Source organism: Cornus florida, unplaced genomic scaffold (genome assembly GCF_030987335.1).
Source record: "Cornus florida cultivar Cherokee Brave unplaced genomic scaffold, ASM3098733v1 CherokeeBrave_3.0.0_Hap2_Chr09, whole genome shotgun sequence".
Classification (NCBI taxonomy): Eukaryota; Viridiplantae; Streptophyta; class Magnoliopsida; order Cornales; family Cornaceae; genus Cornus; species Cornus florida.
The window spans coordinates 91,471,661-91,543,749 of NW_026775579.1; the positions used below are offsets into that span (position 1 = coordinate 91,471,661).

Genomic DNA, 72,089 nt, shown 5'->3' on the forward strand with positions numbered 1-72,089 from the left:
AATCTAATTTTATATTTTTGTACATTCAACTCTCAGTTCATATATTATACATGAATATTTGGAATTATGCCCTTTTTGTACACAAAATTAGACTCTTTTTTTTCTTCTTCTTCTTTCTTTTCCATTTCTAATTCTCTCTCTCCTGTGAGAGTCTGTAATCCTTTTCCTTTTTTAAGTTTTATCCTTAAGCTCATAGGGATGGGGTACAATCAAGCACAGATTAAAGCACAAAATCCAATCGTTTATTTATTTATAGGGTTAATTATACTTACACTTTTCGAAAGAATTCGATTTTCATCTAGTTATTCATATAACAAATTTTTAAAAATGTAAATGTAATTAATCATTATTTATAAAAGAAGCAGACCATGACATGTAAACAAGTTATATTTACTTTTAGTCCATTCGAAATGATTCATTTTAGGACAATAATTAAGATATTACCTTTACATTTGAAATGATCCATTGGATGGGTTTTAATAAGATTAAAGTACAATAATTAAGATTTTAGCTTTCACTGTGAAGATGCATACGGCAATTACCAAAATTGTGGAGGTGCAAGTAGTATTAGGCCCCCTTTTAGCATCATCACCGTAATTCAAACTCGTTTAGGGCCATTGGATCATGACGCGCTTCTCGGACCAGAAAACGCCACAATGAGTGGGCCCCAATATCGTGGTGATCCATAACATCAACCCATGTAGGATCCTTTAAAGTCTTTAATAGGCTTTAAAATTTAATTTTTAATTTTCTTTTTGGTCACACCCATAAAAATGATCAACTTGGTTAAAACAATCAAGTTGATCTTTGCTCCGTAGATATATATATAAACACTAAAATAATACGGAGTACTCTATCTTGCACAGTAAATAAGAACTTTTAAATTTGAATTTTTTTTTTTTAATAACTACCTTCATTTTCTTTTATTTCTATTTTTTTTTATTTTTATACTTACATAAGATTCAACTGTCACTAAAATCACCATGTTTGGTACTGATTGATCAAATAATAAATAATTTTAGTGAATATAATTTCTATATATTTTTTTGTAACTACTATTTTTTTACACTTATATGAGATTCAACCGTTATGGGTTTTAATATATAAGAGTTCATTTTTGTATATAAATATATATATATATATATATATATATATATATATATATATGCACATATAAATATTTACTATAAATCGTGCACCATAATTTAGTGGATTCGTTCTTAAATTCATAATTTAGTGCATCATCTTTGTCTTTTATCTTATAAAAATAGGTCAGTTACATAAATTCTTTTTTTTCTATCATTTCCTATTATATATCATGTCATCTTTTAAATTTTAATTTTTCTATCATTTTTTATTACTTTATCATGATCCGGATGAGGTGAAAAGTGAAAGGAATATAAATAAATTGGTATGCAATACTATCCAATAATTTAAAATTTTTGTTATAAATTGTACTCCGTATATACTAGGTATTATATATTCACCGGCCGAGTAAAATTTAATCTAACCAACTATGACGATGGTTGGTAACTATTTTTTGTGTTTCTAGACTTAAATTATATTCGATTGTTATTATTTTTGGTGTAATTAAATTTCATGTTTGCAAGACAGCAAGAGATCACTAATTTATATACATAATCAAAACAGCAATATCCTTCAAAAAGAGATCATTAAAATACATCTCTTGTTCTATTGTAAATGAGTTGCAGAGTATATTTATAAATATAAAATAATAATAAACAAATAAATCTAAGAAACTTATATTTCGTTGTCCAAAAAACACAGAGAGAGATGGCGGGTCTAAACTTACAACATCCAAAACCATGGGTGGTGGTGGACCCAAGATTTCTGTTCTGATCGGCAACTTAAATCTAAGTAAAATGCAAAAACAAATACAAATAACATTACAAATTTGATATTGGAACTACGAAAGGGACAGGCTGCCAACATATTCTATATGTTGGGGCCATTAAACAAAGTACCATACAAATAATTTTAGCTTAATGCAACTCCAAGTCATACCTAATCCAAGGAACATTTATGTTTCTTTTTTTTTCTCTCTTTCTTTTGGAAAATAGGAAACATAGATTGAAGAATTCAAGATTCCATAAAAAAATGTTTCCACTTACTAATTAAATCATTTGTAAGATGACGTAAGTAAAATCATGTAAATAGATTTACTAGTTAATCACAATGCCGTAAAGAATTGGATACTCATCAATGACTGATGTAAGTTATTGAGCAACGTTGTTTGTCCACGTATAAATATATATTATTATTATTATTATTATTATTATTATTTTTTTTTGTCGAATCCGATTCGATGCGAAACAAAACTCCTAAAACGTTGATTCATGAGTTGGGAATCCACTGCAGATGATGGAGCTCAGTCCCAGATACAGTTGGTGGTGATAAATATTGGGTGTCTTGTCCGAGTGGGCACAATTGGAACGAAGTCGTGCCAAAGATTGAATAAATAAGAATAGAATATGATTTTCACAGTGAAATTTGAATAGGTGACGAATTAATGATTCCTCAAGTGCAAGTTGGTGAAGGTGACGCCCATGGTATTGCCATTGGCCCACGGTCCACTGGCCCATGGTTTTGGAGTCTTCATAATTGCCCTTTGTTTCCTATTTTAATTACCATATTTAAACGAATTTAATTGCATTAATTAAGTAGAGTCAACTTTGCCAGGTGCATCTCTCGTGTCTTTTATGATGAAAGAATTAAGATCATAACATGGAGGTAATCTTAATTATGTAGAATCATTTTTCTTCTTTCAAAATGAAAGGTGAGAGAGTACGGGACGTTAGTAAAAGATAATTTAGTGTGTAAATCTAGCGGAGAGAGAAGTTGGCCAAATATGATGAAGAGTTAATTTAAATCTAACCCGAATTTGAAAATTAACAGGGATGTGTGAAAAGTGCAGTGAATTTAATGGTGAAAAATGAAGGAAGTGCATTGAATGAAAAAAAAATCAATTTTCTCTTATGCATTTGGAGCACCAATTGTTTTTTTTTTTATTTTTTTATTTGGATAGCAGATATGTTTCAAGAAAATATTATGATTTGGCTAAATTGTTTTTATTTTTATTAGATAGCTAGGTTAATATGTCTAAATAAATTTATATGGGATGCATAGTTTTTTTTTTTTTAAAAAAAGTAAAAGTAGTATAAGAATCTAAATAAACATTTTTGTAAGACAGTAAAGAGATCAAAGGTTAAGCGTAAACATACTATATTTTAGAGGGATGAAAAAGGCATAATCACAAGTTCACATAACTTTCTCAAAAAAGGTCATATTTCCCTCTGTTTTTTTGTAGGATAAATTGATGAGAAATTTAATTGTTTATGGAAAGTTACTTTTCCCACAAAATATATTTTTCTTATTATTTTTTCCTTTGCTATTTAAATTCTTAAAATATGACAAAGAAATGCACTCATCACCTAAACAAATTTGTGAGATTAATATAATTTACAGCCATGAGCATCTAAGAATCAATATATACCTTTCTAGCATTTAACATCATTTGTTGTTATTATTATTATTATTTTTTTTATTTTGGCGATGTGGACTAATTCTAGGGCCACAAAAGAACAAGCCGAGATGATCTTTAAGCTGTTCGGAACTACGAACTTGAGCTTGTTTGTTCATAAGCTTAGCTCAGTTTGGCTTCAACTTAAAATTGTAATGAGCTCAAAAAATGAGTTCGGGATCATGGTTTTAAAAAACTTGAACTCGACTTGGCTCGTTTAAGAAAACAAATTGAACTCATATTCAAAGTTTATTTATTTTCAAGTTCGTCAGACTCGTTTAGCAAATCATTGTATTTTTGAACTTCAATAAAAATATAAACAAATATAAACAAACTCTTAGCTCTACAACTAGCTAGCCTCCGATTTACGAACATATACAAACTTATATTTACGAGCATAAAAAAACTTACACGAACTAATGCTCACGAGATCGGTTCATTTCCTAAACGACAAATAAAAAGGGTGATCATTATCATCTTAAATCCAACCATAGGTCAGATTCCATAAATAATTAAAGTTTGCTAGTATTTGCATTTAAGGCACAAGTAATATCAATGCATGGATGATGAAGCGTAGAATGGTGGTTGGTCAATGGTGGATTCGACCAGCAGATTCCATGGATAACGTCTGAGCTAGAGACGCGAGAATTTAGAGAAAGAAAAGTTGGTATTGATAGAGAGAGATCGATTTTCCCAAAGATAAAAAGGGCGATCATTATCATCTTAACACCAACCATAGGTCAGGACGACTGGTATTAATTTTTAGTGTACTGAGAGCCACATGCTTCTCCCTCTTCGTTTTTCCTTTTCCTTATGACTTTGTCTACTTTCCAAGTTGAAAGCAACTTTGATAAAGAGGTGGTTAATTTATGGATATCCTCACATCCCCCCCTATTGGCCTGTTGCCGTTTACCTGACCCATGTGTATGTCAGTATGTGGGAGGGACCATTCATTTGAATAGATATATATATATATATATATATATATATATATCATTGTTGAAATAAATGACACATTTTTGTCCACGTTCTATTACAATAGAATATATTTTCAACCTGATTTTTAAACACTAATAAAGACATTACAATTTTATTTTACCAAATATTAATTACATGCTCTTGATTCACCAACAGTACCGTCGCCTAGAACATGACAGTAGATATATATATATATATATATATATATATAAAGGCCACTAATTAATTACATTGTATTGGTCTTATTATCTATGTAGAATTGGTCCGTTTGCATGGGAGAGACCTACTTTTGGCTGCATTTTTATTCAAATTGTTATGTCAGTTTCAATGGCTACATATATATGTAATATGTGACACATCGTATCTGAATAAAAATTTAATTTAATTTCAATAGTTCCCTTTAAGGAGATCAAAACCCCATGTCTGGACAATTATTGCTTGCTTCATCTTTCATTATTTTAGTGTTTTCAGTGAAATATAAAAAAAATAAAAACAAAAGAATGCAACTAGAGTACAGCACAAAGTTCCTAGCTTTTCTTGTGGTATAGAGAACGATGTGTTAAGTGTCCTGAGCTTTTGGTGTGAAATCATTGTAGTACTTTGTAAGTTTCCAATAATCCACCTATGTTTGGTGGGAATTACTTTGGACTCTTCTGGCATATGCTGTACTAGAATTTTTCATGTTAATAAATACCTACTCATTTAAAAATAAAATTATTCAACAAATTTAGCAAGTATCTAATCACAAAGTTTATTTCAACATTTTGTGTGTGTGTGTGTGTTTGTGTAAGAGAGGGATAGAGAGAGAGAACTGAACATGTACAGTATTTTTGGGAGTTTATGTTTTTTTGGAAAAAGGTTAACCCAGTGCATGAGACTTCGTAATAGTTTGGAAAATATTATGCAGTCAGGTGATTTTTAATTTCAAACCGTGGTCTCCAAGTTGAATGGAGTAGCCTTAGTTTTGTGCCAAAATGTTTCAATGGAGATTTTCAATTTCAAACCGTGGTCTTTGAGTTTCAACCGAGCAACCTTGGTTTTGTGCCAAAATCGATCTATATTTATGGTGTTCTTATGAACCTAAACTTGTGTTTGATTATTTAAAAGAACACAGACCATAGCCTGTAGATCACGTTAAAGCTAAAAACAGAGATGTGTAGAATTGGTATCATATACGCAAACCCATTGTTCTTTATTTTGCTTAATTATGTGATAAGAAATGATGAAAAATCAGGTTTCGAGTCTTTTCTAGGCTGGCTATATGTAAGTGTTTAAAAAAATTTGAATCGTTAATTGAATGATGTTCTAAAGAAAGATTTACGAAGACTGTTTTCCAATGGTTAGCTATTGGAACTTCAATGTGTTTTAAGGCACATTCTTGATCTACATATACCTAGTTGAAAGTTCTCTTTGTGTGCAATTTTGGAATGAATTAGTCTTGCAACAGGACTTGGAGAAAATGCTGCCAATTGACATAAAAGTAACTTCACAAGCTTCCCAAGCAAAACACTACTCCTTAGAAAACATTTGGTATAATCAGATGTTTACAACAAATGCTAACGTATGGAGTGAATAAGAAAACTGGTGTTAGGAGAGGAAGTTGAACTGCAAGGGCGGCGCTGAACACGTAAGAGAAGAAGCAAAAGTGCACCTGCCACAGCTCCAATTGTTGGGGCAATCAGATATATCCATATATCATCAAACTTCCATGATACAATTGCAGGCCCTAGTGACCTCGCTGGATTCATTGATCCTCCTGAAACAGGCCTGTGTTTTGGAAGACCAAAGGAGGATTATATATATATAACATTTATGTTATATGTGATTATGTATAGTAATACTAAGTAAAATTAAATAAATAAGTAAACAAACCATATATAGTAGTACAATATATATAGGGTATCAACATACGCAGTAATCAGCACTGCAAGTCCAATGGCTATCCCAACAACAAATCCAGACAAATGGTCTACCTGCAAAACACCATTTAAGGTTACGCAAAATATATATAGAATGTACCTTTGGAGACCATTTTTTAGATTACAGTAGAATTGGATCTTCGTATTGAAGCTAAAGTCAATCGCATTTTATAGCACCAAAGTAGGAGATTTTGTCTTACGCGTTGAGCTTCATTTGTCAATGATGCAACTAAGAACATGATGATGAAGGTCGCGATGAACTCCAACCAGAAGGCAGCAGTGTGTCCTCGCAATGGTCTGGTGATCATGAGATTCGATTCTATGTCATAAACTAAACCTCCAATAAATGTTGCCAATCCTGAACCCCCTACTTGCGCCAATATGTAAAATGGTACCTTGGAAAACAATAAGGAAAACAACTTCATTATATGCTACCTAGTGAAGTACTCTAAAAGGGCATTACCTAGTGGCCTAGGTATGCACGTGTTTGAGTTCCTCTCCCCTAGTTTGTCGGAAAAAAAAAAAGAAAAAAAAAAAGGTACCCTAAAGACTGAAATTGGAATGGTTAAGTACCATGCTCCAAGGAAATTGACCAAAGGCTGCAAAAGCAATTGTGAAAGCAGGGTTAACATGAGCTCCACTTATGGTCCCTATAGAGAAAATTACAACGATAACTGCCAATCCTGCTGTTGCTGCAGATTCCAAGAGCATTGCTGCGCCTTCCATCAGCTGCGTGTTTGCTATGATCCCACATATGCAGAACATCAAAATGAAAGTCCCCACAGCCTCTGCTAAAACCTGCATATTAGGAGTGTGTTTGATTTAAAATTTGTACACGGACTTTTAGCTCAATAGAAGTAATGTGTGCTTTGGAAAGATATTTTTCATGAAAATGCTAGTGATTTTCTCACTCTGCGCGCAAAATCTGCATCCATTCCATGTGGAGAGCAGCAAAAAGCCGAGTTCTTCATGAAAACATCTGCATTAGAGCCCAACTCCTGATCATATTTAGATTGACTACTCTTCGAAGCATCGGAAGTAGAAATATCAGGGGAGGGTTGACTCTCAAACAAGCTTTTCATGATCAAACCTAATAATTCTCTTGTGTTTGGGGAAAAAAAGGAATAATATTAACTTTAATTAACGGTTGTAGTTTTTATAGGTCTTTTTAGAGAGAGCTTATTTTAACAGACAAAGAGTGTGTAGAATATAAAAATTTATGTTGTTTTTTGTTGCTTTGCAATGTAAGATATATATGAGTATAGAAAGGGGAGGTTGTAATGTTGGAGATTTGTTTGTTATTCACACTTTTTTGGTTCTTCCATTAAGGAGGTTAGTTTGAGACGTAAATGAGTGAGATGTTGCTCCAACACAACTCTTGTGCTCTTGGAAAAAGGAGAAAAGGTCGCTGATCATGCTTCTTCAGTGTTCCATACAAGAGGCTAACCATTTTTTCCCAGACAGTTTCAGATTTGGTTAGTTTTCAACCTATAATGTCTCTAGATCGTACATGGGCATAAAATGGGTGAACATATTGCAAACACGGTGACATGAACTAAGATCCGTGTTAGAACACCAATTCAATTGCTCCATAAAATTGGTTTTTTTTTTTTTTTTTTTTTTTTTTTTTTTTTTTTTTTTTTTTTTTTTTTTTTGTGTTTGTGTGTGTGATTTATTTTTCCTATTTTCTGCTTAATTTTGCAAGACAAAATGGGCAACTCTAGTCACTGATTGGTTTAAGCGTTCTATTGAGGCCCTCAGGGCTATCTTCTTTGGGAGTCAATATTAGGTGCGCCATGGATCCCATATCAACTTATTTGTAGTATTTTTACACATTGGTGTAACAAATTTTATGGATTAACAAAGAGTAATCTCAATCCGTTTTATGTCCCGTTATAAAACAGAGTTGTCCCACGTGTAAAAATGCTTATATAAAACTGATATGGTGCTATATGGTATGTCTAGGGCACCCAATTTCTTCACCATTTTTCGTTTTGCAAAAAATATTGAAAAAAAAAATTAAAATTACTCACCTAACCTATCAGATTTATTCAATATTTTACTTTTATACCAAGTATTGATCATCTTTATTTATTTACGTATATTGGGTCCTTGGTACGTGGCTCACTTCTAACCGATCCCGATTGTGTAAATAAATATACGTAAAAGTTGTGTAAAACTTTTATTAACGCCTATAAAATTTTAAGGAGTTAATAAAAGTTTTGGATTATATAGACGTTATGTTTTTGGTCAATATCAAAATAACTAAAAAGTGTTTTGGGTAGAAATCGAAACTATGTTTGGTAACAAAAATTTGTTTTAAAAATTTGCTTTAGTTCCTCAGCTATAATACCAAGACACACAATATCACCAATTTAGTGATATGGGTTTGGACAAAAAAATCTGATATGTTATGAACTAATTCAAACCAACATCAATTGTCTCAAACATGATTGATATAAGCCAAATTTAAATATCAATATTTAAAAAATAATATCATAACGCATGCCAAATATATGGGTTTGGACAAAAAAATCTGATATATTATGAACTAATTCAAACCAACATCAGTTGTCTCAAACATGATTGATATGAGCCAAATATAAATATCAATATTTAAAAAATAATATCATAATTGATATGAGCCAAATATAAATATCAATATTTAAAAAATAATATCATAACGCATGCCAAATCAACATACTATGCCTTACCCAGGTTGATAGGTAACTAGTGTCTGGGAGTACTCACTTCAAATGATGCCAAGGTCCAAGTTCAAGTTCAAAAGTACATTATATTGTGTGGGAGTCTTCCTTACATGGATTTACCTGCAGCCCATTATAAATTAGAAATACCTGCCAAAATAACCGAAAACATACTGGGCCTTTATTAAAATATGATGAAATAACAACAACTTTGATGCTTAGAATGGGCTTACCCAATAACCGAAAACATACTGCGCCTTTATTAAAATATGACGAAATAGCAACTTTGATTCTTAGAAATTTAGAATGGGCTGACCCAATAACCGAAAACATACTGCGCCTTTATTAAAATATGATGAAATAACAACTTTGATGCTTAGAATGGGCTGACCCAATAACCGAAAACATGCTGCGCCTTTATTAAAATATCATGAAATAACAACTTCGATGCCTAGAATGGCCTGACCCAATAACCGGAACATACTGGGCCTCTCTTGTTATTCAAATGATGAAATAACAAAAAAAAAAAAAAAAAAAATTTTTTAGCTTTGTGGTTACTTTGATTTGATTGTAGGCTTACATAATACAAGCAACAAGCACGCCATATCTTGTTGAGTGTGCTTGAATCGAAAGATTGTGAGTGAGCTAAAGTATTGTTCCTGATAGATTGCCTCTCTCAATCACACCCTTTTTTCTGCCTAGCCAAAAATACCCAAATCACGGTGTGGAATATTGTTGTAGTGCATTAAACACACAAACCAATATGGGTATTTGGAGTGACACATAGATGAGATATTGTAGAAGTCAAATAAATAGGACACCGAGATAACAAAAATGCTTTAAGAAATAATATTATCTATATATATATATATAATTTTATTCATTCTTATAATCATGAAATACAATAATACGGTTTGATGATTATTATTATTATTATTATTTTTTAATTTTATACTCCACTTTTTTTATAAAAAAATATATATATATGTTATTTTTTAATTAACTTATACTATAATGTGAATAGCATTGAATTCTATTTTTTTTTAATAAAATATATATAATTACAAAATTATTTGGCGGTATGATAGTTATAAAGCTTCTTAGTTTGTGGTTGACGGCACCCATTTAAGAGAACTTAAGTACGGCGGCATAGAACGGCAAGTAAAACACGGGTTTTGACGGTGTCATCTTAAAAGTTTGTGGTTTCCACTTGTCCAAATTTGGATTATAGTGGGGTTGGTACCGCCCAATCAGGCATGGCGATAGTATCAGGGAAGGAAATTTCCAGCTGATATCTGGTGGTATTAACGTAAAAGTCAAATTTATGCGGCCGACCAAAATTCTCTCTCTTCTCAAACTCAAACTTGCTTAATTAGGTGGTGCTAGATTTGACCTGATTTATCTTATTATATAGAATTAATAACAGATATACATACATACATATATATATATATATATACTTAGAGAAGGTATGAGAAGGAGAGTGGAGGAGTGGGGTCTTCAGGAGGTGGGTGTTTGAAATGGATGGTGCTAATTAAGACGGTGGTGGACATTATGATATATGATGATATCTGCCTTCAGCTGATTGAAGGAGGGGTGGTGGTTGGTTCGTCACTTCAATTCATTCATAGAGGCTACTTCTTCTCCCACAGCTACACTGACTAGCCCAGTTTGTTTATATTCATCCTTTTCACATCCCTCCCTTGTTTTTGGCTTGTGGATATAATATTTTTTACTTTTTTATTTTTCAATGTAAGGTCTTATACCGACTGAGCCTTAAGGTCACACATTCAATTTTTGTAATTTGGTGGATTTGTTTTTCTAATTCATTCACTTCATACAGTTTAAATTATCTACCACATGAGTTATATTGAATTGTCAGATCTAGTTTTAATTAGTAATTAGATAAAGAGTGGACCTCCATTTACTTGTATTATGCATAAATAACCAATCAAAAAATATTTACTTGTATTGTACATAAATAACCAATCAACAAATATTCAGTTGTAATTCATTATAAAATAATTTACTGTAACATATCGACACAAATATCATTTTACATATATTAATTACACATGTTTAAAAATATACCACTAAAAAACTTGTAGAATATTACAAATAAATCACCACAATCTATAGTGAGAAAAATTAATTTATTTATAATAAATAATAATGAATATATTTGCATATAAATTTAATTAAATAAATAAATACAAAATATATATGTCACGACCTAATATAATTCTATTTAAATCTAATATACAAATGTTCCTGCTTTCAAAAATTTTAAACTTACTGCTAGGCCACTGAACTCTTGTAATTTTTTTTGTCTTTCCAGAATAGTATACAGATATAGTGAGGAAATGAAGAAAATAATACACCAGATATGTAAAAAAAAATTTCTTTTTAATCATGAAAAAATTTGAAGACCACTTAAGACATTAGTTTACTGTATCTCTCCTGGATTCTAAAATAAAAAGCATATGTTGATATATATATCTACATAAAATTTGACCCTTTTAATAACTCAAGTCGTTGTGGTTGCTTTCGGCTGATATTGACCTCTGTCAAACCTAGTTTCGAAGATCAAAATTGGAACAATTTCGGTAATGGTATTTATTATTACATTATAAAGTAGCAAATTTTTATTTTATTTTTTTCTGGGTAGGTCCGATAATAGCAAGTTATCAAACCTCACTTATTAGTGGTTTTTATTTTGCACCGTTGAGATGTGTACCCTCCTCATCCAATTAATTTATTCTCAACCACATAAATTAATGCAATTAAAAATGTGCCTCATCCCCACATGATGAGGACTCATATGCTACTGCAATCACATTATCATTTGTCGACATTCGAATGCTGGTCCTGGATGTTTCTGGTCATGGTACACAAAAACAGAGCTCTATAAATGTTCACATGGACAGTCCATGCAGCAATAGTTTTTAATAATTTTACATAATAATTTTTAATAATATTTAATGTTCACATGGATACTTCACACTTTTAATAATTATTAGTAGTAATAATTTATAGTTATTAATAATTATTAATGATAATTTTGTATAGAATATTAAATTTGGTCCCTCAAATATTTTTCAGTAATTATTCATGATTATTAATGGTAAATTTGTATAAGAAAGTTAAAGTTGACCTCCCATATATATTTCAGAATTCTATTAACGTAAATTATTCATGCTTATTAATGGTAGTTTTGTATATAAAAAAAAATTTTAAGTTGACTTCTCAAAATTTGATAAATTATCTATGAAAATTAAATATGATTTGTGAAATAAATTATTTATGACTTTTTTGAACATTTTGGTCTTGCCTTTAAAAATTCAAACTTAATAGTAGAAGTGTTTATTATTTTGTAAGCCTCGGTAGTACCTAAGTCAGACAATCCTTCTTAACAGATGTCGCTCACGCTCCGAGCACGTTCCCGCTCTCACGCTCCGCACATGTTCTGATTCAAATTCTCATTACTTATGATTTAATTATGCTGCTCTCACTCTCCCGCCCTCACTCCAGCTTTATTAATGGACTTGATCTTATTTCTATTTATTTTTCTCATATCATTTATAGATTTGTTGTTAAAATTGCACAGAAATAAATTATTAAAATTATTTTTTTGTTTATTAATTTTAATTTTATATTACCATTTGGCCCCCAATTAAAAATTTCTGTCTCCGTCCCTTCATGTACTTACAAAAAAAAATACATTTATTCCAATGATATATTTTGATATGAAAAAAAAAAATGTATGTGTAAAAATATGAACTTCTTCTCCCATCGGGAAATAAATAATAATAAAACCTTACAGAAGATGGTCTTGAATGAAAATGATTAGTTAGGTTTGGATTTTATGCGCACTTAGAAGAGTTAGTCAACAGTATCCACTAAAATTGAGTTTGCAAGTTCACATTATATGAATCCAGACAGAAAGGAGTGATGAATGAGTAAACAAGCATTTCAAGTTCAATTTTCTTTGAATTTACCTAATGCGGCTGTTTTCTATGTTATTACATGTACCAGAAGGATTAGTCGTCCTCTTTCACTCAAACCGTGTTGTATACTTATTGATTTGTAAATTAGGTGAGATGAGGTAATAATGAAATTTTTAATAATTTTAGAGAGTAATAATAATATTTTATGAGTATATAATTAAAAAAATAAAATTAATAAGATAAATTACTAAAAAAAATAAAAAAATTCAGAAGGTGCATTTCTTCCGGCCAATGCATTAGGTTGACCCTAACACAATTATTATTTTACACTAATGATTTCTACTTTGATAACATAGAATTAGTGTTTTGAATTTGAAATTAAAAGGAATTTAATTAAAATATTGTATTAAGTTTTTTTTGCAATTTTAAATTCAAAATTTAAGATATATAAAAAAAGAAAAAAGGAATATGAAAAAGAAATGTAAGAGATAAATAATCCCTTTATCAGTAATATATATATATATATTTTTCTTTTTTTGTTTCTGAAAATAAATTCACGGGACAGCTCATTGCACCTTGTCTTTGAACCATCATGCATTAATGTACGAAAGGACATAAATGCCCCACCGGCGCACCGATCCACCTCCGGGTGTGTCGGTGTCGTACACAATAATTAAATATCCCTCAGTAATTTGAGTAAAAACCCGAGGGTATTATGGCCAACAAAATTTCCTCGTAGTTCTCAATTGTTTTTCAGCAGAGTACCTTTTCCTTTGTTTTATTATTGGATTCTCTTTTTCTCTCTGCCGCTCCGCCCTCATCTCATCTCTTTCCTCCGCATTCTCTCTCTTTCTTCTTCCAATAATAAACTCACATATATAGATACAAACGAAGACGTATGTCACTATGTCTGTACAGATGTTTGTAGAGGAGAGAAATTTTAGCTTCATTTGAAAGCATTGGCAACTTAATTTCAGACATCTTCTCCGTCATTTCTGGCGACATATTGAACCATCACACTACCAACAGTAAGTTTGCACCATCTTATTTTATTTTCTCGAGAAAATCTAGTAGTACTACCATGTTATGATAGAAAATTTTTCTGTCGGCAACTTTCCCGGAAAACTCAGTTGTTAATTACTACTACGTTCTAGTTTTGGCTTTGTTATGTCACAGATGCCAGAAAAAATTGCAAAACCTCTATCCCTAAATTCATGGATTTTTTCCCCTTCTAAGTTCATGATTCATTGGTGGTTTAAGATACTAACACTTTCAATTTTTATTGGAATATTGGTTGTTTGGGGATTCGATAGTTGGAGTATTAGTGGCTTGCACAAAGATTTTTTTACTGTGAAACAAATCACTCCTGTTATTTTGACAGACAGCAATGAACATTTCAGTCCATACACTGCCCCAGTTCAACCCAATTTGACCTTCCACGAAAAACCTCATCGGAATCTGACCCACACCTTTCAAAATCTGACTCAAACCCATGAAAGTTTGAGTGATCTCACGCTAAACCAACCCAACCTTACTAACTTTAGCTCTCAAAATCAACTCAATGTAACAAGTTTAAGTTCCCAAATTTTAGAAAATGTCACAAACCCCTCAGCTCCAACTACATTGGGTTGGATTTCAGCTGAATTCGAGGCCAATTTTTCGTCGAAACTCCTAGCGGGATGGTTAGCTCCGGGTGGTGAGCCGTGTAAGGACTCAAAAACAGTGGATATTTCAATTCCAAAATTGGATGGTCAAGAACAAATCTACTTATCAACTGGGGATATTCATGAATTTGTGTTCCAAGCATTGGATGAATCAGGAAAACCTCACTGTCTGGGTGGTGATTACTTCGAAACAGACCTCTCCGGCGAGTCATGGAAGTCTCGGCCACCAATCAAGGACTTCGGCAATGGCACTTACTCTTTTTCCGTCCAAGTCCACCCCGATTTCACTGGAAATTACAACCTAACTGTAATTCTATTGTTTAGACACTTCGAGGGTCTAAAGTTCTCACCTGAGCGATTTGCATTCGACAAAATTCTTCGTACCATTCCCATCAATTTCTACAGATCTTCAACTCAAGTACCGCAATTAACACAATGCCATAAGTCTGAACTTAATCGAGATGTTTGGTCTGGTCGATGGACTCGACATGGCAAAAATGAGAGTTGTGAAATCAGCAATGACGGTCGATATCGGTGCTTCAAATCGACCTTACCCTGTCAGCATCCGTGGTGTGATGGTTCTCTGGGGTTGCTTGAGAGTAATGGGTGGACCTATTCGACGCATTGCTCATTCAAAATTTTCTCGAGCAAGAAAGCTTGGAATTGCTTGAACAATCGTTGGATTTTCTTTTGGGGAGATTCGAATCACTGTGATACTATTCGTAACATCATCCATTTCATTTTGAATGTGCCTGAAATCAAAACCGTCCCGAGATGGTTTGACATGAACATCACAAACCCGAAACAACCCTCTCAAACAGTTCGAATCACCAGCATTTTCAACGGTCACTCCATTCAAACGGGAAACTATCAGGGCTTGAATTCGCTCAAGAATGAGACGTACAGAGAGATTTTGAAAGAGTACTTTTCACATGACAATGTGCCTGACACTTTGGTCATGAATTCGGGTTTACATGACGGAGTGTTTTGGTCTAATCTTAGGAGGTTCAATAAGGGGGCGGAGCAGGCGGCAGAGTTCTGGGCGGAGGTGATGGAGTCGGTGAGGCGGAGAGGGCTGGTGGCGCCGGAAGTTTTATACAGAACCACAGTGGCGACGGGTGGTTATGCGCGAAGATTGGCCTTTAATCCCCACAAAATGGAGGCGTTTAATGGGGTGTTTTTGGAGAAGTTGAAGCAATTTGGGGTTGTCAATAGGGTGATTGATCACTTCGACATGACATTTCCGTGGCACTTCGACAACCGATGCAATGACGGCGTGCACTACGGCCGAGCGCCGGCGAAGATGAAATGGAGGGACGGCGAGATTGGGCACCAGTACTTTGTGGACCTCATGCTGGGTCACGTGCTGCTCAACGCTCTCTGCGCAAGATAGCGAGTCACTGGGAGTGTTGCTAAAATGCAGAGTGGGATACAGATTCTTCTTGTGTCACCAAGGCTGGCAGTTGTCAGTAGACTCAATTTTTGTTGGCTTTTGGTGCATTGGAGGTGGAATAATCAGATTTTGGCAAAGGGTAAAGAGAGAGGTGGTTCTTTGGAGGCATAATTATAAGGTAGTGGGGTCTTATAATCTATTTGTATCTAAATCTAGAGAGTTTGGTACATGTGTTTTTTGTTGAATTGTTTGCATCACTAAGTAGATTTCAACCACTAGATCTATACAAAGATGGTTGTTGCTTTTGCATTACATATAATTCATTATTCTTTATTTGTTAGTTTGATGTGATGATGTTCACATTTTATGATTAGGATTTTGCATGCTCTGTATTTGAAGTGGAATGATGTTTTAATCGAGTTAAAATTGCCGTGTATTTTGAATTGATCTTAACTATTTTCAGTACAACGCAATCTCATTGATGGGTTGATGTGCACGGGAAAATATAAATGCACTGGGAGGATGATGGTTTGTTCTAATCTCATTTCCACTGCATGAAAGGCTAGAAGCGACATTTAAAAATTTCAAACCCAAATGAGAGAGTATTCACACTCCAAATACAGGAGGAAAGCACTCCATTGAAAAGTTTGTATGTCAAGCTTTGTGTAAAGTGTCAAATGTCTATTTCCCTTTCAAAAGGAGTAGGTAATAGGTTACCTTTTCCATACAAAAAGTAAAAATAAAAAATTACTAAAAATGGAGGGGAGAGTTTTCTTCATGCGTGTATAGGGTGGTCTTCTTAACTCCTAAGTTATATGGTGACTAATTTTTCCGAGCATTGCAAGTTACACTTTTGGAATGTATTCTCATTTTCAATGAAAGACTAAAATCAAATCAACTAAGTTACTATTATTATTTTAATGAAATAACCTAGTTATCTCTAAAATCAAAATTAAATAAGTTGTAGATTAATAAATGAGTTAGGAGAGTGTTTTTGAAGGATAATTCAATTATTTCCCCTTCATGCTTTTCTACATTTGAAAGCGTGAATAGTGAATACTGATAAAAGTTTTTTTTGGCTTCTAAAATTCTTTCTAATGGAAATAGGATCCCCTCTTCTCCAATGCATCAAATCAGCAAGAGTTTTATGCAGTCATTAAAACCACGTTGCTTTAAGGTACAAGACAAGAACGAATTTCAAATGAAAACGGAGAACAAATGTTATTTTGATGTACGAGTACGAATCTCAAGTGAAAACCAAACAATTTTTTTGTTATTTTTCACTGGGCTTGCATTCATACTTTGAGTAACAACTAACAACATCTAACTCCATTGGAGCTGTTTCCAACATTAATATTAGCGTTGACGAGCCCTTCTTGAGTCCACCTCACATGATCACATCCCGCTTTTTAACATTACTGTTGAGGAGTCCTGGCCCATTACTTTTCTTTTTGGGTTAGGCCCAATCTGATGGGCCGATCAGATTTTAAGCCTCACGCACATCTGTTGGAGGAGGTTGCGCCATAGAGGAGTGTTAGGAGGACTCTACTTGGCATTTACATGGGATATGAAAAGTTGTTTTAGAATTTTTAAAATTATTGTAGATATTGGGAGCCCTGCACAAAGAATTGGAAGATTTTAAAATGTAGATAAAAATGTTACACAAATGATAGATATTTGTAGAGTGAAATTATTTTAAATGAGTATAAAAATTTGTGGAGATCTAAATATTAGGGTCTCCAGTGAAAAATATTCATATGATATACATATAGAGTTCTTAATATTTAATTTTGGTACAAACAAGGACACTGAAAAGATTACTGAATAAAAAATTAAGTAAAAAGATTAATTAAATGTGAAATAACTAAATTGTTCCTCTTTGTTTATATATATATATAAGGTTACAGACAAAAAACACCTTTATGCTATACATTAGAGTATATAACCCCTATACGTTCTAAAACCTACTTAATATTTAATTTTGGTACAAACAAGGATCTGAAAAGACTAAAGTATCCATCTACAATTGAAGAAAAAACAAGTAAAAAAACTAATTAAATGTGACGAGAGTATATATATAAGTTCATTATCGAAAGAGATAAGAGTATTTTTAAAATTTTATATCTTAAAAATGTATTTTTAAAAAAACAATGACCTCAAGCCAGGGGCAGAGCCAAGATTTAAATTCAGTGCCGGGGGGGGGGGGGGGGGGGGGGGGGGGAAACCTAGGCATATGTTGGCTCCGCCCCTGTCTCAAGCCTTTCTTTGTTACATTTTTTACAAACTTAATGGACTTATGTATAGCCATTGAGGCCGGCAGATGCTAAGATGGAATAGACTCGATAATATGCCCAATGTCCCCGCTGTAATATGATAAGAGGCGATTCCTCCCGAAATAAAAGGATCAAAACCTTCCACGCCCCATGTTGGATTTACAGGTTGTACTTTTCCTGTTAGTTCACAAGGATCGGATACTCATATTACAGGACCATACAAGCAATTATATACTCAAAATAAATGATAGGATGGGCAAAGTACAGAAAACCCCTCGATTTGTAACCTTTTTCAGTAAACCCTCTTTATTTATTTTTTTACCAAAGAACCCCCCTCGACCTGTAACCTTTTTCAATAAATTATCCTTATCTAATTTTTTACCAAAGAACCCCTCTTAATTATCAGAAGGGGTAAAATAGTTAATATTTGGACAAAAATGCCCTTTTATTTAAATCTTAATTCTTTTGAACTTTAAAAATTCATATCTCACAAATCATACATTTAAAAATTCTAAATAATATATGCACTAAAAGCTTATGAACTCATAAATATAAGATTTATATAATAAACCTTCATAACTAGAAACAAATAGGTAATCTAAAAATCTACTCCAATAATGTTATTTTATTTTTTAAACTCGAGATATTAGTAAGAAAATTTTCAGAATTATTCATTTACATAATGAGCCGAATATATAAAAAATTTAGTCCCAATAGAGATCGATTTAATGAGATATCATATTTTGCGTCAAAGTATTTTCATTCTTTTATAGACTTACCATTTAAAAAATAAAAAAATAAAAATGAATATTCGGTCTCTATTGGGGCTAATTTTTTTTATATGTTATGTTCCATATGAAAATGAATAATTCTGAATTTCTTTTTATCAATAACCCAAGTATTTTTAAGTAAAATAAAATAAGATTGTTACAGTAGATTTTATTTTTATCTGGTTATGAAGTTTTGTTAAACAAATCTTATATTTCTAGAATCCTTGTTTTATAAACTTTCCGTTTATATATTATTTGTAATATTTGGATGTATGGTTTGTGAAATATAAATTTTTGAAGTTCGAGAAAATTAAAATTTAAATAAAAGGGCATTTTGGTCCTAATTTTAACTCTTTTAAATAGTTGAGGGAGGTTATTTGGTAAAAAATTAGGCAAGAGGGATTTATTAGAAAAAGGGTTATAAGTCCAGGGGGTTTTTTGGTAAAAAATTAGACGAAAGGAGTTTATTGAAAAATGCTACAAGTCGAGGAGATTTTCTGTATTTTGCCCTTTTAATAGTGACTTCAAACCTTTTTTATTTATTTTTTAACTTAACATACTTATATACACAACACACAACATAAGTTATTTTTTACTCATTTTTTCAAACTTAACAGAATTATATAACTAAAATAAAAAATATAAATATAATTTGCTCAAAATTAAAATATTAAAAATGTTTTTCTCGCTTTGTCCAAATTCCAAATATTAACGAGGAAAGTTATACTTCTATAAAGAGGCAAGGATGTTATTGACGACTAACAAGGTCTAGTCAAACAGTCCGTTGCCCAAAACTTTAAGTTATGGCAGCATGTTTTCCACATGAATGTTAGCAGTTACAATGTATCATTTAGTCTTGTGATTGTTGTTATTTTGTTTTTAAAAAAAATTATAAAACAAAAAGCAAATAAAATAGTTTAATAATATAATAAATACAGTATTTCTTTTTTCATAATTCTTTTATTTAAATTATGCATGTACCTATCATGATGAAATTTAACTGGTTTATTTATGATTATAAGTCTTGATTTTTAATAAATAATATATCCAACATAAAATATCTGCATCACACAATAGTTTTATTTATATGTGAAGCAAATCTCCATCACACAGCAGTTTTATTAATGTATGAAACATAACATTTAAATTACTTGATGAAATCATAAATAAATTATTCTTTCTTTATCTTCCTAATATATATTTTTATATTAATTAAAAGAAGAGGAACTCCAACCATCAAATTATTAAACTATTAACTGTGCTAACTCATGTATAGTCTCTGCTGTATATCCTACGTGGGAGAAGACCGCTTCCAAGTTGTTCCAATGACTATCTTGTGCGTTAAGTTCTCTGTCCGAATGCGTAACCGAGTGGGTAAGAGAGAGAACGAGTAGGTAAGAGAGAGAGAGTGTTTCTTCTTCTGCAAAGTCCAAAATTCTCGATATTTCTCGGCAGATTCATAATACATTTTACTGGTGGATAGATTTATTGAACACACAGTCACAGAAAGAGTGTGCCGATTTGAATGGGCTAAATTTGAGCTTCCACATATATATATTTTTTTGGCGTTTTGGGGGTTAAACTAAATCTGGCAAACATAGGGGGATTGAGGCCTCGCCTGTCGTTGAAGCTTGCCCTATCAGAGGAGCAGGACGACGAGGACTGCAGGCCTTGGCGTCGCAGGCTACCCATGGCCTTCAGTTGGCTCTCCGTCCTCAAAATCACCCTCCTCATCTTCCTTCTCGCCGCCATTACCACCGCTTGCCTCACTCTCCCCATCGAAAAGGTCCGATTTTCTCATCTGGGTCGCTCTATTTTCATCTGTAACTTGTTAGATTGTTTAGATCATTATTTTTTGCGGACATGTTAGGGTGTCCTTCAATCTAGTGTATAATTTAGTGATTTTTCATTGATATCGAAGTGTTACTCTACCCATCCTAAAAAGTTTAACTTCACACATGGGTCTTGTGTTTTTTCGTTGTTTTACTAAGTTAATTTTGTTCCTTTTTGTCTCTACATTTTTTGATGGTTTTTGAGCTGGATTTTTTTTTTTCTTCGGCTGTTTTAGTTTTAATGATTTATTTCATGGAATCTGTTCAATTCATTGATTAGGACACGATACTACGGGTTTGTTTAATTTATTTTCCTAATGTTCGATACCTGATGAATTGAAATCATCTATCCAAACTCTAAATTGAATCTTGCTAATCTATGGAAATTTTGGTCTTACTAATTATCTACTGTGTAACTTGCTTTCTCTTAACATTATCCTGCCACAACTTGTTTGGATCACTTTAATTGTGTGCTAATCTATCTTTAAAAAATTTGGCCATGACAATTGGTTCCGGTTTGGATTCTTTGTCTTCTAAACATTTTAAAAGATTAAAGAACCTAGGGCTAACTGTAACAGCAATGTTGACAGTAAGCCTGTATAATTGAACCTTTATCTTTTCAAGTTATTAGATTTATTTTGTTATACATTGGGTGAAAGAATTCCTTATTGCAGATACTGAAGGACTTCTTACTATGGATTGAACATGATCTTGGGCCTTGGGGTCCCCTTGTGCTGTAAGTGAACTTGCAACTCTTTCTCATGCTGTGCAACTTACTTATTAACTGTAAGTCTCTTTTTTTGGGTAAAGGTGAGCGGTAAGTCTCTTTGTGTTCTTGATTACATTACCCAGTGTTGGTTCCTGTTGGATGCTGGAGATGGACTGGATACTGACTTGATTACATGATCTTAGTGGAAGTGTCTTCTTCCGACCTTATACTTGTATACTATTGCATGGACATGGTCTTGGTTTTGCAATTTTAATGTACCTCTAGTAGCCTAACCTGGCCAGCTCAAGGAAGATTGTGAGGTAATAAATATACATCACATAGTGCTCAATGCTTGATCTAGAGCTGGCCATGGGTTTTGATCCCAAGTGAACATAAGCGTAGGGAGTGCAAGTGTGTGGGAGTAAAAATTTTGAATTTTTGTTTCACTTAGGATTGTTTTTTGATGTATATATAATTATTTTTATCTTTGAAATATATTAAATATTCTTCGTAGGTATCATTTTTTAGTTTAAAAAAACCATAGTACTACTACATATTGTATTATAGGTATCAGTATCACCTATTATAGATATTGCAGATTTGATTAGATATTTTTTAATTGCTCCAGAAACTATATTATTCCTCATCAAGGACATATGACTTTAAACATTAAATATTAGAAGAAACATGGTATATAATAGAATAGAATGGAGAAAGAGAATCCATGTGGCCAAGCCCATTAATTTGGGGAACAGGCAAGGACGATGATAATTCCTCATCAAGGATTTTTTGTGGGTTTTGGGAAATCTGAAGCTTCATTTTTCTATTCTTTCGCTAGTCAGCATTTAGAGATTTGAATTGATGTATTTTAGTGTCTTGGCTCCTACAATATTGAAACTGCAGATTGGCAATCATTTTGCTCAAGTGATGGGCAAGTTATGCTATGTAGGCTTTGTATAAACTATGCTGATCATAATATTTCATGTAGCTCTAGAAACATCAACACTTTAAAAAGTAGATAGTGTGATACTATTATATATTTTCCTTGTGTGTTCCATAGATCATTTTCACTTATGTCTATTTTGCATATTGAAAATAATGCAGCGCTAGAATTAGCTGTTTGGCCTGTTATAAGTTCTTTTTTATTACATCAATTAGTTACCTTTCTTTGGGTGGAACAGTGGAAGTGGTGGCGCAAGATTGTGACTTTTGTTCGGGCTTCATTTTTATATATTAAAATGATTGTAAACCCAATTCTGTGAGAAGATTTTCCTACTCTTAGGTTGCTTCCTGAAATCACGGAGACGTAGTAAACCATGATATATTTGGTGTACACATCTTACTTGGGCATTAACATGGTTAATTGAGTAATGTCGTAATGCTAGGAAGCACGAATACAACAATGGTTATGGGTACGACATGAAACGTACCCAATGATATATATATATATATATATATATATATATATATATATAAGATTTTTACTGTTTTTGCTACATTATCATGAATTTAATCACTAGTTTACAACTTTCAGTTGGGTGGATGCTGTTTTTGTTTTCTAAGACTCTATATATATATATATATATTTTGTCTAATTAACCCATATTATGGTTTAAAATTACATTGAAACTCTGTTTTTAAAATTTTTTTTTAAATAATTAATTTCAAAACTAATCTTCCTTGTCCTGAAAGTTTCACAGAAGGACATCTTGTCATGTCCCATTCGTGTCTATGCCATGTCCCAGCTATGTCTATGTCGTGTCTTAGCTGTGTACAGTCCAACCAAGAAAATAAATAAATAACTAAAATTCCAGGACACTTCTAGCCATAATATTTGTAGCATAGAATTTCTGTACCTTTTGACTCATATATTATTGGGGAACTTTGCAGGGCTATCTCATATATCCCTCTCACTGTTCTGGCAGTACCTGCTTCAGTACTTACAGTAAGAATTAATTGATTGTTTAATACAGAGATGAATGTTATTACTCTTCTGCAATTTCCATGAAATAATCTCACACATTTTGCATATTGTATTGGTTGCAAGCCCAACATAATGTCAAAGAGGCTGTGGTTCTGTAAGCAAAACTAGTGTACTCGAACTCAGCCATTGGTAACACCATTCCAAGTAGTCAACCTTTTTTTTTTTTTCCCAATTGGTACTCACACACACATGCCTCCACTGAGGCTCGAACCCCTGGCCTCTCTTTGAGAAGTAAGGGCTTGGTACCACTAGGCCACTGGCCTGTTGGTTCCAAGTAGTCAACCTATATACCACCAAGCAATAAAAAGTAGTTCCCCGATGCTTCTGTTGACAATCTCATGCTATTTGCAGCCTGGAGGATGAAAAGAAATGAAATAGCTTAGTATCTCAGTAAATGTGACAAAGTCTGTCCAAAGTAGCTAGTGAACTTCACATGTCTGTCAGAGGCAACAGGCACACCACTTCTTGAAATAATAATCGGACATGCATGTATCACATATGTTGTTCGGTGTAAAAAATAAAATGCACCGTCTTTGAAGAACAGTACGGGAACCCAAAGATTTAATCCCTTGAATGCGATTTGGTAACACAAGTACAGAGGTCATATCTAGGTCTTGGCTAGGCTCATGATGTTCATGAGAGGTTATGATAGTTTTATACCTATATTTGTTCTCCTTACCAGTTGATATGTTCCTCCAGCTCGGTGGCGGTTATCTATTTGGCTTGCCGGTGGGTTTTGTTGCCGATTCATTTGGTGCAACAATTGGCGCAGCTGCTGCATTCTTTATTGGAAGAACAGTATGTTTCTAAATTCTAATGATGATATATATTGACATTCTTGTTCTAGTTATAGTTACACATTCGAAAATAGGGCATCCTTCTATAATAAATATTTTATTCAGAAGACTCATTGCTGCCAAGCAGTGATGGGTCTTGCCAGTTTACACATACTCTCTCCATCCCATATTAAATATCTCTCTTTTCATTTTTGGAAGTCTCGAAATAATTGTCTCTTTTTAAAAATCAATATACTTTTTTTTCCACAACATCCTCAATTTACCCTTCTTAAAAAAAGTTAGCACACAAATATTTATTATAAAAAATTACGTAATTAGATATGGTTTGGTTCAATCTCCCCCAAAGTAATTTGGATGCATTAAATGCCACTTTGTTAAAAGTTATAATCCTCAAAATGGACTTTTAAACTGGGATGGAAGGAGTAGCAAATTTTTTCCATAACAAGCATTTTTTTATCGGCTATTTACTTCTTTGCTCCTTCGAATTTATTCCTCTGGTGGTTCCTTCAACCTTTTTTTTCCCCTCCTTAAAGTTAGATTATTCATATGTGTTTTATATTAAATAAGTACATCAATCTCATTGTAATATTCTGTACAGATTGGGAGATCGTTTGTTATTTCCAAGTTAAAGAATTATCCGCAGTTCCAGGCAGTTGCAATTGCAATTCAGAGATCTGGTTTTAAGGTTTACACTTGATTTACCATTTTGTCCTGTTATCAGTTTTGTCTTATTCATTTAAGAGGTCATAGTTACTCAGATTGTCAATTTTAGAGGATTCTGTACGTGTCTTGGAAAGGAAGAAAGATAAAGGAGTTGCATGAGGCTAAAGCCATTGTAGCATCGTGGTGCAAGCATGGCCTTTTGAAATAAAGAGCAGGGGATCAATTTTTACTGCTGATCCCAAAATTTATGTAATTAAAAGATGAATAAGAATTCTGAGTGATGTCTTTAAATCGTGTATGCAATGGTGATGTAACATCATACTGTGTTTTTTAGTGCAATGATGAATGCAGCCTTAGGGAGTTTCAGTTTCTATATTGTTGCTTGAGAGGTTTGTCATTACAATGTACTTCGACCTATAATAATGCTAGTTGCCACCACTTATTAATGTCTATAATTCTCTAATTTAAGAATTTTAATCTTCTCGTTTCATTGACAGATTGTTTTGCTGCTTCGGCTTGTTCCTTTACTTCCATTTAATATGATGAATTACCTCTTGTCCGTGACTCCGGTTCCAATAGGGGAGTACGTGTTGGCTTCATGGTTGGGAATGATGGTATTCACACCTCTCTCGAAGTACTATTACTTAGTTTTTTTATACCAAAGAGTGTTTTGGTGTGTTATTCACATTATCAAAAGCTCTATTACATAAATTGGAATTATCATCAGCTATCAGTAATATCTGTGAACTTTGTTTTGGCAATTGGCCTGATTATATATATGCACACGTACAGATCTTTTTTTTTTTTTTTTTCCTAGTTGGTACTCACACACACATGCCTCCACTGAGGCTCGAACCCCTGACCTCTCTTTGAGAAGTAGGGGCTTGGTACCGCTAGGCCACTGGCCTGTTGGTCACACGTACATATCTTCATCCTTTAATACTTGGTTAGTTGATCTGCTTCCATTCTTGCTGATGTATCTAGTTTGATTCCTGGTACAGCCAATTACTCTTGTGTTGGTATATGTTGGAACAACTCTAAAGGATCTTTCTGATGTGACACATGGATGGAATGAGTTTTCAAAATCTCGCTGGGTAAGAGCCGTGTCATCTGTTTTTTTTTCCTGTTCATCCATAGTTTAAGAAAGCTTGTAAATATTCTCATCTTTTTTATCCCGCTGATTTAAGTTAGAATGGTAAACCTGTTTGTAATAAAATAAAACAGGTCATATCCTTGTCTCCATATCTTAAATTTATGAAACGGCCCCTCTCCTCCCTCCATAAGTCATTAGTTCCATTGCTTTACTTTGTATCTATAAAACAATTTTGATTTCCAACCCATAGAGACGAGAGTCCTTTTATAATCTCAAGTTCTTATACTTTACTGAACAATAATAGGTCATTTTGATACTTTTCTCTTGTCAATTTTTTTGTTGGGTTTCAGGGAGAGATTATAGATCTATGGAGGAAATTATTGTTTTCTTGGCCTCTCTGAAGGTCTAAGGCGCCCTTTGGCCCTTTTTTTTCTTTGGGCTTTGCTCCCCTTTTGAGCGTTTTTAATAAATTCTTACTTATCAGAAAAAAAAAAAAAAAAAAAAAAATTTTGAGCAAGAAATTTTAATTCTGTGACACTTCGTATATTGACTGATAGGATATATCAATTAGTAATTAGAACTGCTCTTAAAATGAGCCACAGCTAACTCTAATATCATAAATAGTTTTTTTTGTGTTTGAGCAGTTTGGTCAATGGAATTGAAATACTTATATTTTTGGGATTGCTTGTATTTCTCCTCCTCCTCCTCCTCAGAGAGCACTGAGCAACTACCTAGTACAAAATAATGCCAAATGTTAGGTCCTCTTCAGCCTTCCCTTCCCATCACCTTGCGTAAGTAGGACTTCTTAATTATAATTAAGAATTGGCATAGTTGAATAACCATACGTGTATAGACTAGGCTTAGGCCTGAATTTCTTCATTTTAGAATAACTGAAGACCCTGGACTTAATTTAATAAATTTAAAACGAGGCCTGTGGCTCAACTTATGGGCATCTTTAGTCTCACAGTTTCATTGTCATAGTTGGGGTTCTTGAAGTGCTTGTAGGGCACAAGTTATATTTTTTTGAGGGTCATTGCTAGGTTCATTGCTGTGAATTTAACAATTACTCCTTTATTGTTCATGCAGGCATTTATCGGATTGGGCCTTGTGGTGTCTGGTGAGTCACATATGTTTGTGTGTGATCAGTTTGGGTCAATATGTTAATGTTCTTTGGCTTTCTACTTGTATCATATGTTTCTTTGAAAAATTCCTTAACTAAATGCTTATCAAGGAGTACCATTGCAAATCAATATTATGATCAGTAAGTATGATTTTTTAACACCTTGATTCCAGGAACTAGCAGTATTCAAAATAAGTGAGGGTTGACTTACTGATGAATTTCTCAAGTGCACCCTCAGAGGTCAGAGCATAAATATAAATAAACTCAAAAAAGAGCTGAACAAAATGTGATTTTTTAACACCTTGATTCCTGGAACTAGCAGTATTCAAAATAAGTGAGGGTTGAAACTTGAATTACTGATGAATTTCTCAAGTGCACCCTCAGAGGTCAGAGCATAAATATAAATAAACTCAAAAAAGAGCTGAACAAAATGGAGACATGCAACTCACTCATTTTTTATTTGATTTCTCCATGTACATCAGCAGTTTGATCTCTACACACCCCCCCTCCCCAAATGGGAAATCTCATTAATCTTCCTAAAGTAGACAGAAATTTTGGTCTTCTTTCATTTTTTGGGTCAATAGAAATTAATGCATCATAATCATATAAATAGAATATGAATATCTTTATCATTGTATGTTTAACTATTATCTTCTTTGTAACTTGTATGATAAAGTGAGTAGAGAATGATTTATATTTTTTATTTGAACCTCGAAGGTTATGATAGAGTATCATGCTTCTAGATTCGAAGGTAAAACATGAAACAACACAAGTTATCCTTCAATCAGTGCAGTCGTGTGAATATTTTGACTCATCCACTCCTCAACAAGTAAATACTCACACACATATATATATAAATAAAATAAAATAAACACCTAATAAATTAGCTTCTATCTCAACCCAAAAAAAATAATAATAATAATTAGAAAAACTGTAATTTAATTTTCTAAATTTAGGAAGTTTATATATTATGTTGAAATTCACTTGATTTCTTTTGTTTGCAGTGGTTCTAATGGTTTGTGTCACTAGAGTTGCAAAGGCTGCTCTGGAAAAAGCACTGGCTGAAAATGAGGATGTAGATAGTGTTATAAACTCGCCCCAACTACCGGTTGTCTCTGATCCACCTGCAGATCTCCACCAGCCACTTATAATCAAGATAGACCCTTGTCAAGAACACCATGAAAAATGAAGTCTTATGTTCTTTGTAAATTCTTCAGCCACCCTTCTTACAAGGCTTTGTTTATCTTTTACTCAGCACCTTTGATGTTTGTTGTTCTTAATTTGTAAAGTTGCATTGTTTATCACATGTAGTTTTAGACAGATGTCTATTATTTTATAATGGGTGGGACTGTCTTTCCAACTATACATTTAGTGTATATATGATTTCTTTAGTACACCATGATTTGAAGAGTGTCAGTTTGGTGTTATCACTGATGCAACTAATCGACATAATTTCAGCTTTACCCTATTCATTCTGTTGATGAGTTATTATCTGGTAGTTTATTTTTCTTCTAAAGTAAACATGACCCATTAAAACGTATCATTAGAATAGGTAAAAAAATTCCCCTCCGGTAGGAATTTTGTCAGCATTCATCATTGTCGTGTAGGAATTTTGTCAGCATTCATCATTGTCGTGTCATAATCCTTAGTTCTATTTCGTATGGATGGGATTGGCCATCTGAATTCTCTTTTTCTCGCCACTCGAATTCTCTTTTTCCCTTGATTTGAATGAAATATTTCGACAGAAATTGATCAATGCTGAATTTCCAACTATTTTGTATAAAGCCCGTTTGTTGCAATGGCTATTTTTTTGGCCTCGCCTCGTAGTAGACGACTTTAAGAGCAAGGACATAGGAATTTTTTTCATTTTCTAATTATGCAGGGTTGCATTCTTAACGTTACGTTAAATCTTAATATACATTGTTGGATTCATTTTCTACTAGTTTTTTTTTAACTTCTGGAGTAATTGATGATCTAACATTATATCTTCTTTTCCAGTTTGTTTTGCAAGTTTGCACTTATTCCGGTCTTGATTTGGTTTATTCGTCTCATCACATGGGATTAGAATGAGAGTGTGTTTGAATCTTGATATACATTATTGAGTTTTTTTTTTTTTTTAACTTTTGGAGTAATTGGTGATTCAACATCACCACCCACCTGTCCTCTCTGTTCATACGCTCATCTCAATGGCCTTAAACATCTCTTCATTGATCAACCAAATGACGTGAATTTGAGAGCACAAGGGGGCATTTGAACACCTTATATTTCGCACTATGCTCATGCAAGAATGTGAAGAAAAGTATATATAAAGCCACGGAACTATAATGATGAAAGGTGAAGCAAAATCATATGCGATCCATATTACCCAATATATATATATATATATATATATATATATATATATATATATATATAATATGCGATCCCATCATGAAGCTTGGAATATATATGGTGGGAGCTTTTGGTTTCTTTTAGCCCCCTACCCCACTTATCATATATGTGTGTAAACAAAGTTCTAATTGCTTGCAGTTCATGGATTAATGACCCACAACCTTTTCAAATCACAATCCATCATTTTCAAATTTAGAGTAAAAGAGAACACTGAGGTTCATGAAATCGTTACAATGGAGAGGTCCAATCATTTATCTGTTCTAAAAGATGGGACTGTGTTACGTCACCATTTCAAATTAAATTAATAAATTTATAAGGAATTGCATGTCACATGTTGAATCAATACTCTTATCAACTCCTTTAAAATCCAAATCCATGTTTAAACCAATGCCTGATTTTTGTTGACAAAATACCTTTCTTGACCAAGTTGCTGGAATTAACAGAACTGGACTATGGTATATCAATTTTATTTTTATGTCATCATTAATCGAATTTGTATGTTACACGCATGTATTAAAAATGATGAAAAGAAACTAATGAAATGACAGTGTAACTTTTGGATCTTTGTTTCTTCTTAATTTCAAGAATTTTTTTTTTCTTTCTAAGCAAGATGGTTGGACAAGTTGGATTTAGTATTTTCTGTGTCATTTTGCAATATCTGATTAAAAGCCATTTTTCATGCATTATCAACTGAAAACCAATTAATTTGGTTTACCACTTATGGTTAGTGGAGTTATTTTGCAACTCTTTGGTGCAGATATCTACACATTCACATACATTTAACTATTTAAGTACACAATTTTGATATGCCAACTTCATTATATAAGGTTATTGTTTAGCATTTCAACATTACTACTCTAGTCGATACTTCAAGTCTAAAATATTAGTCGAAGGGATTTCGTACTCTTAAAATATATTTAAGTAAAAATTATAAATCCCACTTAAAACACATCTAACAACAAATAAGTTTTTAACTTATCTTTTAAGGCTAAATTATCTATCAATTAAAATACCATTTTTCTTAGAATGGTAAAGTTAGGGCCAACAAGAGTGATGATGTCTGTAATTTCAATGACAAGAATGGTCATTTTATTTTCTTGGTAAGCCACAAGAATAGTCACACCAGTAAAAAAGTAAGGCCAAAAATGATGTTCATCTGCAGTTTTCCTTCCCAACACAAAATATTAAAAGTATCCAAGTAATTAACTTTTTATACTTACTTGTAACTTTACCAATAACTGTCATGATGTGTATGTAGATCAAGACAAAATTCATAGAGGTGTCCTCCCCATGGCTTTTCATGTCCATATGATATGATAATTGATAAGAGGCCCACTAGCACATGAGCTCAACTCATCCCCGGTAAATGATTGTAAAAAATAAACCAAACGCTGCAGTAGAAATCATCTTTAGGTTGGCCCTGGTTAAAAAAACTCAATTTGGTATTATCCAGCGGTCTAATTGATAGAGTGCTTAATTTTTTGAAACAGTTTAATTGGTAGAACTCTTTGTTTTCGAATAGATATACCTGTGTTCAAGTCAGCTTTCCTAATTAAAAGAAACTCAACTCATAGAAATAGCCTTCTCTTATAGCATGATTGGCTAAGGGAATACCTAAAGGGCCCAATGGTTACAAAATAATAATAATAACAACAGCAGATTGAACCAACATCTCACAACATAGGCAATGGTAGAGTCCTTAGTTTTTCGAAGCGGCCTAATTGGCAGAGTCCTTAGTTTTCGAAACGGGTGTACTCGTATTGAAGTCAACTTTCCTAATTAAAAGGAACTTAACTCGTAGGAGTAGCCTTCTCTTATAGCATGATTGGCTCAGGGAAAACCTAAAGGGCCCAATGGTTACAAAAAAGGCAGATTGAACCAACATCTCACAACAGAGGCAATGATAGGTTGTTTGTCCTTATTTCTCAAGAGAAATGTTCATTATTAATACCTTGGATGGTAAAAACACCTTAGTTTATTGAGAGGTGTGAAACAAATCAAGATTCACTAGATTAAGACAACTAGAAACTTGTTCAAATCATTTTAGCAACTCACTCACCTGTTCTTTTCCATAGAGCTTTTAAATCTAAACTAGGCTGAAATCAACTAGAGAAGCTCTTAAACACTCAAATAATGCTATGTTAACCAAGTTATTTGGATCTTATTGAGACCTTTCTTTTAGAAAACTTACACAATTGAGATCAACTACGTACAATGAGCTTTTCATTTTGAAAGATTAGATTTACCGCTAAGTTCCAACTACATGACTGCTTAAAACACTCAAATTCGAGCCACCCTTACCCATTCGATGTTTGGATACTTGCCGGATCAAAGTCTTTTACTTAAATACCAACTATAATAAATGGAGTGTTTCGCAATCCAACTTAAAATCTTAAATTATTAACCAAACACCCAACCTATGTATATCCATTCACTAGATCACAAGTCCTCCTTCTAATTTGTCATTAAGACTTTATTTAGTAGCAGCTGCATAAGTGGTATGATTCGACCCTTTGTTGCTTGGATCCTGTTAGCCTTGTGGTTGGGTCATCGTTTTCACAGAGAAAGAGAGAGACGGGTTTGGATGCGTTGAAATGCCACACCGTGAGGCTGCCGTACGCTTTCTCCTTCGTCGACACACAAATTGACATCCTTTTCTCAACTCTTCAACTGTACACGGATTGCAATCATACACAGATATATATATAAATCATATATATGTATATACACACCCAGTTCTTCAGCTTCCCTTTCCCCCTCCATTAATCGCTTAATCCCTATTCTCTCTCTCTCTCTCTCCAAGCACCCCAATTTCATCATCTCCTACACCCGATCTGTGTGTGTGTGTTTTGTGTGTGTATAGTTTGATGGGTCTATCATGGAGCAGCAGAAGGAGGAGAAACAACACTTACTATCAAAACCCTCACCCACCTTCTCAACTCATCTCTTCTTCTTCTTCTTCGTCTTCGTATCCTTACCCTTCTGAACCTTATCCTGCGCCCTCTCCCTACGCTTATCCCACGCACCACCCTCCTCCACTTGGACCACCTCCTCTTCCTGGGCCTCCACCACCAGGTCCGCCACCACCTCCTCCTCCTCCGATTTACTCTTCCTACCACTATTCTGGTGGGTACAGTGCCTGCAATTACGCTAATCCTATGGTGGGCCGCTCCAATTTCGTCCCTTATTACACTTATCAGACCAATGGGTGGACCGGAATGCGGCCGCCTCTTCCGCCACCGCCGCGGCCGCAGTATGTAGACCATCAGCACGCCAAGAAGGTCAGGAATGACGTGAATGTGCATAAAGATACATTAAAGCTTGAAATTGATGAGCAGAACCCTGATCATCATTTGGTTTCATTCGTTTTTGACGCATTGTTCGACGGGAGGTAAGGACTTTCTATGCACCATTATGTGTGTGTGTGTCTCTCTCTATATATATGCTTCTGTGTGTCAATATATATTTTGATGATGTCCTTTGTTTTCCTAGTTTTGAATCTGTGTAATGTACAACAAATGAAAGGTAATTGATTAATTGATTGCTTGTAGTGTACGGAGTATTAATTTGGTTGTGACTTGTGAGGCGGCATATCATTGTTAATTGTGAATTAGGATGATAGTTAAAACAGAAGACGACCTCCATAAATCAGATACTAGTACCTCTGATAAGCTAACTGAGATATAGGAGCGGAAGCAGATGTAGAATGAATGCAGGGGATCACCAACAAACCTTTTCACGTAGTAGAAACTTATGGACATTCCATGCTGGGATGAAGACCAAAAATTTGAGATTTGGAATTTTTATCTCTAAGTGAGCCCATGGTTTATAGTTTTTGTTCTGCTGGAAGTCTGTACACGAGGATGCAATTGTTATAGGTGTTGAAATATATCAACGGCGACACCAAATAAAGCCTTTTCCCAACTACTTGGGGTCGTTTATGTGAATCCTATTTTTCCATTCTACTCTAGGAGTTAAATTTATATCATTCGTTTAACATCTCATTCTACTATAGGAGTTAAAGTTATACAATTCGTTTAATATCTCATTAGATCAACTATCTTTGGAATACTGACTAATTATTTTGCTAGGATATTATATATAGGTGTAGATTACTTACTGTGTGTTTTCTTAGGCTTTTTAATGTTTTTGGAAGGGATGGTGATAGTGCTAGAGGGTGATGAATTATGTTACCTGGGAAGATAGATAGTTTACTCTTGGTTTATTTATAAGGTTTTCTTTGGTAGATTTCAAGTAAAAGGCTCACAAGTGCTTTAATGAGGCATTACAGTTGAAGAGAATTGATGAAGCTCCCCCTTCTCCCCAGCGTGAAAAAAGCAAGCTAAGTTGGTACCTTTTATTGTTTAAGAGATATTTAAACTGAACTTTGGTGCTCCCTTCTTGGTCGTACTGGCTCAGAAGTATGACATACAGTGATGAAGAAGGAATTGGCTAATGTGAGAAAATGGGGCTAGTGAAGCAGAGAAAGGAGTTCTACGCAATTCTATATAGCTAGCACTTTGTTATATTGTAATCAGCTCCAGCAAATAGCTAATCTAATGGAACCTGGTTTACCAATTATTGCTGAGCCCTGAAATTTATCACATGTTATTGATGTCTTTGAGGGTTTATGTTTGATTAGATCTATTTTTTTATGTGTGGGCATGTATAGCAATAACAAGACTACTTTTGGTGTACATCACTGAAATTATTAAGATTTGAAGGCTGCGCACACGTCTCATCAGTGCCATTGTGTTGCCTTTCAGTGATGAGATTTCACACACTTCCAGCCTCTTGTACATTTCATTTCTTTGTTAAAATACTCGGTTAACTGGTTGTGTTTGGAGGATTATTAGGTTGTAAAATGATGCTACTTTCTGCTTGAGTTGGTAATTCAGGGACTAGGGCTGTTAAGGAAGCCCTTAGATTTAGTTTAAGAGTGAAAGGAACTCCCCTTCTCCCTTTTGGTTTTCATCTCTTGTTTGGGATTCACTTGTTGACACTTAAATTATTCTCCATAATTTTTCTTTTTTAGAATGTTTAAATAATGGCAAACCATTTTTATCATATCTCATGTTGTCTTGCTTTGTTGAGTTGGAACTCTAAAAAGGTGGAAATATGTCTCTAGTTTTTAAAATTATTCTCCGCACGTAGAAAAGTTGCTTGATTATGTATTTGTAAACAAATTTGTTTCATAACCAACTTTGTTTCTGTGGACATGAAAAGAAGATACTTCCGCCCTAATTCTCTTAATTATTCTTTTGCCTTCTTTAGAATGGTGGCAAAGGAGGTGGAGGTTGTGCCAAAAGAGAAATTGTACAGTATACTAAATTGTACTAATTTTACCGTCTTTCTAGTAGTATTCTAGTTTCTTATCAGAAAAATATAAATAAACCGAGGGAGAGACATTATAGGAAGTAGAATTGCATAGGAAATGAAACTGATGGTAGATTAGCAAAAAGAGGAAAGAAATCCCTTAATAATTACAAGTTTCCTAGCCTTTTTAGCTTCTAGTATGAGGATATTTCACTAATTTTATAGATTATTTAATTAGCTGACCAGTTGCTTCCATGGAGTATATCAGCAAATGTTGAAGCGTTCCCCTTATGTGACATAATATATCAAAATATGGTGTCTTTGACTTTGAGAAATTGTCAAGGGTAGCTAAGGTATTTCCTGTTTTGGTGAGAGAAAGGCAAGATTTTTGGTCTATTCAGAATGAGTGTGGGAGAAGGATTAATAGGGATTTGAAACATGGAAAATTTTTGTTACACCAATGGGCTCCACCTATTTCGAATCAAGACTAATCCCCACGGATGCATGAGAAAATTCAGGTTTGAGACATCTAGATTCTGAGCCAGTGCTTAGACAAGTCACCTACCTGTGTGGTGAGGTTTTGAGATATGGAAAATTAACAAGCAAATGGATAAAGTAGACGGCATAATTGGAAAATTGTGGACCATTTGGTAGGTTGCTGTTACTGGTAGCCGATTCGGAAAGATCCATAGAAATTATTCAACATGCTCTAGAAGGAATTCCCGCACGGGGTGGGGGGTTGCTATGAGAATTTAGAAATCCGACACTTTGATAAAGTAAGGAATCCTGAATGGAATGATTAATTGATACCAATGAATTTAAGTAGGACTAAATAAACAAAGTAAGTCCAAGTTTTGGAATATATGAGCAACTTAATTTAAAGTTTAATTGAAGTAGAGAACATTTAATAGGAGATTGAAATTAGGAACGTGTTGGGGAGGTTTTGAGATGGTACATGATAATATGACTTGGAGATGGGGTTGATGTTGGGAAAAACTCTAGAATACATACGTGTGTGTATATATATATATATATATATATATATATATATATTTTTGTTTTCAAATGAAATGAGTAGGAGTCTAATAGATTTGTGAAAGACTGAAAGTTATTAGGTCAATTTAAAGAGTGATCTTGAGCTTGACAACTTAAATTAAGAAAGTGGGTTTATATCAGGAGTTAGCATTAAGCACTTTATCTTAGAGGACTCCGTCAAAGCCATTGTACTGTAGTGCTTAACTACTTGGATGGCATTTCTCTGCCAAAATACCTGTACCATATCTGTTAACTGTTGGGAGTCGTTGATTGAAAAAACTACTGTAAAAGGACTTCATCATGTCTTCATTTGCCCATATAAATGCCTTAATTCAGCTATCTAGAAGGTTCAATGATTCGACAAGACGTATGGAACCTCACTGCATACTCTCCTCCCTCCCTCCCTCCCTCTTTTGAGTGTTTTGCCTCGTGTAGACTCATCTCCGTTCATCCCTTCAATACTGATTGAGATTTCGAATAGCGTTCCCGAATTCAAGTTGATTATATTTTGCCTCTTCCTCAGAGAGACAGTCAAACAATTCCCATATGATATACAAAATAAAACTCCAGATATTTGATGTCTTTCTCTTTGAATAAGATCTGAATTCCAGCGATGGTTTCATTAGATATCTTCCAACTAGAATCCATCTTTTTTTCCGATCCAGTTCCTCCACCACCCCGAACTCTAGTTAGATTCAGGCATGATACATTTTTTAGTATTTGGGAGAACTCAAATACTCTATTTCGGATCCATGAAACAACTCCCAGAGATCTTCTTTCCTTTTGAAAGATACAGAAGTGAAACAATCAACCCAGAAATTATACTCACTCAATAGAACATTAAGTAGGAAAAAAAAAAATAGAACTTTAAGCTTGCTGGCATGTTTGATCCAGCTAAAAGTGTAGTGAAGGCACTCAATGCTCTTACATCTAGTATGCAGTGACTTAAAGAGTATGGAGATCATTGGCTGTAGCATAGTACTGTTGTCAATTGTCTCTCTTTTATGGTGCAGTCTATCAATTTATGAAATTGAACTTCGGTGGTTGCCCTTATGATCCAATGTTCACTGATATTTTTCCTTGCTTGGCATGGGTCTTTAAGGCTGAAGACTTGATCTTATCAGGAGTAAAGCTGGCTAAAATTTGAACCGAGGAATATTATTGTTGAAGGTTGATACAGTTCATGAATTTCAGTTAAAATTGAACATCTAAAGAAGTCCAAAATATGCATCCCCTTTAAGAGCCTGGGGTAGTAGGGTTTGTTTGATTTGGTGGGTTTGCATGTCCTAGTGGATTGACTTTTTATTTTTATTTTTATTTTTATTTTTTGGCTTTTTATTTTATTTTATAGGTACTGTTAGTAAATTTTCAATTTTTAATATAATATGATAAAATGCAATTTATTTGTTGCAAGGATGTTCTCCTTTAGTTGCCACCAGGTTCCCTACTTTGTTATCTCCGGTGTTCAAGTCCTAGTCTGGAACAGGCACACGCATGTGTGTGATAAGACGAAGAGAAATATATCTCCTTTTGTTTGTTTGTCAATGTGAAGGTGGTACTCTAGTTTGGCAAAAATGAATGAGCATAATAGGAGTATGGCCTTGCATGGTTGAAAACCTATTGTTGTGCTTTCTATTTATTATTGGCCTTGCGTGTGTGTGTGTGTGTGTGAGAGAGACAGAGAGACAGAAGGTGGTTGGGGGGTTTGGAGAGAAACTAATTCAATGAAACCTGGCTCATCAGATTGAAATGGCACATTGAATATGTGAGTTTTACATGCACACTTACTACTGTTATGTAGTCTTTCAGATTGCATCTACTGCATTTCTCACTTGTTGGGTTATAACTAATCTACGGGTGATATTGTAGAATTTTTCAACTTTAACCTTAATCCAGTTACTTGGGTCCGCATATTTTTAACTAAGCAAAACCTTTCTCCAGCTATTTTAGTTAGCTGCATAAATCTTTTTATGCCATTGTGGCTATAACCTCAGTTAAACCACACACGATCGTATGGATGTGTCTTCAGTCCCTTTTTTTTTTTTTTTTGGTACATTCTATGCTTTTATCATTTTTGTGAGTATGTAATGAATCTGTGCTTTATGATATGAATCCGATTCAACGAGTATCATCCTTGTGCTAATACTGTATTACATGACATGTTAAATCCTGCAGAGAGTAAACATGAAATTCTTTGAGACAAGTTTGGTATTGACTGGCCTTGAAGATTTTGTGATAATTGGTGACCTGATTTGGTCAGAGCCACACTGTTGATTCTTCATAAGTTCTTTATTTTATTTTTTATTTTGTTCTGGACTTCTGAACATTTTATATTATATAATACAAAATACCAGACCTGTTGCATTTTGTAAGTTACAAATTGTACATTTCCTTGACAGCATACCTATTTATCTAAAATTCATCCTACTGGGAACATATTAAGTGGAATCGAAGTAATGAAACATAAAATGTTGATCTGATTTGTTGGCATTTTTTGTTGCTTCTTCTATAAATGAGTGTGAATAAATATGGAAGACACCAGGGACTTGTGTCCATGTGCATGATGGTTTTTTTTCTAATTATTATTTTTTTATGTACAGCATCACTGTTTTTTACTTCGCCAAGGAAGAGCCCAACTGTAAGTTTGTTCCATTATACGCTGAAGCCTTTATGCCAGTAAAAATCCCTTTTCAGAAAGGACTTGGCCAGAAATTTCGTCAGCCTTCAGGAACAGGCATTGACTTGGGCTTCTTTGCTTTGGAAGATCTTTCAAAGCAATCCCCAGAAGAAGATGTGTTTCCGCTAGTAATCTCTGCTGAAACATGCTCGGCTTCTCTTCCCACAGACCAACATGTTAGTGAGCCTCCTCCGAATTCATCTTCCAATACCCAGATTACTCAAGCTGTTATAGAGAAGAACAATGAGGGCCCTTTCCATGTGAAAGTAATCAGGCAGATTTTGTGGATTGATGGGGTTCGCTATGAGCTGCGTGAGATATATGGAATTGGAAGCTCAACTGCAGAAAGCTTTAATGACAGTGACACAGGAAAGGAGTGCGTGATTTGTATGACTGAGCCAAAGGATACAGCTGTGCTACCATGCCGGCATATGGTGAGAGTCCATCTAAAACTTTTTTAACTATTTAAATGAATTGAGATTTGGACTTTTAATATCAACTTTATGCTAGTACATGCACATTCATAGACAATGGCATGAAGTGCCATTAACAGATGAGTTGGGCACATGCATTTCCATGAGGTTGAGTACAACCAATGTGAACTGGTTTAAATCCAATGTCATGGTATTAAGAGATTGCCTTTTAATTTCCAGCCTGACCTGTCCTTAAGCTTGCAAGAGGTTTAGCTTGTCTGTTCACAAATCTGTCATTATTTGGTTTTGGTATCTATTTTACTCATTTAATTTATTGTGGTTTTCCAATTGGCAGAGTATTGTTACTGGATACACAAAAGTGAATGCATGTAGTTTAATGTGTAGCTTATTCAGACAATTGATGGAACTTTGGCATTTATTTTAAATTTGGTCTTTCTCCCCTGGTGCTTAGACTCTTCAACAAGTATGGTGGATATTTGTGACCAGAATTGTTCTTGGTCTTTGTTTTACATTGGAGAAGATGGAGGAGGAGAGGAGAATATTTAGATGGAAGAATATATGAAATCTACAAATTTTACTGTTTCATTTTTTTTGTCAATAAAGATATCTGCCACGAGATTAAATGCAATTTGAATGCGTGGCTCTCTCTCTCTGTCTTATTCTTTCTATGAACTCAGCTGCTTTCTCTGATTGGAAAATGTCGATTTTTTCAGTGTATGTGCAGTGAATGTGCAAAACAATTGAGGCTTCAGTCTAATAAATGCCCAATATGCCGTCAACCTATCGAGGAGCTCATGGAGATCAAAATCAATAATGTTGATCAGTGAAAATCCTTTTCGTCGTACCTAATCAAATTGTATGATACAGCCAATATATTCTTTTATTTGTGTCTAATGCTGTTGTATACACTTTTTGTTCTGTTAAAGAGTGTTTATCCTACTTTACATTCTGCTGTATACACATGTCTGTAATCTTGGCTGTGGCCTATTCATGTTGTTCTTACTGTTTTCATCATCCGTTTAGTTTAATTAAAAGCTTGTTTTAGGTCTGGAGGACTATCTTTTTGTTTGATAACACATTTTGCTTTAAGTGGAAACACAGCCTTTCTTTTCCGCCTCTAATTGACAATGAATGCTTGAAGTTCTCGAGGAACATTTGATATATCTAGATAAAGTGTTAAAACTTGTTGCTTTTCCTTTTTCTTTGGGAGTTGAATATGAATTTTGCCATCCTTGCTTGCAAATTCAGTTTTATCTACTCTTTATTCTTGGGTAAGATTTTTGATTATGGATATTCAGCATGAAAGGGAGAAGCTTTAGGCTTACAAGACTGGATGAACATTCTAGGTGTAGTTGGTTGCCTTTTTCTCCTTCAATCTACTAACAACCAAAAGTGTGACTGGCAGAGAATATTTGCCATGGAAGTTAGCAAAAAGATTTGGTAGGGCTTGAGAGTGTAGCTTCCTTTGAAGAGAAGAGGTTAGTAGATGTTCTGAAATTTTATATACTACTAAAAGCTTTTGTATCTTTGTTGACTTTATCTATCACTTGCTCAGATGCTTCAATGGTATGTGTGTGACTATTATCAAAGCCCTGCTTTATCTATCATGGTGATATAATTTATATATATATATATATATATATATATTTCCCCACTGACTGTCTATTTTGGGTTCCTTCTCAAGTCTTGCTTGCTTGCCTTTGTTCTTTTTGCTTTTCATCTTTGTTCCTCTTTGTCTCTATGCCCAGCTTGAGCTTTCCTATTTTTCAAGCATATTCTTTTAACTTCTTTTGTTATATATTACAAAAGGAGTGAAGAAAGAAAACAAAGTATTGTTTGTGATAATGGCATTAAGTATTTGAAATGTTAGGCATATTAAGTTGGACCTTTGATGCAAATTACTATGCACAAATGTTGAATCAATGATTGGGAGTGCTCTCATCTAGGCAAGAAAATGTGAACTGGACCTTTGGTGATGTGATATGGATGGTCTGGTGTGTCCGCATGTTAATTGTAGGAGGGTTCGTTCACAATGCTAGTCATTTCTATGTAAAGTTGTGAAATTAACGTGGGGTTCATTACAAGACAAAAAGACAGTTCCAAGGCAAAGTTAGTGTTTTCACGAGCTCATTCAGTACAGTTTGAAAAACATTTTGTCCAGTTCACGAGCTCTCAATACAAGGTGTATAAATGTTTCCAAGGATGTCAAAGTCCAATCTTGTATTAAGAGGATGGCTTTCTAGTCCTTGCATTGAGAAATGTTTTTGGCTTCTATTGCCAACTAAACTTTGGTTGGCATACAACTTAATGCTTTGACTTAAGTGGCATGCACTCAACTTCTCCAATGGAGAGGTTGATGCATTCTATTTATCTATTCCGATCTATCTACCATTCTGATCTATCTATCGTTAAGATTGTTTTATTGTAACGTGAATGTGACGAGTTCAAAATAAGAAAGCAGCTTCTCCACGTGCAGTTGAATTAACGGGTGCTCACGATAAATTGTGGTAAATGTATTTAATTTCGTTGATAGCAAGCATTGTTTGTTGAAGTTGCGTCCAAGCACGCACAATCCAAATTGGGTCATTGAAAAATTGGGAGAGGGTGATGGGGGTTGTGATAAAAGCTGTCACTCTCACTGGGCCAGCTTCTTCTACATGCAGCCATTGGCAATGCAATAATACGAGAGTCCTTACAGATTCCTTTGTATTCATTCTGCGTTTGTACCCACATTTGCTTTCAATTTTTCTGTTGAGGCATCATCACTCAACAATTGTAGAGATTTTTTTCCCAGAGGGAATTACCAAAGCAGAAAAAAAGTACCAATTTTTGCATGAAATGGTAAAGCCAAGCATGCCAAATTAAAATTCTATCACACGCGTACACACACACATATATATATATGTGTATGTAGAGGTAAGAGTAAGAGGGGGCTGCAAAGACCATGTGAAGTGTTGTTGTGTGCAGCAAGAGCAGAGCAAATAATGCAGCATGCAAAGTGGGTTAGGTGTTCATAAATGACCTTCTACCCAATCTATCTTCTTAGCAATTGTCAATCACCATCCAAACACCACCTCCATGTGGTGTTCATGTGATATTTTGTTCCATATTTGGTCATGCCACTGCATACCATTATTGCCCAATGCTTTTCCTTTTGCAGACCATATTTACAAAAATGAATACACTTTCAAATCTCAAGCCATAGCTAATTTTGAACTACCATTATTTCATTCCACAAATTTTAATGGAACTTTCAATTTCATAGCAAAAAGGTAAATGACTTTAGCAGTCGTGAAATTGTGATTCCATATGTAATGCATAATTGAGCAAGTAAATTAAGAGGATAGTTGGAGAAGCTACGTTTGCTTCCACATACTTCACACTTGAATTCTTTTTTTAAAAGCCCCAATGACTTTATATATATACATATATACTCCCTTCGTTCCAAATTAAATGTCATGTTTTAGGAATCATGACTCACAAATTAAGTGTCCGTCCCAAATTAAGTGTCCTATTTTGGATTTGTTAGTTATGATTCTCAAAACATGACACTTAATTTGAGACGAAGGGAATATCTTTATATACATATATATGTATAGTAATGGTGGTGCCGAGTGTCTTAAAACACTTTATGGTGGCCTGTGTTAACAATTTAATTCTTTTTTTTCAAAAAAAAAAAAATGTTTTGACAAACCCTAGTAAGTGACAACCCATTGAAAGTTGAAACTGGAATGAATTATTGAAGCTTACTGTATCTTTACATTAAGGCAGGAAAAGCCAATTTGCTGAGGCCCTTTATCACCACCATTCACATTCCTTTACAGGTGAAATAGGGCCCTTGAGAGGGGTTTCAAAAAATTTGAATAAAATAAAATTAAAAAGAGTAGATTAAAGGACATAGCCACAAGGGTCTCATCATGGGTTAGGCTTTTAAGAACGACAACAATTATTAGCTTATAAAAGAAGGCTCGACGTACATAATTGACATTATAACTCCTGCAAAATTCATCTGAACCAAAGGGCTACTTAGGTCTTAGCCTTCTCCATCTAATTGCAGTTTAAAGTTAGAGTTTGCTCAAAGTGACTTATGGGTGGTTAGTTTCTCTTGTGTTTTTTTTTTTTCCTTTTTTTTCTGCCAAATAATATAATTAAAGTTTTTTCACTATTTCTTTTGGTAAGTGAAAATAACTTTATTTGGAAAAACGGGTAAATTACACTAACAGTAGTAAAATTTAGGTAAACTATATACGAGTAGATTATTTAATATTTATTACTTATAAATTTCTTTAAATTTATTTATTGATGGCCAAAAAGTGGCTTTACGTGAGCAAATTTAATAATGTTTTTATATCAGAATAATATATTATATTACATTTTATACAAGAGAAAAGAAAAATATTTATTTTATAAAATTTGGGCATTAATCATTTATGTTTTCCAATATGATATAACATGTGAATAACAAGTTTTAGGTTTTTGAAAATTTGAACAAAGTCAACATGCTTGTCGTAATTTTGAGGCTGTTAGTTAGAACAAGTATTAATCAAATGTTATCTAGATCCGAATATGAAAAGATTTTCTCGCTGTCGAAATTAAATTCTGAAGAGTTGATTTAATATTCTTAATGAATAATGATTGAAAACTGTACGTTAGAACATTCAGATCCCCATATGAAACGATTTTTTTTTTTTAATCGTACAACTTAAATTCTGAAATTTTTTTGACTGATAATGCAGGTTGATTTGATATTCTTAATGAGTCATGATTAGAAATTATTAATTGGAACATATATTAATGAAAAATTGTTCGGATCTGGATATGAAAAAGATTTCTTGTCGTATAATTTAAATTCTGAACAGTTCTTCACCCGATAATGGGGATGATTTGATATTTTTAATGAGTTGTGATAATAGATTGTAAGTCAGAGCATGCGTTATAAATATATATATTTAATATTGTTATATGATATGTATAACATATATTAATCTACACACGTGAATTGCACGTGCAATTTATCTTACTTTTATTAAATTTAACTGTATTAATAAAATGTTAAAACCTTAATTGGATCACTGGTCAAAATTGTGACGGAAGTATATAAATGTGTAAGTAAAATGTATTAACCGCCAAATTTTCAGCCATTTATTATGATTAGACACTTTGGTGCACTAATTATTCTGTTTGAGAAAATTATAGTGACCTCCTTGAGGTTTCGTCAACATACACTGACTTTCTCTTTTGTTTGTCAAATTATACCAACCTCCCCTTTTATAACGATCAAGTAGATAGTGTTAACAATTCAAGTGAAATTACATCTATGTCCTCATTATATTTATTGTATTTTATTTACAAAAGGATGAACATTGAAAAAATAAAATTATTCATATGTCAAAGCGAAACAATTTGGAAGGAGATATATATATATATATATATATATACACTTAAATATATTTGTTTGATGAGAAACAATTTGAGATGAGAGAGAGAGGATATATTTGTTTGATTTGGTGTATATATATTTGGGTTTGATTGGTGACAACAAAGAGAGGTATAGGAAGGCAATTCAAATAGGGTAAGAAAGAGAGTAAATGGGTATGACATAAACCCAGATTTGGTGCTGAAACTCAAACACACCAAATAATCAATTGGATTATTTATAATTGGAGGTTTGGTTGTAGTAGATCCTCTCCACCTTCCATTTATAATTATTTCATTTGGTTACAAACGAAGTCCAAAACCAAGACACTTAGAAAATTTAGTTTCCAATGGCGTTGATATTAGATAATTCTTATATTCCACTCTACATAATAAAGAATACATGAAGAATGAAGTAACTCAATTGTGAGTTTAAAAGAGAGAAGGAAAAAAAAAAAAAAAAAAGGCAATTGTTTATTATGTAGAGTGGAATACAAGAATCATCCAATGAAAATTACTTAGCGGAGAGAGGTTTTTCTTTTTTAAAGGTTGAGTGGAGAGAGCTTGTACCAGTGGCTCCAATGGATTCTAGTAAATTGCAGAGAGCCCAAAAGGCTCCAATGTAATGGCAACCATGGAGGGTTTTTAAGTAATTTTATTTCAGTAAATAAGGTCAAATTTGTCTTCATAATAACTAAAAGAGTACTTTAGTAACTTTAAACTTACATCAGCAATTACTAACATTGATTAGGCAATGACCTTTAACGGTAGTTAATGGAGGGGTACTCTATGTTATGAAAATTTAAATTTGAAGGGAGGTTAGTGCAATTTGTTAAACAAGAGGGGAGATCAGTGTAACTTGACTGAACCTCAAGGGAGGTCAGTGTAATTTACCCTTTCTGTTTTGCAATATGACATGGTGCGAAGAACACGTATTGGGTTTTTGAAAAATTGAATGAAGTAACCATGTCATATCATGATTGGAGATCATTAGTTATAACATGCATTAATTGAAGGTTATTCAAATCGTGATATGAAACAATTTTTTGTCATATAAATTTATTTTTGAAGTGTAATTTATTCGATTATGCGGTTGATTTGATATTCTTAATGAGTAATGACTTGAGACTATTAGTTACAACATGCATAAATTGAATATTGTTCAGATCCCGAAATGAAACGATTTCTTTGTCATGGAACTTAAATTTTGAATAGTTATTCACCCGGCAATGCAAGTGATTTGATATTCTTAATGAATCATGATTGGAGATTATTAGTTAGAATATGCGTCAATTGAGTTTATAACCTAATATGAAATGGTGTTCTTGTTATTCTGAAGAGTTCTTCACCGGGTAATACGGTTGATTTGATATTCTTAATGATCAGTCATGATCAGATACGGTTAGTTAGTGTTAGGAAATGTGTAAGTTTTAAAAACTTTTCGAAGGATTTTGATTCATAGATCTTGATTCATCACATAGAGACAAGTTTTATGCAAAAATAAAAAAATGATGTATCATTCAATTAATGGATTGAATACTTATATCAAAGGTCTAAGTAAACCTTTAAAACTTTCCTCTAAAGTGAATGTTCTCACTTATTGTAGATCCCTTAGCAAGATGCCTTCTCCTTGTATCTCCATCTTCTTGGTAATTATTTTGCCTTTAGGAATCACTCATAAGCCTTCATGAATGATCTTGGAAAATTAGGCTTGTGGGAGCCTCCATTAGATGAGAACATAAACCTTAATTTTCTAGAGAGAGAATATATATATTTCTTTTTCCTTCTACTAAAAATCACCCTAAAAAATATACATAGACCATGTATATTTATAGGCAACAAAAAGATAAAGAAAAGGAAATAACAAATTCTTCTCAATCTCTAATTCACATGTCTCAAATCTAATACGATTCCAATATCAAGTTGGGCTATGAGTGAGAATCCATTGGGCCTATTATTTTATTGGCTACAATGAATTAATAATTGGCCCGGTCCATAGACCCAATTCAATTAATTCATAAATTAATTTCTACTCTACTAAAAGAAATTAATTGAACTCCAATTAAATAATAAATAACCTCTAAGTCAATATCGCACTTTGACCCCTCTATGCATAATTAGTTATCGGATAACTAAAGCCATTAATCCGACTACTTAATTAATATATTTATTTTGATATCTTTAATTATTTCTGGCTCGATCACTATAAAACATTTATTTGACAAAAATAATAATTTAAATAAATAAATATATAATAAATCATTTTGTCTAAAAACACACGAAGGCCTTCGAATTTACTTTGTGATAAACCATAATCAATACAAAATAAATACAAGTAGCAATGATGCAAATATTGAAAATATAACCCTCTAACTATTAATTACATAATTACCCAAAATGTCGGTCTAAGAACCCCGAAGAATCCGCCAAACAAATTAAAGTAATTATTAATTAATACAAGAGTCTATACTTTTCTCATACTTAAGAGTCAAATGCCATGACGGTGATAGGGAGCAATTGCATATGACGGCTTTTGCAATATATCTTAATCTAACGCGGATCCAGTTCAAGTCTTAATTAATTATGAGTCCATCCATAATTACCGACTATGAACAATTTATGACTACTATTTGTATACCATGCATTGATCGTCATCACATACATATATATAAATTTCTCTTGTAATCAAATGGACACTATCAATTCTATAATGAATCGAAATATAATACATTGAATTCACCAATTGTATAAAGCATAAATATTTCAGAAACGTTAGGAACATATGTAACTATAATCCAGATAGGAATTTGCTATGCCAGGGCATATAAATCCCAACAGTTAGAACATTCATTAATTGAAGGTTTTTCAAATCTTAGTATTTACTTAATACAACTTAAATTCTAAAGAGTTATTTACTTAATAACGTGGTTGATTTGATATTCTTGATGATTCATGATTGGAGAATGTTAGTTAAACACGTTCATTAATTGATGGTTGTTTAAATCGTGATATGTAATTGTATTCTTATCGTAAAACTTAAATTCGGAAGAGTTCTACACCCAGTAATGCGATTGATTTGATATTCTTAATGAGTCATGATTGGAGATCGATGATTAGAATATGCATTAATTAAAGGTTGTTCAAATCCCGATATGAAACTATTTTCTTGTCGTGCAACTTAAATTCTAAAGAGTTCTTCACCCGATAATGTGATTGATTTGATATTCTTAATAAGTTATGATTGAAAACTATTAGTTAGAACATACATTAATTGAAAGTTATTCAAGTCCCGATATGAAACGGTTTTCTTATCATAGAATTAAATTGTGAAGAGTTCTTCACCCGGTAATGTGATTGATTTAATATTCTTAATAAGTTACAACGGAGACCATTAGCACATGCGTTAATTGAAGGCTGTTAATATCCCAATATGAAACGATTTTTTTGTCATAGAACTTAAATTTTGAAGAGTTCTTTTCACCTTGTAATATAGTTGATTTAACATTCTTAACGAGTCACAATTGGGAATTTTTAGTTAGAACATGCATTAATTGAAGGTTATTCAGATCCTGATATGGAACGATTTTCTTATTGTATGGCTTCAACTTAAATTTTGAAGATTTCTTCCGATCCTAAAAATGCGACTGATTTGATATTCTTAATGAAGTGTAAATGTGACAATTAGAAGGTATAATTTTTCCTCTACTTAGCGCGAAAAAAATAATAAAAATAAAATAAAATAAAATAAAATTTGAATAACAAAATATTATATTTATTTTGTCTCAAAATAAATATCTCTTTTGAAAAACTGTGACTCATATATTTGAATCACAATTTTTTAAAATAGACATTATTATAAGTCACAGTTATCTAAATAAAATATTTATTTTAGGACAGAACAAGGAGTAACAATTATAGAACACTAATCCATCAAATTGAAAACATCATATTTCAATGTAAATGCATTCGTAAAATGTACTCTAGAAACTTTCACCCATCACTAGTCAAAACCGTGACAGAAGTATAGAACTTCAATGTAACTGAAGTTTAATGTCATTTTGTTTTCTTTCTATTTATTCTTTCAACAATTTATTGTTATTTTGTTTTCATTCTATTTATTTTTTCATCAAACTCTATAAATATAAATTTGAATTTTTATTGTATTTTTCATTTAATGCCTTATTTTATACAGTCAGCTTCAAGGGATAAGCATTGCTTTATTACACAACTTATACTCGGCATTAAAAAACAGTATTAGTTAGGCATCCTGTACCATGGACCATACTTCAACAATAAAACGCGGTTATATGAAATTACAATTTACAACCCTTTACTAAAATTGTACTACAGAGTATAAAAATTCATCTAACCAAATTCCAAATGGATGGAAAGGAGAGCAAACAGAACAAGGGTATTATTGTAATTTCATGTGAAACCAATTGTAGTAATCTTACCGAACACTATGTAATGTATTGACATAATTTAATTACCAGAATATAATAATACATACATATATATATATATTTAATTATGTTACTTTAACCAATTTACATACCCCTAAGGGGGTACATTAAATGAGTTAGCAATTTATTGTACCACCCAAAATAGGGGAGAGAGAGAGATCTGACAAGGGTTCATTCACATCTGCTAGTAATTTAATACATGCACTCTTACCGTGTGACCCATTCACAAGACTGGCTCAGAAGCCAAGCCAAACGCACCTTTAAGCCAAGCCAAATACCAGTGGCTTATGCGGGCTAATTATGAAATTACATATAATCTTCTAAATATGGTAACAAAATACCAATAAATAAAGGCCAAAACAAGAGCAAGGTCTCAAAGAGCTAGACTCTCCCCGCACCCTGTTGACAGTCTGCCCTTCTGTTCTCTCTCTCCTGACCCTCATTTGTTTTCTATCATTCCTCTCTATGTTTATTTGGAAAAGCCCCAAAAGAAAGAACAGAGAAGAGAAGAGACCTCGTGGTGGAGTTGGTTCTTATATGTAATTCATCTTCTTCTCAGTCCTCTTCTTTTACCTGCTTCTGTTTCTATCATCAGATCTAGCAACAACCCACACTTTTTCGATTTTTCCTTGTACCCTTCTTATTCTCTGTTTCAGTAGAAGATATGAGTAAAGAAGAGTTCTTGAAGATCCAGGTATAAGTACACTCAATTCATTTGTTCATATATATGTTTATGTATACATTTGCGTATATATATATCTATATGTAGAAATTCATTGTGTGTTTACTTCTATTTTGTTTGCTTGTTTCAAGTTCTTTGCTTGTTTCAAACTCAAGATTGATTTTGACTGCTTTTGCTTTTTTATATTTCTTTCTTTCCTTACCATACATTTGCAATTAATTAGTAATTTAACTTGTATATCTCTAGCTTCTCTCTTGACAAGCATGGTATTTTATTTTTTATTTTTTCCTTATCTGAATGATGTTTTTTCTTTACACTGTGTTCTGTTCTTTGGTTTTACTTGTACATGCAGACATGTGTTCTGAAAGTGAATATTCACTGTGATGGGTGTAAGAGCAAAGTAAAGAAAATCTTGCACAAAATTGATGGTATTTGGTTTCATTTCAAGAACCCATCTTCTTTAATTTCCCTTTTCTTTCTTCTTCTGGTTGAAATTGGCTCTCTTAATCTGAAATTTTTTGGTTGTTTTGGTTTTGGGTATTTTTATTTATTTTTTCCTAGGGGTTTATAAAACACATATAGATTCAGAACAGGGGAAAGTGACAGTGTCAGGAAATGTAGCCCCTGCCACACTCATCAAGAAGCTTGCAAAGAGTGGTAAACATGCAGAGCTTTGGGGTGCTCCAAAACCCAACAACAATCAACAGAACCAACTCAATAACCAGTTCAAGAACATGCAGATTGACAATGGCAAAGGCGGGAACAACAAGGGCCAAAAGGGAGGAAACAATCAGCAGCAGCAGCAGCAGCAGCCTAAAGGAGGAGGTGGGCAACAACAGGGCCCAACCCAGCAGCAGCAGCAGCAGATGCTTCAGCAACTTCAGATGAAAGGGTTTCAAGATCTGAAGCTGCCCCCCCAATTTAAGGACCTTAATAAGATGCCCTTTAACAATCCCAACAAGGACCAGAAGGCTGTGAAGTTTGATGATGATGAATTTGATGACGACGATGACTATGATGATGATGACGATGACTATGATGATGATGATGAGTTTGATGATGAATTGGATGATACCCCTGTTCAGCCTCCTAACAAGATGAAACAACCACCACCCATGATGGGTAACGCTATTCCTCAAGGAATGCCTAAGATGCCTAATATGATGATGAATCAGCAACAAATACAGCAGCTAATGGCTGCCCAGGCCGCCAAGGCTGGAAATGCTGGTGGTAATCCTGGCGGAAATGGTGGTGGGAATGGTAAAAAGGGTGGTGGTGGTGGAAATATACCTGTTCAGATTAATGGAATGGGTGGTAACAGTGGTGGAAAGAAAGGAGGCGGCGGCGGCGGAGGCGGAGGCGGAGGCGGCGGTAATGGAAATCAAAATCAAGGTGGTGGTGCAGGCAAAAATGGTGGCAAGAATGGTGGGGGAGGTCCATCAGATGCTAAAAATAATGGTGGAGGTCAGAACAAGAATGGTAATGGTGGTGGTGGGGGTGCTAATGGGAACAACATGAATGGCGGTGGGGGCAAGAAAGGGGGTGGAATGAATGATGGTATGCTCAATATGAATCATAACATGATAGGTGGTATGAATCCTGGTGGTAATGGGGGTCAAGTGCCACCAATGGGTCAAATGAGCCAGATGGGTCATGTACCCATGGGCCAGATGGGTAATATTCCGGCAGTCCAAGGCCTTCCGGCCGCGGCAATGAATGGCGGTGGCGGCCCTTACTTCCAAGGAGCTGGACCTGAAATCATGGCTGGAAACCCCTACTACCAGCAACAACAAATGGCTGCCATGATGATGAATCAGCAAAGGGCAAATGGGAACGAAAGATTTCAACCGATGATGTATGCCCGGCCTCCTCCGGCCGTCAATTACATGCCTCCTTACCCGTACCCGCACCCACACCCGCCTCAGGCGGATCCGTACACCAACTTCTTTAGTGATGAAAACACTTCAAGTTGCCATGTGATGTGAACCTGCCGGAATATTCTGCCTTCTCGCGGTGTTGATGGCAGTGGCAGTGGTGGTTCTGGGTGTTGGGTTATAGTTTGAAGGAGTTGGGAAGTGTTGATCCATATAATCCATGGAAATGGAATTTTCATTTGTAGCTTTAATCTTTCTTTTCCCTTTTTTTTTTCTTTTTTTAATCCTTAAGTTAGGTTTTTATTTACCATATGAAGTATTTATAGATAATATATATTAAAGAAGATGAGATATGTAAGTGGGATGGTTGTGGGCTTTGAATGAGAGATGTTTATATGTGTTAATATGTGTTTGGGAGACACAAATAAATTGAACAGAGAGAATCGGGTTTAGCAAAAGGCCCATCTCTATGCCCATTTATATCTCAAGTACTCTTGGCCATTTTAATAATAACTTCATACTTATCTCTCTAATTATATTATACCATAACAATGTCCTTTTTTGTATGTTCCTCTTTCCACATTATTAAATTTCATTACATACATGTATAATGTGACTCAAATCATGGAGTTTAATGTGGTGGGGTCTACACCCATGAATTCAATGGAAGAGTTGGACCCACCACTTATGAATTATATATGATTCACCATCTATAAAAACTACTATATCTATCTATATACTATAACCTATATTTTATATAGATATACTATAGTAGTATTAATTATAGACTGGAAATGGAGCATTATTGGTTTCGAAGCTACATATAGTACTTGTGAACACACACAGTCACTCACTCACTCACTCACTCACCTAGTGTAGTAGAAGATCAATGGGTAAACTGTGAACTTGTTAAAGATAGAATGAAAGAGAACATGTTGACAAGGACAAGCTAACAACTTTATATTTCTAAAATCTAACGGCGTTGACACTTTGACACGAATTCTAAGCAATTGTCTAGTCTAATCAACAGAATGGGCATCAAAACAAAATAGGAGAGAGAAGGAGAGACCCCTCCATTCTGTATTGGATTTGTCAACCTGATGATGATCATGATTTTATATGTATATATACATATGGGCCCACCACATAAACACCACTTTCCATCTGTCTAATCTGACGGTGACAAATTCACTCCTTTGCTTTTCCAAAAGTACCTCTGTTTTTCCTTATTTTGAATTTCTAATGAAAAATGATAAAAATTTTGATCCATTTTTACTAACTGATTTGTCATATCGTTTGATATTCAGAAACTGCTTAGCATTTAGCAATTCTCCAACAAACAAAAAAACATTAAGGTGAATAAAAAAAAAATTCGAATAGAGGCCAATTTTTTTGTTTTTTTGATAGAGCCAAATTTAGATGGTGGCTAATAGATAGCACCAAAAATAAAAAAAGAATCCAATATTACATTGCTCAATTCTAAATAAGAAAACGTTTCTTCGCATTTGAATGTAATTTTATATTTATATATATATTGATTTTTCCTTTTTGTAAATTTCAATTACTTTTTTTTTTTTTTTCAGATTTGTCAATATTCTGCATAAATACCCTCAATATTTCATAATTTCACATGCCGGCTACTTGATAACGGTAACATATTATTTTATCATTTAGTTCATGAAATATTTGTTGTCATTTGGATCATTAAAGGGGTAAAGTTGATCTTTTATCAATTTTTAGCTGCTACCAACAACAAATTCAGGGCGGCAAACGAACTAAGTCGAGCAGAGCTTTAGGATGTTCGAGCTCGGGACGAGCTCAAAAATCTTCGCTCGGCTCATTTAATAAATTAAATTAAACTAATGGTCAAAATTTGTTCAGGCTCGTTCCCGGCTCAAGGTTGGGCTCGTTTGTTTATAACTCAACTCGGGCTCGTGACGAGCTTAAAAATCTCAATTCAGGGTTGGGCTTGTCACGGTATTAAAAAGCTCGGGCTCGACTCGTTTAGTAAATTAAATTAAACTAATGTTCGAAATTTGCTCAGTTAAACTAAATGATTACATTTTTATTTTATGCTTCCAAAAATTAAAAAATTCCAACAAAAAATAAAAACACAGATGTAAACAAATCCTTAACGAGTCCATTGTTCACTAACATAAACGAGCCAACACGAGCTCGTGTTTACAAGCCGAATCGAACATTGATCAGGTTTAGCTCGTTTAGTAAACGAGTTTATAAATTGAGCTCAAGTTCGGCTTATTTGCTTAACGAATGAGTTCGAGTGTGAGTCCTTAGCGAGTATAGCCCGGACTGCTTATGAACAGCTCGATTCATTTGCAGCTCTAACTTCAGGAGATAACAAAAATATAAAAGTACTATATGAAATATCGACAAAACTAAGTGAAATTTACTGTTTTTGTTTTTATGAAAAAAAAAAAAAAAAAGACACCTTGTAAATTGTACATTATTTAAAAAATTTTATTTAATTTTTAATTTTTATGATGTTGGTGTGAAGCAGTGGATAATAATTACTGTACTGGGATTGATTGGTAATGGGACTGGGTGTGTCCGGAGCTATGGTAATAAGTAGTGGATGGTTTTGACGGGCACGATTAGTCTTGTGATGTATTAGCTTTGCTTACGACAAGTTGCCTGTTTTCAGATCTACGGACCAACAGGTGCTGTGAGGTCATTTAATGGCATAGCTCGAGATCCAAAACTTGCTCCACCTGTTTGGTGGCGAAGATAGCCCTACTCCGCACATTTCTGTTCCGTGTTTGGTTTAACTAATCCAAACATGACCATAGTGGGTTATTAACTTATTACCTAGACTTTAAATGTTTGCTATTTTGGTGCTACATGAGTAGGGACACGTGTCTGATTGTCAATGGACAGATAAGAAGCACGGAGTAGGTGAAAGAAATGAATTTGGCCATGCATGGGAATAGGACATTAGGGATTGGGGCTGTTTGTTTGGATAGAAAGAAAATGACTCAGACCAAACAAAAATATCTCATTAAAATTTGGTTTTGCTTTAGGCATAATATAAGCAGGTTTTTGGGGGGGAAAAGCCAGGGTATTTGAGAGAAAGTGAAATGAGAGAGAGATGTAGTCCAATCATGACGGAGATGACAAAAGCTGGTTCTTTTCACTTTTCTTTTCTTTTCGGCGAGACCTTCAATTTTGACTCAGATTTAGGAGAGCAATTTTGAACATCACGTGGGACATCATAGGCCTTCTGTTGCAATTCTCATACTAATTTTATGAGATTTTGGTATAATTGTTGCATAAGTATTGTATAGTTGCGTAAGTGATATAAATGATTGTTATTGTAACATTTTTATATTTGTAATATAATTTGTTGAATAAATAGCATAAATACATAGTTTATAACACACGATAAAGTGGTACACGAGAGAATTTGATTTTTTATGAATTTAATTATATATTATTATTTTTAATTAATTTTGAATTCAAGACAATAAATGAAAAACAATCCTTGCAAATGGAAAAAGGAAAAAAAAAAAACAAAAAACAATAATTTGTTTGAATTATTGTGACATTTATATATAATAAGATTATGAAGGTTTAAATATCCTCCACTGTCAAATAAATTTATATTTTTCAGCTAATATTGTTCTTACAAAACAGTAACTTGGGAATTGGTATGTCAGTGACCCAAATGTGCGTGACTCACAAGTCAAACGTTTGAAGTTAAAGTGATAAAGTTTCAACTACATAACACAGGGTTGAATTTCTTAATTTGTATAAAGCTGAGTTAATGAGGTTGGACTTTGGCAGTCTCCTTTTATTTATTTATTTTTATTTTGAATAATTCGACTTTGATAGTCTTTCTCAGTTTCTCCTGTCTTGATGGTATTTGTGTCCCCACTTAAATTGTTCAACATTAGTATTATTTTCAAGATTCATAAATGGAGTTGCAACCTCAATGAGTGTTGTTACATATGGATTTAGTGTGTTGGAATGAAACTATTTTTTTGAATTTTATATATTTTAATTATGCCGTCTCAATTCAGTCACGTCATCATTTTATTCAATTTTATCACTTATAAGGTTTGTGATAAGTTTATAAAATATTCTTAAAATATACTTCGCTTAATACTTTTACCACCTTTTTTAAAAAAGTATGTAAAAAACACTTCTAATCTTTTCACATTGTGCAAAAAATACTCCTCAATTAGAAATCTAAAATAATTAGTGTTGTAATACTCTTTTTGTCTTTTTACTTTTTTGAAAATGTCCAGAGGTATATATGCTACCAATCTCATAATATACTAGTGTTATGTACATATTACTTTTTTTTTTTTTTTTTTTTTTGAAATTTTGAAAATTTGTAGAATAAGGATTTGAATTTTTTAAAATTTCAGTTTATTATTTTCTACTATATATATATTTTTATTAGTACCAAAATTGTTAAACAAATAAAAAAGAGGAAAAAGTACCAATATCACTGTGCACTAGTTTTTAATTTGGACCAATTTTTTTTTTTAATTTGCACTTTATTTTCATTTTTTTTTTCTATTTTAATCTTTACTTTTCTTATATATATATTTTTAATTTTCTATTTTTGTCTTTACTTGTCCATTACCGGCGTCCTCCAATAGTGTCCTTTTCGGTTATTTCACAAAATTTATCTTTATATATTTTATAAAATGGTTCAATGAGGGTAATATAGTCAACTTAGGGTTTAAATTTGTCAGATGTACTTATTTGCACCAAATTGAAACTTTAAAAGTGTTTTTTGTACTTGAGGGGTGTCCTCCAATAGTGTCTTTTACTATCATTTTACAAAATTATTTATTTTAATATTTTATAAAATAGTTCAGTAAAGGTTAGTCAACTTAGGATTTAAATTTGTTAGAGGGACCTATTTACACTAAATTAAATTTTTAAGGGTGTTTTTTTGTACATGAGGGGTGTGGTATAGGCTCACGTTTGGTGTGCAAGAATGGAATAGAATGCAGCTCGGAATAAAATGAGAATGAGAATTGAATGTAATAAGAATATTATTTCATTGTTTGGTGTGACGTGGTGAATTGTTATGGAATGAAATGATTATTACCATTCTATTGTTTGGTTGACCATCATTAAATATAGAATGAAATAATTTTCTTTAAAAATACCCTTTTCATTGGCTTATATTACATTTTAATAAAATCAATTTAATTAATATTTTGACGCTAATTATGGATTGTTATAAGATGCCCAACCATTGAAAAAAATAAAGAAAAACCTTAAAATAAAATAAAATATTATTTTTGACTCCAGATGATTGTTAATTTTTATTTTATATTATCTTTGCTCCATATATAAATGATCGAAAAGAGAAAGATGGAGAAATCACACAAACATTTCAACACAAAGATAAAAAAGTAAAAAAAAATAAAAAAAATAATAATAAAGTGATATACACAGAAGATAAAGAGATTAATACCTGCAATTTGGTTGAAAATCCTGTAACTTTTTGTCAATGGCAACCCTCGGTATATTTAGAAGAGAGGAAAGGTGAAAGACTTTTACCACGTCTAATAAAGAAGTTGAAAAATGGAATGTGAAACATTTTTTTGTTTATACGAAATTCCATTCAAATAGAATGATTATTTCATTTCATTCCTGCACACCAAATGAATGAATGATTGGAACTTAAAATGGATATTCCATTCAATTCTATTCTTGCACACTAATTTGTAAAAGATGATCTATTTTTTGGTTTCATTAAAATAATAAATAATATTGAAGTTATTCAAAAAGTACTGACGCAGTATGTGATGCTAGACAAAAGTAGTTAATGGAGGAAACTAAAAAAAAAATGATTTTATTTTCTTGTTTGACAAAAACATACTATTTGAGGTTAAATCTTAAAAATGATTTTGGGATGATAAGACATGCATGCAGTGTTTGGTATTTTGTCACGTTGAATAGTAGGATGAAATAACAATTACTTTTTCATTTATCAGAAAAAGGCATCAATAAATTAATAAATGTCACTTGTGTCAACCTCAACCCCTAGAATTTTTTGTGAATTTCCATACAATAATATCTTCAAATATCTACATACTAAAAATTGATTTGAACCGGCTTATAACATCACCAAGACGTCTCTTGGAACACTCAGTATATGTGTTTCTATACGTCATAATATGATGATTCTGTATGAAATCACTTTAGGGAGGCAACCAATTATTTTCTCCCCTTTGTTTGATAATACTTGTAGGAAAAAAATAAAAAAATAAAAACATTTAAAATTTTTATTTTAAAATACGACATGAATGTGGTGCTTGCAATTTTATCATGTCAAGGCTGATGATTATTTTTTTTCGTTTATAAAAAAGTACTCCATCATTCAATTAATAAATATTATACGGTTCTAAATTATATAACCTATTCTTTTGGGAAAATAATTTAAAGGCGAATTTGTTTGGGCATCTAGACCTTAATTAATTGTAGGTTCAGGGCTAACTTAGAGGTAGGCTTTTAATTCGTGTTCGAAACTACCAGCATAATTTATTCTTCTCCTTTAACATCTAACTCTCTAGCCCCACTAACCATTACCAAAAAATATATATATAATAATAATAAATAACTTTGTCTTATAATTTATATGTTATAGGCAGTATAATAACGCGCGCGTGCACACACACATATATATAGTTAGAGAAATAAAGATCAAAGAGTAATATATATTCTCATTGATTTTCAATACTTCTTATGGTAATTCCCAGATTAGTAGTAGATACATGCTATTTATAGGTTTCAAAATGAAGCTTCCAATATAAGCCATAAGTGTGATCTTGCTCCCCAAGCCAAAGGTGTCCTCATGGATGGCATAATCCATTGCGGATCCCACACAAACATAGATATATATAACACTCACCATTAGGATCCACAACATTACACTAAAAATATGCCTCGTATAAAATCTGAACGAAGGAAAAAGAGTACAGTATCCCAATACCTCTTCATTCAATTGCTCCGCTTCATTGTTGCATTAGTTCAAACCTGAAGATTCTTTAGTTGACGCATTCCAATGTTATGCACCAGTTTCTTGAATGTTGTAATTAGAAGCGTTTTAGTGAATAGATCTGCTAAATTTTCACATAAACATATCTTTTGAATATTAATATCACCCTTTTCTGACGTTCATGTGCATAAAAGAATTTTGGTGAAATGTGCTTGGTCCCGTCACTTTTAACCTTATTTCATCTGTGCAATGCATGCTACATTATTTTCATATAATACTGTTGGGCTATCTTTTATTGATGAAAGACTACATGTTGTTCGAATATGTTGGATCATTGATCTTAACCAAATGCATTCCCTGTTTGCCTCATGAATTGTGAGTATCTCAGAATGATTTGAAGAAGTTGCAATCATTATCTGTTTTATAGATCGCCATGATATAGCAGTGCCGCCACAGGTAAATACATATCATGTTTGTGAATAAACTTTATGTGGGTCAGAGAGATAGCTGGCATCTACATATCCAATTAATTGAGAATTTGGTGTTTTTGAATAAAACAATCTTATATCAATTGTGCCACGAAGATATCGCAATATGTGTTTGATTCTATTCCAATGTCTGCGGGTTGGTGCAGAATTATACCTTGCTAATAAATTGACTGGAAAAATTATGTCAGGTCTTGTGCAATTTGCAAGATACAAAAGAGCACCAATCGCACTAAGATAGGGCACTTTAAGACCAAGGAGTTCTTCATCATCCTCTCGAGGACGAAAATGATCTTTCTTGATGTCAAGTAATCGAACAACTAATGGAAAGCTCAATGGATGGGCTTTATCCATATAAAAATGTTTCAAAACTTTTTCTGTATATATTGATTGATGGATGAAAATACCGCTCGAAAAATGTTCAATTTGCAGTCCAAGGCAGAATTTTGTCTTTTTGAGATCTTTTATTTCGAATTCCTTCTTTAAATAAGTGACCGTCTTTTCGATCTCGTCTAATGTTCCCACAAGATTCAGATCATCAACATATACTGCAACAATAACAAAACCATATTCTGATTTGCTAATAAAAATGCACGGACAAAGATGATTGTTCAAATACCCTTCTTTGAGTAAGTAATTGCTAAGTCGATTGTACCACATTCATCTAGATTGCTTCAATCCATATAAGGATCGTTGCAATTTTATCGAGTACATACTATGTGGCTTTATTTTAGGCATTTTAAATCCTTCTGGGATTTTCATATAAATATCACTATCTAGTGATCCATATAAATATGTTGTAACCACGTACATTAGATGCATATGCAATCTTTCTGTGACTGCCAAATGTATTATGAATCTAAATGTGGGTGCATCGATCACAGGGGAATATGTTTCTTCATAATCAATATCAGGTCTTTGTAAGAAACCTTGAGCTACCAGTCGGGCTTTGTATCTTGTGATTTCATTTTTCTCATTACACTTTCATATAAATACCCATTTGTACCCAACAAGATTAACACCCTTAAGTGTTTGGACTACAGGTCCAAATACTTCACGTTTACTAATGAATTTAGCTCTGCTTGTATCGTTTCTTTCCATTTTAGCTAATCATTTCTTCGTCGACATTATTTGACATTTTGAGGTTTCGGATCCTCATTATCAATATCAATAGTAACAACATATGAGAATATGTTGTCGATAATAATTTTATTTATATTCCATCTTATTCCATAATTTAGTGAGATCTCATCATTTTCAGGTACCTTTGCCTCATCAAGGGTCATATCATCATTTGTTGCATTTGTATCATCAATATTTATTATTTTATCATTTTTAGGTGCCTGGGCCATATTAAGAGCCTCTGCCTTATCAAAGGCTATTATCTCAGATTGATCAATAATATCTGTTACTCTTTTTGTGGCCTCTTCAGGAGTGCTAATTTTTCTTTTGTGGCCTCTTCAGGAGTGCTAATAATATCTGATTTCCTCTTACGAGGAGCAGTATTTTTTGCACCGACTGGTCTGCCACGTTTCAGGCGTGTTTTAGATGCATTTGTTGCATTACTGATAGAAGGTCCCTTCGGGACAGCAATTCGTGATGGAATATTTGCAGCTGGTATATGTGATTTTATTACTTTCTTTATATCAGTAAATGCATCAAGTAATTGATTTGCAACATTTTGCAAGTGAATGATCCTCTTAACTTCTCGTTCACATTGATTTATGCGAGGATCAAAATGAGACAATTCCAGTGCATTCCAAGTAATATCACGTTACTGCTATGCCCTTTCTCCCCCTAATGGTGGGAAAACAGCTTCATCAAAATGACAGTCAGCAAATCGTGCTTTAAAGATATCACCTGTCAGGGGTTCAAGAAATCTAATAATAGATAGAGAATCAAAACCAATATAAATTCTAAGTCTACGTTGATGACTTATTTTAGTGCATTGGGGTGGTACAATTGGAACATATACATCACAACCAAAAACTCGTATATAAGAGATATTTGGTTGTTGACCAAAAACAAGTTATAATGATGAGTACTTATAATAAGCAGTTGGTCATATACGAACTAATGATGCAACATGTAATATAGCATGTCCTCAGACAGAAACAGGTAATTTTATTCACATAAGCAAAGAACAACTAATTAACTGAAGTCTTTTAATAAAAGATTCGGCTATACCATTTTGAGTATAAGTGTGTGCAACAGGATGTTCAATATTAATTCCAACTGACATGCAATAGTCATCAAAAGTTTGAGAAGAAAATTTAGCGGTATTATCAAGACAGATTGTTTTAATTGGGTAATCAAGAAAGTGTGCATGTAATTTAATAATTTGAGCAAGAAGTCTAGCAAATGAAACATTATGAGTAGAAAGCAGACAAACATGTGAACATCGTGTTGAGGCATCAATTAAGACCATAAAATAGCGAAATGGTCCACAAGGTGGATGAATTGGTCCACATATATCCCCGTGAATTCGTTGTAAAAATGGAAGAGATTCAACAATGATTTTTGAAGGGGATGGTCTAATAATCAACTTACCTTGTGAGCAGGCGGTGCATAAATGATTATTTGGTAAGATGATTTTTTGATCCTTTAGTGGGTGTCCATGTGAATTTTCAATAATTCGACGCATCATTATACTCTTCGGGTGACCAAGTCGATCATGTCAAAGCATAAAAAGTTTTGGATCAAAAGATTTTTTATGTATCACAGTATTTGACTCAATTGTCTTAATGGTTGTATAGTATAACCCAGAAGAGAAAATAGGGAGTCTTTCTAATATCAGCTTCTTGCATGAGATAATGGAAGTAATGTAGAGATATTCCACATTTCTTTCATTTGCGGTCTCAATATGATACCCATTACAACGCAAGTCTTTAAACAGATTTTTTCGAGATCTTGTAGAATATAAGGCATCATTGATTTGTAATCTTGTTCCACGAAATAAAATGATGTTGGCTCGTCCGGAGCCTTCAATCAAGTTGGTGGGACCTGATATTGTATTAACATTAGCGTCTATCAAAGTTAGGTGAGAAAAATATTTTTGATCTCAAAGGATTGTGTGTATCGTTCCACTATTTGCAAGACATATATCTTCACCATTTATTTTGGAACCAGTCAGATCCATTTCTATTCATGCAAATTTCTTTATTAGAAAAGAAATATTTACAATAAAAGAAACTTTAATACAAACTAGAAAATAAAAACTTTAATACAAGGAAAATAAAAACTTGATGAAAAAACATAATAGAAAAAATATGAAATAAAAATAGGATTAATTGGTGTGAAAATTTCCATCACCAATCAGGTGGTCTATTTTTCCATCACGGTTCTCAAAAAAATATGATACATCTAGATTTGTGATGTCAACTGGCTCATTATGATCAATGAAATTCATTTCTTTCCGTTTTCCCTTTTATTTCATTGAGGCTTAGAAAAGTTCAGCCAGATGCTTAAATGGACAAATGCTTTGCCAATACCCTGTCATTCCACACCGTTAACAAGTATTATCATGTGCCTTGGGAGGTTGAGCCACATCCTTCCCTTTTACTTGTTTCATTTCAATATAATCTGTCCTTTGGGGATATGGTGTGGATCTCTGATTGCGAAAATTTGAGGATTGATATCCTTCACGGTAATATGAGTGATTTTTACCACGACCATATTCATTATTATGGTAGTTATTTTTACCACGGCTATATTCATTCTTATAGCCATTTCTACCACCATGACCACGTCCACGAGATGAGGTAACATATGTTTCAGGGATCGGTGTCGATCCAGTTGGACGAGACTGGTGGTTTCTTAACAAAAGCTCGTTATTTTTGTTCTGCCACAAGTAAACATGATATCAGCTCTGAATATTTTTCAAATCTACGCTCTGAATATTGTTGTTATAAGAGTACATTCGAGGCGTGAATATTGTTGTTATAAGAGTACATTCGTGGCGTGAAATGTGGTGAATGTTTTTTCCAACAAAAGTTCATCAGTGATGGTATCACCACACAATTTCAGTGTAGAGCTGATTTTAAATAGGGCAGAGTTGTATTCAGTTATAGTTTTAAAATCTTGCAACCGCAGTTGTTGCCAATCAGTCCGAGCCTTTGGGAGGATAACTGTTTTTTGATGATCATATCTTTCTTTCAAATTTTTTCACAAACTCAGTAGATCTCTTTCAGTGAAGTATTTAGTTTTTAGCTCATCACTAATTTAGCGCCGAAGGAAAATCATGACCTTCGCTTTATCTTGTAATGATGTATCATTCTTTTCTTTAATTGTGTTTCTGAGGCCCATGGCATCTAAATGGATCTGAGCATCCAGAATCCAAGATAAATAATTTTTGCCAGAAATGTCCAAGGCCCCGAATTCCAGCTTTGCCAAGTTTGACATTTTCGGAATAACTAAATGTGACAACAAGATAAAAATACAATTTAGCATAGTATATAAATAAATAAAATGGTATTAAGTGAAACATTAACATAATATGAACCATTTAAACAACAAAGGCGTTAAAACCAGCCATAATGAATAAATTATTAAACAATAAAGGCGGTAAAATCGGCCATAAATCATTAAACAATAAAAGCGGTAAAATCGACCATAATTAGTAGATAATAGAGGAGGTAGAACCGACCATCATTAAATAATAAAGGCGGTAGAACCGACTATAGTTAGTAGATAATAAAGGCGGTAAAACCGACCATAATTAGTAGATAATAAATGCGGTAGAACCGACCATAGTTAGTAGATCATTAAATAATAAAAGCGGTAGAACCGACCATAGTGTGAGCACATATATCACTTCTGTGAACAAATTTATTTCATGAAAAATAATCAATAATTAAAATCTTCTTACCCTTTGGAGTCAGAAATACAATTTTCTTCGATAAAGTAAACAAACTCAACAATCTATCAAAACTAATATCACAAATGAGATATATAGTTGAGATAGAAAGATGGAGAGAAAGCTTCTTCTTCAAATCTCAGATGGCTAAAGCTCGTGCTGATAACGTCTTATAATTTATATGTTATAGGTAGTATAATAACATACACACACGCACACATATATATATATAGTGAGAGAAATAGAGATCAAAGTGTAATATATATTCTCAATTATTTTCAGTGCTTCTTATGGTTGTTCCCAGATCAGCAGTAGATATATGCTATTTATAGGCTTCAAAATGAAGCTTCCAATATAAGCCATAAGTGTGATCTTGCTCCCCAAGCCAAAACTGTCCTCATGGATGACATAATCCATTGTGGATCCCACACAAACCTAGATATATATAACACTTTGACAATTATGTCAAACTAGTCATGTATTTGTTCTTTTGTTAAGCTAGACTACTCTTCTGTCTCCAAAAAAAAAAAAAAAAAAAAAAAAAAAAAAAAAAAAAAAAAAAAAAATCCTTTTGTGAATCTAACTATTTAAGAGTTTAGTTTTTAAAGTCTTTTAATAATAGTGGTAAGGAATAGATTTTCAAATATCCCTTTTATAGTGAGTCTACATGATGTTTTATTTTGGGAGTGTTGATATTGGCGTTCCACAATTATCCTCTAGCACTCCATCCTCTTTATCTTTTAAAATAAAATTACAAAAGAATCCCTACATCGCACTAAGTTTAGTTGTTATATTTTAAATATAATAATTGCCTTTTGCAAGTGTCAATCACCAATAACTGACGTGGCATGTTGAAAAGTTAACACAACTTCTTAACTAAGACTTGAGGCCCAAACCCTCGAGCACCCCAAACCCCTTCGAGCCTTACAACGCATTAAGGCATTAGGCCCCATGGAGTTTGCCTTTAAACTGCTACATTTTCAAAAGTTCAAACATGGCATGAAACGAATGTAGCGCATTCTTAGCTATGTGGAACCTCACTATGAGAAACTTGGAAGGATCTTGGATTGGTGGATGAGAAATAAAGATTCTAGCGAGGCCCGATCAACGAGATGATGGAAATATATACATTGTGACAGCAAACCTTAAAATCACATTTAATACTCTGACAGACCTGGCCAACTGCAGTCAAGTAAGAACAAAGAGAATTTAATGCCCTAAATAAGGGAGACGCAACGTAGTGCATGGCTCGATAAGAGGATTTGACCTCGTAGGCACCTAGGACTATCATAACTACCCATGTGGTCATAGTTAGGGGCAAGACGCACAAACGAATTGCTGGTTAATAACCATCATGTTTCGTGGTCTATAAAAAGCACTACTGCAAGAAAGAACAACAGGCTAGAAAAGGATTGTCATCAGAGATGTATATTTTCCCTACTTCCATCTTAGTCTCGTAAGATTGGTCTTATTCTCCTCATTCATCAAACACCTTCTCTATTTCCTTCATATTTGTACTTTAGGTATCACCTGTATTTATTTTATTTCATGTTAATCTCTGTTACGAAAATGAACCCCTACACCTTCCATATAAAAACATGATTCAATCAAATTCTTTTTACCCTTTCCAAAAAAATTTAAAGTTGGTTTACTCCCCCCATCTCCCATATGTGTGACTATTTTACAATTCTGTGACTCCTTTACAATTCTAACCTTTCTAATTCATTAATGTTTTCTCTCAGGTTTTCTTTTAGATTAAAATTTGATGAAGCTAAGTATGTTTCGATTGTCATGACTATATATATATATATATAAAGGATGGAATGTATAATAGTTAGTTTTTAAATTGTTGACAATAAAATAGTTTTGAAATTTTTGCTGAAAGGACTTTCGCTCAAATAAAATAACATATAGAATTTTGAGTTGTTAATCAAATCGTTTGTTATGTAACATGTCAATTTTGTGTGTTTATGAATTCATAAATAAGTAGTTATAAATTGACGAGGGTAAAATAATTTGAAATTCACCAACTAAGATAATCACGGAGTCAATTTTTCAAATCCTAGAATGCAGGAGGTACGTATGGCGACGACTCTGTCATTCAGTTGCTGAATGAGGATCACGATCCATCTAATTCCAATATTCTTGATCGACATTTGTGTAACCAACCTGATCCTAAGGACAACAATTAATGAGGTATGAAAAAAAACTCATGAACATTTAGTACAAAATTGACTTTTCTGTTGTATGATTCTAAGTACTGACTTAATTATCGGAGGGTATTCGGCTGGCACCCTACTGGTGCCATCCGAGGTGACATAATCTCCATTATTTTTCAAGTAAACGCCGTCATTATAGATCACGAGAATTTTTGCATCAACATAAATTATCAAGAATTTTTTTTCATATAATTCATGTTCTTTTTTTAACTCCAATATTTTAATCTATATTTGTTTTATACTTCGAGTTTTATTTATTTATCTATTTATTTTTTTTAGCAATTTTTCTTTATTTCTATTTGGTCGTTTCTTTTTATGTTGGTGTTATTGCAACAATCATTACTGTTGTATTTTGTTTATTTTAGACTTTGGAAATGTGTGTTTGTGCTGGGTGTAGTTGGGTTTTTTTTTTTTTACATTCTTCTCATCAATCGAATAAAAAAAATATAAAAATCAAGTTCCGTTCAATCAACCTGATTCTCCTCTCTCAATCGCCATGACAATATCGATAATCTTAACATCGCGATGCTCCATCAATAAAAATGTTTTCAAACCACAAGAAGTAATAAGTTAAAAGAGCTCTAGAATTCTAAAACCACCTATATTGCGACCTTCCACCGACTGATTATTACATCGCACCAATAATTTTGTAGTATATCTATCAATCAAGTATAGAACATTCGTAAACTATGATATATAAACACAAATTTTATCATCTTCTGCCCTATATATATATATATATATATATATATATATATCAATCAAGTATAGAACATTCGCAAACTATGTTATATAAACATAATTTTTATACACTATTCTGCCCTATACTATATATGTGTAGGACATTGTACCAAATAAAAAGTAGATACTTAAATAAATCTTTAAATTATTTAATTATAAAAATTCTATACAAATCCAGTCAATTTGTATACAATATCCAACTCCGTTTAGTATAACATTCGAATCCTTCCACATTTAGCCGAGAATCCTCGTCTTTCATTTCCTTTTAAATTTTCTCATCCCGTCTAACTCAATTATTTCTCTTTAAAAATAATTTTTATTGTTCTCTTACATTATTAATTAAAGAAAATGTAATATTAAAAGCAACAGGAGAAATCAACAATAAAAAATAATTATTATATCTGATAATTTTTTTTAATTAATATATTAAAAATTACGGAGGTATTATGATAATTTTAAAGCATAATCGGTGCGGAGAAAGACCGGTTATCTTTTCCCTTACTTAAAGGGATTTTTTTGTACACTCACACCATATTTGCCTTAAATCCATTACAAATTTTAAAAAAACAAACGGAGTTTAATAAAAGAGATTGTTTACGGTCTTTAAAAATATTTTATTTTTAAATGAAGGAAAAAAATGAGCCAATTGAGTTTCACAACTAGTAAAGCTCTTTAACTAAGAATTACAATTTAGTAGTATTTTTTTTTGACCTTTTTTTAAAAAATGATAAAAAATTTAAATAGAGCAAATGCATGTGCGTCGGTTTGTGAATGTCTTTCTAAAAGTAAAAAAATAAAAAATTAAATACTAATACGGAGTAATAAAAAGTACATAGATATTTAATAAATTGAACATTCTAATAAATCCAAAGTGTTCAATGGTCGAGATAGGGCGGGGTCCACTTGTTTCTCTGTTTGGTCACACCACTCTCCACGGCTCAGCTTAGAAAAACAATCCCATTTGATTGGGTCCCACCAAATGTCCCCAAAAAGAACAAATTGGGGAAATTTAATTACGAGAACACCCCTAACGGAAGCAACAAACGGCGTTGAAAGCGAAGAGCAAGAAAACAAAAAAGTCTTGTAGTTTCGTACCATCGAACGATTAAAACAATGGTGCCAGCAGCCATCGAACGGCGGAAAGTAGTCGATTCTTTTTCTGTTCACACCCGCACGCTGTCAACGTACGTACCCTCGATGCTCACGAAAGCTGAATTACTGAATTATCCTTACTGAGTTGAAATGAACCATGCTTCTTAAACATAAACCAAGTACATCTACGGAGCCTATGCATCATTTAGGCTCCATATATTTGGATATAATTTTTTTATCTTTCTCAGATGTGATTGTTGTATAATATTTACAAAAAAAAATATTTTTTTATTAAATTTTAACAAGTTAGGTTATACAACTTGCTCAATGAATATGACTTTAGCTTCTATCCACGCCTTTACTTAATACCAAAAAGTAAAAATAAAAAATATATTTTATCTAAATAAAATTTTCTAAAAAAAATATTTTACCTAAAAACAGACAACCCTTAAAGTCAAATTTCTTCTGAATTGAATTTGGTAAGTGGAACAACTTTAATTTGCTTTGATCGTAAGGAAGTACTTTTTTATAAATTAAATATACAATGCAATTAAGTCTTGATGCTTAAATTAAGTGAAATTTTAAGCATTCAAGTTTGTTTTATGTAGAGATTGTTCTTTAAAATAAGTTTGAACTTGAGATTGAGATAAAAAAAATTGATGAAAAATAGGTATTAGTCTAGGAATTTAAAGTCCTTGAGTAGGCTTTTTTGACTGTTTTATATGTAATTTAAAAAACAAAAAAAAAAAAAGTCTTATGTATTCTGTAAGGAATCATTACTCCTATAGTATTGATTTTAATAATGTAGAATTTAGCATGCTCGCTAATGATTTTAATAACACAATTTCAGCGCATAAAGTGAATACAATTATAACTTTTAGCATTATTTTGTATAAAGGGATTGAATATTCTCACAAACAAACAACTTAATCTTTGTACTTACAGTTGGAATTAATAGATAGATAGTAGAGCAACGGCCTCTTAACTTTAATCATTTTATTTTGAAAAATGTTGGTTACCTTGCAATCTTACTGCAATTACGATTTTGTGTCATTTGTGATTTAGAGAGGAAAAGGAAAAGAAGAAGAGAAAGGAAAATAAAGGAGTAATATTCCCTACATTTGCTTTCATGCTTACACGTGTAGTTTCTAAGAATAATTTTTTATTTTTTGAGAACGAAATATCTAAAAAATTGAACAAAAAAAATCTATTTGATTGATAATTTCTGTAAACTTAATTAAGAAAATATATAATTTTGGAGAATTATGTATTATTAAATTTGATGAGGAAATTTATTCTGTGTTTGACTGATTACGTTGACTAGACCAAAATAATTATTTATCCGTTTTAATTCATAAGAATATCATCCACGCTTGAAACGTATCTTAATATCTGAAAGTTGGATAGAGTGGCTCTCACGTAAGGATTATAGTGCTCCTAATTATAGAGATGGTGACGACCACATCAGGTTGTTGACAGGTAAAGGACATCGCCCTATTTAAAGAGTTGTTAGATGACATAAGGTTCATCTTTTTTACCTCTATCTTCGCAACCGACTCAAATCCCGCTGACAACAATAAATAGGAGATCGGTCAGTAATTGAGGTTTGACAAAATTTTTTGCAATTCATCGAGTATAATACCCTGCAACTCTCTCTAGTGATTGACTTAACAGTCGAAGTGGTTTTGACCGGCACTCCACCGGTGCCATCTGTAGTGACGTCATTCTATTGTCTTGCAGAGTTACAGAAAACATACATCATCGTTTCAGGTTGTACGAATTTTGGCATCAACTTTATTCTCTAAAAATAGTTTCAGAATTTTTTAGAACTATTTTAAAAAAATTGAATCATGCATGCCCTTAATTTCTCTTATATATTTTCCTATTTGTTTTCCATATTAAATTAAAGAAATAAAATAGTACTGTAAGATTTATCTACCGAAAATATGACCTTTACATAAGTTTCATATAATTAATCTCTTCACGGCTCTAAAACCGACCTTTAGTGATAGCCAACCATGTTGAAAAGTAACAAACTCTGCTATTGTATCAACCCTAGTGCGTCTTCCACCATCCTAACACATACAAAGGTCTACAATGAAGCTCGTACGTTGCTGCCATGTTAGAGAAAGTGATGAACAACAGTCATGACACATGAGCACTACATTTCAACAGCTTCATGGGGTGTTTGGTGGCAAGCAATAAAATCTTTATATAGATAAAATCATAATCACATATTGTGACCATATAGATCAAACTTCTACGATACTGTGCATCTTATTTATTTTGTTTTTCTCCTGATCCCATCCACCTAATAGAATGTTCATCTATGTGATAGAACTTCTAGATGGTGGAATATTAATTGATAAGCTGGGATCCTCTGCTCTGCTGTTATAGTACATTGTTGTAACAGTAGGGACAATTATGATCATCTACGCGTATAAATTGTCAAACGTGTAAATGATCTGATTGTCCACCATAATACAACACACGTGTGTTATTTATTTTGTAGTGAATTCGAACTCCTAATTGATATCACCATTCTAATAAAGTATATATCACATCCAAACACATGCTTTCAAAGGATTTCAACATCTGAAGGACCCATCATGCACCATGACTAGGGTTTTCAAGTAGGCCATTTTCAAGCAAGTTGACCATGGGGGCATGGGCACAGTTGAAGTCACTAATTGGGTGGAGAAAGAGTAGCTTGAGTGTTAAGTTGTTGAAAATTTGAAATCGTTTCACTTTTCAAAACATCATTTGGTGGTGTAATTGACCATTATGACACCAACAACATGTGTTATCTAGCAATAGACATGTTCAATCAAATTTTAGTTTCAACTTCAACAAGTTGATATTTTTCATGGTATTAGTCTCACTAATAGGATAAAGTGATCTCATTTTATTCATGATTGAATAGACAATCTAAAAGTGGTTGAGGCTATGCAGGGCTTGCTATGATCAACACTTCTATGGTGTTTTTTTTGTTTTTTTTTTCCTCCTTGGCACAAATAATTGGTACCCATTTCTTAATACTACAACATAATTAGCGGAGTAGAGAGAAAGCATGAGATAACTTTTAACATGTGTTACATGTATATATAAAATCCAAAATTATTTGGCAGATAGCTAGGATTTTTGACTCAAGTGATTCAACTTTTGCATGACTTCCGCAATTAATTAGTGCATGTCTTCTTCATTCCTTTATATATATATATATATATGTACGTATTATACATCGAGAAAGGAGATTTGGTGTTACATCCATTTACAAATAGTTTGAAAATGAAAGTCTAGAGTGGAGGCACCACTTTCTACAAGAAGAGCAGGTGACTGTACACGAAATAGCAGGGCTGTGAGGACCTTTTGTCAAAAAAAAAAAATAATAATAATAAAAAGAACTTTTTTCTATCAAAAGTTCCAGCAAATGAACACACTCATTCTACTTTGATCCACCGGGACTCGAGCTTTCCTTTGAGAGGAGATCTAGATTATATCTTCCGGACTAGAGCTTATTGTTCACTCGCGAGTCACATCAGATTAAAGTCAGTGAAGTTAAGTAGAACTTGAGAAAAGTCAGTCTCTAAAACATTACTGTTGTTTAAAACATTATTAACATAAGGGTATTGTTGGAGGGCAAAAATATAGAAGAAAAGGTTGATTTTTAATTATTTATATATATTATAAAATATAAAAGAAGTTATAATTTATAAGAAAATCAAGGGTGTGTGTATAAATATTTGTATATAGGGAGAAATTGAGCTGAGAAGACGGAGCATGAAAATATCAAAGAGGTCCCTTTAACCACAGGCTTCAATTTGTCAAAAAGATTTTAGAGACTACTCACCAAAAAAGCCAAAGTTTGGTATGCCCACTTCTTTTTATTAGTTGGTTAGTCAGATATTGTCTTCTAAAAAGCCAAAATTTGGTATTTTAACTTTTTTGCCAAAACAAAAAATACTATTAGTCGTAGTTTACTTGATTCAATCAACACAATTTAAGTGCACGGAAGATTTTATCAGTGAATCTTTCAAAAA

General features: G+C 33.1%; 5 protein-coding genes across 5 annotated transcripts; 4 read left to right on the forward strand and 1 right to left on the reverse strand.

The window, feature by feature from the left end:
* Positions 1 to 6,075: 6,075 nt before the first annotated feature.
* Positions 6,076 to 7,520, reverse strand: LOC132273139 (probable aquaporin NIP7-1). Its single transcript, XM_059774164.1, has 5 exons — positions 7,350 to 7,520; positions 7,012 to 7,236; positions 6,639 to 6,833; positions 6,431 to 6,492; positions 6,076 to 6,286 (listed from the first exon to the last, which is right to left on the reverse strand). The coding sequence occupies exons 1-5, from the start codon at positions 7,518 to 7,520 to the stop codon at positions 6,076 to 6,078; spliced, it is 864 nt and encodes a 287-aa protein (XP_059630147.1).
* Positions 7,521 to 13,861: 6,341 nt separating this feature from the next.
* Positions 13,862 to 16,583, forward strand: LOC132275164 (uncharacterized). The gene has a single exon (XM_059776576.1). The coding sequence runs from the start codon at positions 14,258 to 14,260 to the stop codon at positions 16,145 to 16,147; it is 1,890 nt and encodes a 629-aa protein (XP_059632559.1). The 5' UTR covers positions 13,862 to 14,257; the 3' UTR covers positions 16,148 to 16,583.
* A 3,911-nt stretch (positions 16,584 to 20,494) lies between these two features.
* Positions 20,495 to 28,815, forward strand: LOC132275165 (uncharacterized). Its single transcript, XM_059776577.1, has 9 exons — positions 20,495 to 20,976; positions 21,697 to 21,758; positions 23,622 to 23,676; positions 24,415 to 24,513; positions 25,111 to 25,197; positions 25,673 to 25,789; positions 26,177 to 26,269; positions 27,355 to 27,385; positions 28,393 to 28,815. Exons 1-9 carry the CDS (start codon positions 20,881 to 20,883, stop codon positions 28,575 to 28,577), a joined length of 825 nt encoding a protein of 274 aa, XP_059632560.1. The 5' UTR covers positions 20,495 to 20,880; the 3' UTR covers positions 28,578 to 28,815.
* Positions 28,816 to 32,274: 3,459 nt separating this feature from the next.
* LOC132275166 (probable E3 ubiquitin-protein ligase LUL4) lies at positions 32,275 to 40,353 on the forward strand. The gene is made up of 3 exons (XM_059776579.1): positions 32,275 to 33,170; positions 38,731 to 39,241; positions 39,955 to 40,353. The coding sequence occupies exons 1-3, from the start codon at positions 32,647 to 32,649 to the stop codon at positions 40,066 to 40,068; spliced, it is 1,149 nt and encodes a 382-aa protein (XP_059632562.1). The 5' UTR covers positions 32,275 to 32,646; the 3' UTR covers positions 40,069 to 40,353.
* A 9,122-nt stretch (positions 40,354 to 49,475) lies between these two features.
* LOC132275167 (heavy metal-associated isoprenylated plant protein 33) lies at positions 49,476 to 52,227 on the forward strand. The gene is made up of 3 exons (XM_059776580.1): positions 49,476 to 49,813; positions 50,154 to 50,229; positions 50,363 to 52,227. The coding sequence occupies exons 1-3, from the start codon at positions 49,784 to 49,786 to the stop codon at positions 51,784 to 51,786; spliced, it is 1,530 nt and encodes a 509-aa protein (XP_059632563.1). The 5' UTR covers positions 49,476 to 49,783; the 3' UTR covers positions 51,787 to 52,227.
* The last annotated feature ends 19,862 nt before the right edge of the window (positions 52,228 to 72,089 follow it).

Excerpts from the sequence above, each read along its gene's own strand:
- LOC132275166 (XM_059776579.1), top strand. The coding sequence starts at position 32,647 with ATGGGTCTATCATGGAGCAGCAGAAGGAGGAGAAACAACACTTACTAT. Across the intron at positions 33,171-38,730 it reads GACGCATTGTTCGACGGGAG|CATCACTGTTTTTTACTTCG; the intron begins GTAAGGACTTTC and ends TTTTATGTACAG. Across the intron at positions 39,242-39,954 it reads TGCTACCATGCCGGCATATG|TGTATGTGCAGTGAATGTGC; the intron begins GTGAGAGTCCAT and ends CGATTTTTTCAG.
- LOC132275165 (XM_059776577.1), top strand. The coding sequence starts at position 20,881 with ATGGCCTTCAGTTGGCTCTCCGTCCTCAAAATCACCCTCCTCATCTTC. Across the intron at positions 21,759-23,621 it reads CCTTGGGGTCCCCTTGTGCT|GGCTATCTCATATATCCCTC; the intron begins GTAAGTGAACTT and ends GGAACTTTGCAG. Across the intron at positions 27,386-28,392 it reads ATTGGGCCTTGTGGTGTCTG|TGGTTCTAATGGTTTGTGTC; the intron begins GTGAGTCACATA and ends TTTTGTTTGCAG.
- LOC132275167 (XM_059776580.1), top strand. The coding sequence starts at position 49,784 with ATGAGTAAAGAAGAGTTCTTGAAGATCCAG. Across the intron at positions 49,814-50,153 it reads AAGAGTTCTTGAAGATCCAG|ACATGTGTTCTGAAAGTGAA; the intron begins GTATAAGTACAC and ends TTGTACATGCAG. Across the intron at positions 50,230-50,362 it reads AATCTTGCACAAAATTGATG|GGGTTTATAAAACACATATA; the intron begins GTATTTGGTTTC and ends ATTTTTTCCTAG.
- LOC132275164 (XM_059776576.1), top strand. The coding sequence starts at position 14,258 with ATGTCACAGATGCCAGAAAAAATTGCAAAACCTCTATCCCTAAATTCA.
- LOC132273139 (XM_059774164.1), bottom strand. The coding sequence starts at position 7,520 with ATGAAAAGCTTGTTTGAGAGTCAACCCTCCCCTGATATTTCTACTTCC. Across the intron at positions 6,834-7,011 it reads GTCAATTTCCTTGGAGCATG|GTACCATTTTACATATTGGC; the intron begins GTACTTAACCAT and ends TTGTTTTCCAAG. Across the intron at positions 6,493-6,638 it reads TGACAAATGAAGCTCAACGC|GTAGACCATTTGTCTGGATT; the intron begins GTAAGACAAAAT and ends GGTGTTTTGCAG.